This window comes from Mauremys mutica, chromosome 1, assembly GCF_020497125.1.
Source record: "Mauremys mutica isolate MM-2020 ecotype Southern chromosome 1, ASM2049712v1, whole genome shotgun sequence".
Lineage (NCBI taxonomy): Eukaryota > Metazoa > Chordata > Testudines > Geoemydidae > Mauremys > Mauremys mutica.
Window position 1 is genome coordinate 261,961,516 of NC_059072.1, and position 72,089 is coordinate 262,033,604.

Below are 72,089 nucleotides of genomic sequence, written 5' to 3' on the forward strand. Positions count from 1 at the left end.
CACAGAGGTCCAAGCAAGCAAATGGACATCAACAGTGAAAGCTGAGGTACTTTGAAACTGTGGCACACAGGGGTTTAGATGTTGTTCATTATGCTGAACCCTCTTTATGTGTTTTGACATCACAGGAATTATTTCAATATCAAAGACTAGAGGTTTGAGATCCTCAGGAGCCTCTTTGCCTTCACTGTCAATAGTCACAAAAGATTTCCTTAATCAGTTCAAAAGTCAGATGTAACTTCACATAATTTCTTCAGCTTTCTCTCTCCCTTGTACCAAGGACTCTTTGTATCTAGTTGCCACTTACTCGGATCTAAGACATGTATCTGATGTGTCAACTTTTTGAAATCAGAACATTCTGTTGATTATGCCCACCAGGAAGGATAGAGCGATTCAAGGAAGCTGTGATAAATAACCAAGATATAAGGTTGTAGACAACCAGCAACAATTTTTCCATAGCTTAAATTGCTGATTGTTTGTTGCACATTTCAACAGTCATACTGACTTTAAAACCTGTTCAACACCAGCTTGATCTGTATCCAATATAAGTAGAGGAGCTTCTTGTTTTTGACTGCCTCTCCAGATCTTTTGAACATCAGATTCACTTGAGCTAAGGTGACGTCATCTCTTTGTCAGTATTCTGACACTTTAATTACTTCCTCTAGCATATATATCAAATGTCTCAAATTAAAAAAAACCACAATTTTCAGAGCCCAATGATTTAGCAAGCCACCAGAAAGTCTTTTGGGTCTCAGCACTGTGACTGATCTTCAGATGCAACTGTGAAATTCGCATGAAGAGCTGCATAATTTTTCTGCACAGCTGATACTGCTCTAAAACTAGAAGCCACACAATGTACCATTACAATTTTTTCAATCTTAAGTTATACACTGAGTTTGGAGACACAAGCATCAAGTTCCCATTGATTTGGGGGCAAATTGGCTGTAAACTGAGTGCACCTTGTGATACATTCAATCCCTTAAATAATTCCTCTTGTCCATGTAAATTTTGAGTGATATATTCCTCCAACTTCCTTGATGGTATCTCCAACATTAAGTTCAATTCTGCAGCGTGAGGCATGGGTCACTTGCTGGTGGATTCTCTGCACCTTGAAGTCTTTAAACCATGATTTGAGGACTTCAATGGCTCAGACACAGGTTTGATACAGGAGAGGGTGGGTGAGATTCTGTGGCCTGCATTGTGCAGGAGTAGGGTGACCGGACAGCAAATGTGAAAAATCGGGACGGAGGGTGGGGGGATAATAGGAGCCTATATAAGAAAAAGACCCAAAAATCGGACTGTCCCTATAAAATCGGGACAGCTGGTCACCCTATGCAGAAGGTCAGACTAGATGATCATAATGGTCCCTTCTGACCTTAAAGTCTCTGATTCTATGAATATGGTCTTTGTGAACCCACTGCATAGTCATACCATCTATGCCACATTTCCCTAGTTTACTTAAGAGAATACCATGTGAGAATGTGTCGAAAGCCTTACTAAAATCAAACTATATCATGTCTCCTGCTTCTCCCCTTATCCGCTAGGTCAGTAATCCTGTAAAAGAAGGAAACAGGAACTATGCAGGGCAGGAGCATGCTAAGTTCAAATTGAATGTTTGAAGAATTTAGCAACCAAATTCTGAGAAGTATCTACATTCTTTTATCACCCATAATTTGGCCAAATTTCAGCATTTTTTCACAGAAATAGCAAAATGCACCTTTTTGACATCACAGTGACTCCCTGCCAAATATCAAGTCACTATTCCAAAGAATGGAGCCCTAGTGAAAGGGATTCTAAAAAAAATTCCATTCATTAACATGGGAAAAACAATGTCTTCTCCATATTCATGAAAACAGCTGATCCACTTATGCTGAAGCTTTCCAGAACAATTAATCCTCAGGCAGACATCTTGCATGGAAAATCTGAGCATGAACCATTAAAATTTGGCAAAGTATTAAGCAACTGAAAACAGAGTCTTATAATGAAAAGTGTGGAGCAACCTTAACCAGATGCATAGCTACCTGCAGCACTTAAATTAATAAGAAATTGTAAAATTAAAATGTGTAGAGCATATACCTCAAAGGACCTGTATGGTTTTCTTCAAGATCAATTACATGTGCATATAGGGATATGCATGTAGTCTATCACATGACAGCAATAAAAAGCCTCTGAAGAAAAATCTTTAAGCAAAAGCCTTAAAAAGAAAAATCTTATGAAAACTCATTTCTTAGAGCATAATATCTCTGCTGCTTCTATTTTTCTTTTCAAAGTTCAAAAGACAATTATAGTCTGACAAATATATTACAAATGTTTGAATTCCAAACATCTTTATTTAGGTAGTTGTAAAAATCTCTTCAGTTCTTAATCATATCTCTGACATTTATTTTGTGCTGTTTTGCACCACAAATTTCTCGGAATATCAGATTTCCAGTAAAGTAACTCATTGTTGATTTTTCTTGTATCAAAGTTTTTTAGGCCTGAGAGCACAAGGATACTTTAGCTTGGTCAACACGGGGGAAATTCCACCTCAAATTCTAATCGGTTTTTAAAACTGTTCAGAAAAAAAAATTATTTCAAACTATTTGAAGGCATAGTGTAGATCAGACTCTGGCAGTCTAAATCAATTTCACTTTCTCAAATTATCTTCAGACACACAGATAACTTCTGGCCCTTTCAATTAAGAAATTTTTATGCTAGGTAAAGGCCAGCAAATCAATATGAACTCACTTTCATGAGTATAACAGTTATTTTCAGAGGTGGGTTTGGTGCAAAACAAACTTTTAATTCCACAAACAGAGAAGGTTTACAGTTACAAACATTCTTCAGTAGGCCTGTCTATGTATGAGCACCACCTATGCCAAGGTTGGCAACCTCTGGCATGCAGCTCGCCAGGGTAAGCACCCTGGCAGGCCAGACCAGTTTGTTTACCTGCTGCCTCTGCAGGTTTGGCCGATTGCAGCTCCCACTTGCTGCGGTTTGCCACTCCGGGCCAATGGGGGCTGCAGGAAGTGGCGCGGGCCGAGGGATGTGCTGGCCGCAGCTTCCCACCACCCCCATTGGCCTGGAGTGGCAAACCGCAGCCAGTGGGAGCTGCAGTCGGCCAAACCTGCGGAAGCGGCAGGTAAACAAACTGGTCCGGCCCGCCAGGGTGCTTACCCTGGCGAGCCACGTGCCAGAGGTTGCTGAACCCCGATCTATGCTGTCTCTCTAAAAATTTCATATGAATCATACCTGGATGGTTTTCATGAAGTTCTTTCAAATCTTAATTACAATATTTTGGGACAACAATTCTTATACCCAAATGCCATATTTTATCTAGCGAAAATTTATATTTCCTGTAAAAATAAAGTCTCACCTTCTGAATAGTTTCATACTTGTTTGGCCATCTATTTAATGTAAACATGAGATAATCTTCACGAGACCTGGCAGTATTATCTGAATATCATAGGTAATTATGACACATATTAAGTGGCTTCTTGCATCCAGGGTAAGGTTTCTTCAATATACATTGTGGCCTCTCTTAAGGGCAACCTAAAAAGTCCATCAGTATTAGCGTTTTGTGCTGAAGAGGAAAATTTGATATCGTACTAAAGACAATCAATAAAATTGCCCATTTCTGGAACTTGTAGGCAGCTATAACAGTATATTTTTTTTCATTAACCTCTAGGAAGAAGAGGTTGAGACAAGTTACAGGTGTATTTTTTGACTGTAAGTGTTCATGAAATTTCCACACTTCAGAAATAACTAAAGTGTCCCTCTCAAATCATCAACACTTTTGCTCAACTGGCATTAAAGGTCTTGACCTGCAAGAAATGGGATGACAGATCAGTATGATAAATAACTGCTCCCATTTTAAAAAGGGAAACATCAACAGCAAAAGCTCATTTATTGGGTTTCTCAGGATTATAGTGTACCAAGACAATAATGGGTATTAAAACTGTTTTAAGTTTTGAAAAACTGTGTAGGCATTGCCTTGTTCAAACAAATAGCTTTACTGGGTACTAGCTTTTAGGGGAGTTTACCACTGAGGATATATCAGAAATGTATTGTTATCCCTTTTGACCTGAGCAGTTAAACAAAAATTTGGGGCCCTGTTGGTTGTTTCCGTTAGGAGGAGAAATGGATGATAACAGATTTTCATCAAACACACCTGACTCTATTTACAAAAAAATATACAAGTGTTTAGCCTCCTTTCACTGATCTTGACCTGCGAGTCCAAGTCCAGCTGAGTGCCTATAAATTGGTCCACTGTCAATTTATCCTGGAAGTCTTCATTGGTACCTGGGTATGCCAGAAATAAGTCTCCACTAATCATCTTCCAGTATAGGTGGGGCCTCTTCTTTCCCTTTCCTTCCTAGGTCTGAGCTGTGCCCTGGTCAGTTCAGACTGACGTTTGAGTCCAAACTGCATTTCAAGGGCTTGTACGCTATCTGGATAACTCAGTCTCTTTTCAGGGGGTAAGTTCTGCAAGACCATCAGATCTGGGCCCATCATGTTGATTGCTGGAAAGCCCCCTTTCTGGCCATTTCCCAACCATTCATTTCGGCTACAGTAACTCCTCATTTAACGTTGTAGTTATGTTCCTGAAATATGCTACTTTAAGCGAAACGATATTAAGTGAATCCAATTTCCCCGTAAGAATTAATGTAAACGGAGGGGTTAGGTTCCAGGGAAATTTTTTTTGCCAGACAAAAGACTATATATATACACTCTGTGTGTGTGTGTGTGTGTATGTGTGTGTATATATATATATATATATATATATATATATATATATATATATATATATAGTCTTTATATATACACACACAACTGTAACAGTGTTTCTCAAACTGGGGTCACCGCTTGTGTAGGGAAAGCCCCTGGCGGGCCAGGCCGGCTTGTTTAACTGCCCCATCCATAGGTCTGCAGGACAATTCACTATTATTTTCTTGATCCTTTTCTTCATAATGTTTTGCTCTCATTTGTAGTCCCAAGTTGTTTTAATTTATATTTATATTTCTGGTTTTGATTTTTTATTAATTTTTTTCTTTCTTATCTAATTTTTTTCATAGATTCATGGATTTTAAGGTCAGAAGAGTTCATTGTGATCATCTAGTCCGACCTTCTGCATAATATAGGTCATAGAATTTCAGCCAGTGATTCCTGCATCAAGCCCCAAACTTCTGTTTGAACTAAAACAAGCCTTCGGAAAGACATCCAGTCTTGATTTAAGACTGCAGATAATGGAGAATCCACCACAAAACTTTGTAAATTGTTCCAATGATTAATTTACCAACACTGTTAAACAAATTGCACCTTATTTCTACTCTGAATTTGTCTAGCTTCAGCTTCCAGCCATTGGATGTTGTTATGCCTTTGTCTTCAAAAGTAATGAACCTTCTACGTTCATAGATCTTCTCCGTACTTTATAGACTATGATAAAATCAGGTCAGCCATCTCTTGGATTAACTCTATAGATTGAGCTTATTTTCTGTATTACTGTAAAGCAGGTTTCCTAGACTGTACATCATTCTTGTAGCTCTTGTCTGATCCCCTTCCAATTTGTCAATGTCTGACATTTTTGTGCAATTTGTTCCTGTGCACCCAGCTAAAGCATCCATTCTGGTGAATTAGGGCCTGGGACATTTTAACTCACTTGTGTTTTTGCTGAAAGTTGTGTCCACAGTGTTTTGCAAAGTAAGGTATGCTTATGAAATTAGCTATCCTAGCGTTTCATAGGAATTTAAGCTACACATGAATATGTTCCATAAAACCTCCTTTAAAAATTGCCCCAATTGGCAAAACTCTTTTTACTACTTCTAAAATTTTACTACAAATTTGATTTCTTTTTGCTATTTCAGATGAAATGTAAACCATTCTGCAATAGTATGTGGCTTTGAAGTAATTTGCTCTGTAATTAGTGCACACATTTCTTCATAACTTTGATAGTCTTGGAAGATCTGAGATACTAATGTTTCAATCAAACTGTTTTCTTTTCATATGCAGTCAAAGGAATGGCTTTTTCTCCAGCTAGCTCCTTGTATATAATTTGCTTCAAAGAACTATCATACCTTTTCAATATTGCATTCTACAATACTATCCTTCTTTATAATCTTCTGTTTTCTCATATGCTATCATTTTCACTTGTGAAAAGTCTCAAACAATATTTCATTGTTTTTCCTCTTTTGGCTGCACAGTAACATTTCAGTAAAACTGTTTTCATTAATTATTGCTTTCCAAGGGAACAAAATATCAGTCACTTGCTGACTCCTGAACTCAAACAATCTGTATAATATAATTTTATGCAGAGAGCAGACTGGATTTCAAACTGCAGGTGCAGTACCAAAATGTCTCTAAGCTATGTGAAGGTTTACAGTCTCCCCAGTGATAAATGCCTTGTTATTTGACATTAGGCAAGTCAAATAACTTCAATTTCCCCATAATAGTATTTAACTTCCTTTGTAAAGCACACATTTTTTAGAAAATGGAAAGTTTTAAAAATGTTAAATTTGGAAATGTCAGAATATTTTTTCTGTTCATCTGTTAATTATTAATCAGGAGCTGCTACAGTGCCTCATGAGAGCTATAATTAAGGTGCCTCATGTCCCCAATCTCCTCTATAGGCTGGCTTCCTGCTGGACTACATCTCCCATAATGCCCTGTGGTCACATCACTCCCAAGAACTGGCACAACGATTCAACTAGAGGTGATCCTGATCCATAGAAGAAAGTGAGGGGGAAAATGATTTTTATTTTACAGAAATTGCATTTTCAGTCAAAACACATCTTGATGGAAAATTCCCAATCAGCTCTAATTTTGAAATTTTACATTTTGCATGTGTTCCTATAAATTCTGTGTGACAGAGTGGGATGTGAGTATATCAGATAATCAATTCCAACTTGTACTATGTGTAGAAATATGAATACCATGATTGCACAAGCATTCCAGAGAGCTGCCCTGTCTGGGAAAGGTGTTTGATGCCTCATTGAAGGACTACCGGTATCTCTGAGAACCATCCAGACTGCAATCTGGAGCCATCCACATGGAAGATTTCTTTTTTCTACACAATAGCCCACAAGGGAGGAAAGCATAACTGATGTGCTGGAGCTTTTCAGTGTGAGCACATGTCACAGAAATGGAGACTTTACTGAAGAGTGGTGTTCTGCTCTGTGCAGGGGGCCAACCATGACATAAAAAGGACTTGCAGAAAAGACAGGGCAGGAGGGACTTTGATCACCCTGAAGCACTGACAAAATGTTGACTTGCAGGAAGGGTGAGCTCAGACCAAAGAAGGTGCATCTCGGGCGTTTGTTGTAAGATCTGTAATTCTTGAGTGCTTTACGAGTAAAGTCATTGTGGTTAAGAAACTCCTTTGCTAAGCCCCTGTCCCTTGCTTTTCTTTTATCTTGTCCCTGAAGGGTTTAAATTAGAAACCCAAAGTACCCACACAACCTTGGTGAAATGTAGAAGCAACTAGGGGGACTCAGAAGGTCACAGCCACTGGTTTCAGGTAGCTGGAAGAGGGTTCCCATGTCCAAAAGGGGGTGGGTCTCAGACAAGAATTCTGATCCTGGGCGTGTGCCCTGTAGAGTCAGAGCTAGAAACGGTGACTAGACTCTGCTCAGACCAGTGGGCTTAGCACATCCTGTAAAAATCCACAATAATTGAGTTTACAAAAGTCATTATGAAAACAAACACCTGCTACGTAGGTTCTCCAGTGTTAATGAGAGTTACAGCCGGTTAAAATATAACTATTCATTAAAAACAGACAACCCAGACAATTTACAAGTCAAAAATAAAATAGATGTGAACAAAATTTATCACATTAAATAGAATGGTTTGTGATACATTTGACCTACTCTTCAAAGGGGCCTCTCAACCTGTACTTTACATTTTCCTGGCCATCAGTTATGACTGAAATAAATGGCATACCCAAAGAATTGTGTGGGGAAAAAAATCCTAAAATGTAAGGTTTGGAAGTTTAGAGTGTGCAGCAATAGCCTAACTCTGCTCCTACTGTAGTCCATAGAACTCTCATAGACTTAAAATGTGAGCAAAGTTAGGCCAACTTCCCCATTTGTGGGTACAATCAAGTAAGCATATGTCTACATTCTTTTGTTATCATCCATAATTTATTGCAGGTATAAAATTAGAAAATATTTTAAAATTGTATCTATAATTGAAGCAGTTAGACATATAAGGACAGGAATATTTAAATAGGACAGTTATAGTCAGAAAACTGAACCTGCACATAGGCTGAGGCTACAAAATTGAGATTCAGACCCAGGATTGGATTTCAGTCACCCACAAACACTTTGAGAATTCACACCTGGTGTTTTTGTCCATTTCCCTCTTTTCTAGAAAAAAAATTACAGAAAATATAGACAGGAAGAAGATCCTGAATTTCAGTAGGCTTTCTTGCAAAGTCAGTTGAAAAAAAAAATTCTAGCCATACTACATGCTATGAAGAATAAGAAAAAATAAAAGATGTCAGAACATTTTAATACACTAGCCATTCACTTCTGGAGAACTCCATTCTCTTTTGATTTATGATATACATGAAATTAGTTTGGTAGTGATCTTCATCTAGTCCCTAGATGGTATGTGTGCACATCCCAAAACCACTAAGTAATTTTATATAATTGGCAATCTTTGCTCAAGAGAAGTCTAGAATAGAAAGAGCTGTTGCAGGTCAGAATTAAAGTGCACTTGCAGAACTCAACAGGGAAAGCTCATACTGTGCTTGTTCATACTTCGTATGCGTCTAATCAGCACCATCAGTCACTCATCTTCAGAAGTACTTAAATTCACCTTAAAAATTAATGGGCCTAATTCAGTACTGTGTTACTCCAGTTTTACACCAGTAGAAAACTGGATAATACATTGGTGAATCAGGCCCAATGTTTAAACATTAGGTAATACAACAGATCTCCACCTAATCTCATGAATTTTTAAAAATAATGTACAGTATATATTGTTATGACAGGTGTCATCAGGTGCTGCTGTTACACAGTCTTCCAAGTTCTTTTTCTTAGGCTATATCTACACTACAAGCTAAGGGTGTGATTCTCCTGCTTGTATATACATATTTGCGCTAGTTCCAATTGAGCTAACACAAGTGTAAATAGCAGTGTAGCCACAGTAGCCTGGGCAGCATCAGAGGAGGCATGGCTGAGCAACTACATATCCAATGTTTCAAGTGGGTTTGCATTTGGCACAGCTCAGCTGTGCTTCTGCTGCTGCTACCAGCTATGTTAATGCGGCTATAATGCCATTTAAACTCACAGCAATGAACAAGGTAAGGAGAGATATGCAAGAGAGAGTAGTCAAAGATAGACAGAATGAAGCTAAGGAGTGGTAACCAGAATGTGACCTGTCTTAGAGTATGTCTAAACTAGAGTTGGAAGAGGTAATTTCCAACTCAAGGAGACCTATCCACACTAGTTCTGCTGGAGCTATCACATTAAAAAATAGAAGTATAGCAGTAGTATGGTGAGTGATGGGAGGGAGGCTAACTCCCTTGAATGGGATCCCATGTGAGACCCTAGAAATGTATTTGGGGTGGCTAAACCCACCCCTGGCTTGTAATGCCATGGCTAATCTTTTTATTTTTTTGGTGTGCTAGCTTGATTTCCTTGAAGTAGGAATCCCACCTTCCAGCTCAAGTGCAAAAATACCCATAAACCATACGGTATGTAGCAAAAGACACTTCAGAAAATAAAATAAGAGCAGTATAACATACTGCATAAATATAAGTGGTATAATAGAGGAATGCAAATGGGCACATTGCTACTTTTCAATGGTACTTGACAGGTATTGGGCAAAAAATCTTATTTTACGTACTCGTACATTCCCAAATACTGGATTTTTTTAAAAGCTAAATCTAATCAAAATAAGTTATGGAAACTTAATATTTATAACATTCTTAAATCTTGAGTAAAAAATGAATAAAACTAAACTCTTTGGGGCAGGGACTGCCTCTATGTCCTGTGTTTCTACAATGCCTAGCACAGTGTAGCACTCGTCCATGGCTATGGCTCCTAGGTGTTACTATGATACAAAAATAATGTTAATGGTAGTAACATGGAAGTACCCGTTACTTTCCATTGCCATTCATAAGAGGAGACTCAATGGCATTGCCAGGAAACCCTGCCCTAGGCAACTCACTGAACCTTTGGTATTTTTTCTTTTTGTCTGGAGGTGGAACAATGAGAAGGCCTACCTTGCTCACAGACAGCCTCATGACAAAAGAAATAAAATAAAATAGAGTTGCTAAATTGATTTTTTTACCTCATCTACAAAACCATGTGTAGCCTCCCTCCTGTCCATTTGGCACAATATGAGGTTGTCTGCCTTGGGGCTTTTTTTACACAACTTTGGGAAACTGGGCCTGAGGTACCTCCATGTGCTCTGCCGTGTGTGTCAGTATGCATTGTGCAGTCTACCTCAGACCAAACCCACTCAGATAAACTACCAGGAACTGGGTTTTATTCTCTAAAGAAGCATAGAGCAGGATTACAGTCCAGCAGCCTCCTTTCTGCTTGCTCACCACGTGCTCCCAGCTTCAGACAGTGCTGAAATTTCCTGCTGGGAGGGAAGAGCGTACTTCCTGGCAGAAACCAAGAAATTTTCCCAACATGTCACAGTTTGTAGTTTCCCACAGCTGCTGTTGAAGCACACTGGACTTTGAGCTACATGTTTCTACTATTGTATGTTTAACCAGGTTTTAAGTTCTTATTGAGTATTTCCTGGCGCCTCAGGGCTCAGAGCTTCAGCCCCTTGGAGTATGCCAGGGCATGAGGCTTCAGTCCCGTGGCATGTGCTGGGGCTCTCGTGGGTTTGAAAATATTTACTGGAGTTCTGCTCTGAACAACTGTGTCTGAATTTAAGGCCTGTTTTTAAACAAAACAAACTCCTAATCTACTTTATATATATATATATGTATATATATATATAGTGTGTGAGTGAATGTACACACACACACACACACACACATTTAGGATTAACATTTTAACAGAAGAATAGAAGTAAAGCCAAATAATGAAAAGAAACAGAAAATAAAAGATACCATCTACAAAAACACCTCAAAATGCATAATGATGAGGTGAAACAGAAATACAAAAGAATTAAATATTTAGCGGTAGGGTGGTTATTGTCTTTAACATCATAAAAAATATATGGAAATATGAAAATATTTTAAATGACTCCCTTAGACATATAAATAGAATTGCCCTCCCAAGCCAGTCTAATTAGAAATGTTTCATCATAACCCAAGTCTGAAAAAAGCTTCAGACAAAGCTGCTAAATTTTGTAAAGAGTAACTGGCCTTACAGGTATGAATAATTTGCTCCAATAAGGCATAGGCCGATAACAGGAGCTTTCTTCTCTAGCATTGGTAGGAGATATAATTAGATCACAGATTAAATTTTTAAATTAGGTCTTTCTGCCGTGCCAATTTTGTTATGAAATAATCTGAACCCAAATTATAATAAAATCAAATAAATCTTCTTTATCTCTGCATGCTGATGCCTCCAAAAGGATTCAATCACAGATTGAATTCCATGCTAGAATGTATGATATAATGTTAATTATTATGTACTGTGAAGGTAGCAACACTTAAAGGTAAGATATGCAGATATTTTCCTTCCCAAGACCCTATTTTCAGTTACTTATAATGCTACCGGTACCATAGTTTAATCATTTGGGCTGAAATTTTCCAAGTTCCCTCTCCACCCCCAGAAATTTTTAACAAAAAAGGTTCAGCCACTTCTCAAAACAAAGTTAGGGAAAAACACATTGTTTTGTCCATATTAAAAAATTATACAGATATTTTGTTGAGAAACTCGAGAGCCTGCAGGCTGTGGAAAAAGGTTTGAAATTTGGGAACAGGGTCGTTCTTTTGCCATCCCGAAAATTGCCCTAATTTGGGCAAGTATGAACATCTGAAAATATCAGTTCACACAAGCTCAGTAGAAGCATGTTAGAGTTTGGCAGCTAAATTCTCAAAATCTATATTGAGCATATTCCAGTGAATTAAATGAGGCTGGGATTCCATGGGGAAAATAGTATGTGATCATTTAATTAAAGATGGTGGTATCTGTATAAACAGAAGGTTCATGGGCAACCTTCATTCTGGCATTTTCTAACTTCTGAGTATTTAACTTTGTAATCTTAATGTTCTTTTTTATGTCATTTTCATCATATAATTTTGGATTATAATTTAGAGAAAATTATGTATGGCTTGTAATGTTTGTATTTCATATCTAATGTTCATGTTTCCAATCTGATGGATGGGCTATGTACTGCCTACTGTGATTTATTGTACCTTGATTAATGTATATTGACTAAAATGCTCTTTTTTTCATACCTCTCTACCTGCCGATATTGCAAATGCATAAAACAGAATTAACATAGTTGTGGAGCAGCCACTCCATGTAGCACGGTCCCTCAAGAAACAGGGCAAAAGAACATTACACAGCAAATACCTATGTAAATCAATGAGCCAATGGTCTAAATTAAATCATACCTATCTCATGTAAGTGGAGAAGGCAAATTGGAGGGAAATAGAACTAATGGCAGCACTGCTCTTTTACCAGCCACGCTGCCTGTTAGGTTGGAGGTATTGGAAAACACACAAATGATTTTCAGCTTTGTGATTCTGACTGGGCACTCAGAATACCATGGTGATAGATGCAGAAGGAATACTTGGATATTTCCCCTGAATGCAAGGCTTCCACACATTCAGGAGGCCAACAGCTGCTCTCTCTGTAGCCGTGCTGCCTCCATCTCTGTGTGACTGAGGGGGCAAGCAGCTAATCTCTCTGGAACTGAAATGCACAGATTACTGCAGATAAATTTTTCCCAACCATGAATTTCTGCACAGAATGGAAATGCATGGTCCTAATGCATCTTCCTATATCCACAATGTATTATTCACAAAGATGAGAAATAAACCATGGGCAGAAGCTGAAATTATTGTTTTCCTTGTTTCTAGTGTAAATCAAAAGTGATGTGGAACCCCGTAGGGCTAATCATCCAAAACCTGACCTTTATTTTTAATTTAGGTGCCATGACTTCCATCTCTACTGTTACCTTTATGTTAATATTTTAAATGAAGAAATTTGGTTAGAAAGCTATTATGTTTGTCCCCTCCCACATATGGTTGACCTTAACTTTGGGGCAGTGTGGTAAAAATTTCACTATCACTGATGGCCAAAGGCATGTTTGCTGATTTAACACAGGGCCTTGTGTTAACGTGGGTACTGTTTTAATAAAACAGTGGCAGGCAGGCAAGTTGGTGAGAAGCTTCTAGATCAGTGGTTCTCAAACTGTGGGTCGGGACCCCAAAGTGGGTCTCTTCAGCTCTGGGTGATGGGGCTCACGTTACTGGCCCACTGCCTGGGGCTGAAGCCCTCGGACTTCGGCTTTGACCCCTCACCCAGGGAGGTGGGGCTTGGGTGTGCTTAGTCTTTGCCCCCCACCTCCTGGAGTCATGTAGTAATATTTGTTGTCAGAAGGGGGTCGCGGTGCAATGAAGTTTGAGAACCCCTGATCTAGACAGAAGCTCTACAGTGAAGCATAGGGAAAGAGAATAGTTTTAGGGATAATACTGTTTTCCTTATTCTAATAGTTCTTTTGATCAGTGTTACAAGGTGACTATTACAGTGGTTCTGTACCATTGTCACAGGAGTGGTGTTCAGGTCTGTCACTCCAGTGACTTTTAAAAAGGCATTAAAATTCATTCAAACTGAGAAGAAATATTGTTCCAACTTATTTCTCTGTATTACATTGTGTCAATAATACTTGACAGGATATACTTTTTAACAATCAGTCATTTGCTTCATCTAGGATAAGTGTTCCTAGATAAATTATCAAGAATTAATCATTTTCTTCTCAGTAGTGCCATATGTTACACTTCTAAGTATCCACAATGCAGCAAGTTTAAAATAGACCATTATAAATATCCTGCAGAGGCGCTCATTCCACTGTTGTCCCGCTAAATGAAGGACAGGAGCTCTATATTCAGGAAAAATAACCTCTGAAAAGAGAAACAAAATACAAATCTTTAGGTGATTTCCACCCCTTTATTCAACCATTCAAATGAGTCAATAAAACTTTCTCAGTATCCTTGTACCGGGCAACCTCAGCTTCAGCTTTTCATATGAAAACACAAGCTTTAAAATGCCTAGTTTTATACATCCCCAAATTAGCATTACCAGAAGTTTGTGGAATAAAGTGAATAATATATACACTAATCTAAAAAAATACAGTATTTTAAAATCTAGCCTGTCCATCACATCATCATCCTTATATTGTACCTTCCTAAATTCCACCCACCTTTCCACCCACTCACCTAATTTGAGCAGAACAATACAAACTATATTCATTCAGCACTGAAAAGCAGCCCCCTGTGGACTGGAAAAAGCAGCAACTAGTTGGCACACTGCACAACTCTGGGGGAAGAGCAAATCAAGGATACCAAGGCTTTGTCTTCACTGGAAAAAAGGGTTTGGGGGAGTGTTTTTACATCAACATGGCTGTCTATATTTTGATGCAGCATGTTGAGGTAATCTCTATATCTCTCATGAGGGGCTTATGTTGACTAGCTACATTGAGGTCAAAACTAACTGTGCCTTGTCTCCACTAGTATTTTACATTGAGATAGCTATCTTAATGTAAAAACTACATACCTATTTTTGAAGTAAAGACAGAGCCTCAGGCAAATCCTTGTTCTTACAAAAGGCACCATTAGATCCTTAATAGCTAGCTGGAGGAAACCAGACCTTGTGTTTTAGGTCCTCATCTAATAAACTCTCACATAGTCAACTGAATAGATTTCAGTTCCCACTGTGGGAAGAATCATGTGTCTGCCTGAGAAGGATGAATGGTATTGTTAAGCCTGGTTGTATCTGAATTTCTCATTCAGGGAGTTGAAGTACTTCAAACCTGATATTTAGACTGTAAGTCACTTCTCTACCTGAGGAGATCTTGATGTGTTTTCTTAAACTGGTGCATAGTGTTGCTGCGTTCTTTGTGGGCCTGATCCCACTTGCACTGAAGCAATGTGAGTTTACTCATTGACGTCAGTGGACATAGTGGTAGGCCTGATTCTGCAAAGAATATACTTAGGGGCCTACATTCATGTCCATTCAGCAAAACACTTAAGGAACTATATAAAAGAAGTTATCATAGGTCCTAAGGTACAAAAATCCCTTCTCTAGTGTCTGGAAATTTGAAATATGATGAAATAAAACATTTTACTTGGATTTCAAACCATAACTCAACAAGGTAGAGCTTGGAACTTTTGATACTCTTAAATCTTAATTTCTATTCAGCATAATCAAATTAAAAACGTTACTTTTGGACTTCTCTACTGAAATAGACAAACTAAATTTAGAAGCTAACTTGACCCTTCTTTCAAGCTTCCTTTCTTCATCTTGGTAATTCAGTATTTTTGCTAGAGTCTGTCTTGGAAGTGGTCCAAGTATTGTAACAAGATTGAACATCAACTTTACCCAACACATTAGTGTTATACCAAGGAGGTCTTCACGATAAAGTAAATTTTCCTGTAAAAGCTTTTGAACATTTTGGAAACATAATGGAGGGTTTTATTCTATAAGAAGTCTTGTTTATCACTAGTAAGCCTTGGAAGCTCAGTAGCTTTTAACACTACTTCAAATTCTGACATTTCTGTTAGGGTCAGATCAGATCCAATGTGCATAATAAAGCATCTAGATTGTCACATGAGGCTAAAATAAGCTCCAGTCAGGGGATCATGCCCCAGTAAGTCTAGAACAGGGATCAGCAACCTTTGGCATGCAGCCCATCAGGGAAAGCCGCTGGCGAGCCGGGACGATTTGTTTACCTGCAGCATCCACAGGTTCAGCCAATTGCAGCTCCCACTGGTCATAGTTCACCACTGCAGGCCAATAGGGGCTGCGGGGAAGCAGCAACTAGCACAGCCTGTGTTGCTTCCCGCAGCCTCATTGGCCTGGAAGTGAGAGCCGCAATCAGCCAAACCCGCAGGTAAACAAACCATCATGGCCCACCAACAGATTTCCCTCATGGGCCACATGCCAAAGGTTACCAATCCCTGGTCTAGAATAAAGGCTTGTAGATCAATAAGACCAAAAAAAGATTTTATAAAAATGAAAAAACATTATTAGGAAGGGAACACTATAAGGATGAACAGACCTTGAAGCTTCTAGTTCACAGTGGCCTAGCATCTCCGAGCTTTCACAAGAATGAGCAGCACTTCACTGCTTGTTTCCCAGGGACTATGCATAAGTCACTTCTGAGATGCCAATTATCCCATAGATACAGGCTTTTCAAGCCACTTGGCAGCATTCAATGGCAGCAATGTGGATGTTACAGTGGTACTAGCTTGGGCTGAGCTGGAAATGAGGGCCTATTGTTCCCCGAGGGACTCCAACCCGTCAAAGAAGGCTTGAAATTGTATAAAAGATCCTTGGGTCCTGATCCTGTTATCTCAGATCTGCTTAAGCTTCTTCAGGGGAAGTTTGAGTTGCTAGATTTAGATCCCAGTTATGCTGGTACTCCCTGAAAGTGATATTGGACATTGGACTATAACCTATGGACTAAATTCTAAAGGAACTCTTTGCAACTATAAAGCTCACCATATCTGCTATGCGAACCTCAAGAATTGAACTCATGGCTGTATGTATATTAAGCTTTTAACCATACTTTCTCCTTTTTCTTTTTTAATACATTTTAGTTTAGTTAATAAGAATTGACTGCAAGCATGTATTAGGTTAAGATCTGGAATATTAATTAACCTGTGAGGTAACGTGTCTGATCCTTTGGATTGGTAGAACCTTTTCTTCTATATGAGGAAATAAGATTTTCAGGAATCCTCATCATATTTGACTTTGGTATCTGGATGGAGGCCTGAGGCCAGATTACTTTAAGGCAGTGTTTCTCAAACTGGGGTCGCCGCTTGTGTAGGGAAAGCCCCTGGTGGGCTGGGCTGGTTTGTTTACCTGCCCCGTCTGCAGGTCCGGCCAATCGCGGCGGCTCCCACTGTCCACGGTTCACTGCTGCAGGCCAATGGGGGCTGCTGGAAGCGGCAACCAGTAAGTCCCTATCTTGGGACCAGACCACTTTGGCAGCAAGTACATAAACCAAAAGGTTTCAGAGTAGCAGCCATGTTAGTCTGTATCTGCAAAAGGATACGTAACATGGGGGAAATAGATTCAATGTGTGTAATGGCTCAGCCATTCCCAGTCTCTATTTAAGCCTAAATTGATAGTATCTAATTTGCATATCAATTCAAGTTCAGCAGCTTCTCGTTGGCGTCTGTTTTTGAAGCTTTTCTGTTGCAAAATTACCACCTTTAAATCTGTTACTGAATGGCCAAAGAGGCTGAAGTGTTCTCCTACTGGTTTTTGAATGTTTTGATTCTTGATGTCAGATTTGTATCCATTTATTCTTTTGCATAGAGACTGTCCGGTTTGGCCAATGTACATGGCAGAGGGGCATTGCTGGCACATGATGGCATTTATCACATCGGTAGATGTGCAGGTGATTGAGCCCCTGATGGTGTGGCTGATGTGATTAGGTCCTATAATGGTGCCACTTGAATAGATATGTGGACAGAGTTGTCATCGGACTTTGTTGCAAGGATAGGTTCCTGGGTTAGTGTTTTTGTTCTGTGGTGTGTGGTTACTGGTGAGTATTTGCTTCATGTTGGGGGGCTGTCTGTAAGCAAGGACAGGTCTGTCTCCCAAGATCTGTGAGAGTGAGGGATCATCTTTCGGGATAGGATGTAGATCTTTGATGATGCGCTGGAGAGGCTTTAGTTGGGGGCTGAAGGTAACAGCTAGTGGCGTTCTGTTATTTTCTTTGTTGGGCCTGTCTTGTAGTAGGTGACTTCTGGGTACTCTTCTGACTCTGACACTCTGTTTTTTCACTTCAGCAGGTGGGTATTGTAGTTTTAAGAATGCTAGATAGAGATCTTGTAAGTGTTTGTCTCTGTCTGAGGGATTGGAGCAAATGCGGCTGAAAATAACAGAACGCCACTAGCCGTTACCTTCAGCCCCCAACTAAAACCTCTCCAATGCATCATCAAAGATCTGTTACACACATTTAATCTATTTCCCCCATGTTAAGTATCCTCACAGCTTCTTGTCAAACTGTCTTAAATGGGCTATCTTGATTATCACTACAAACGTTTTTTTTTCTCCTGCTGACAACATTCATCTTAATTAATTAGCCTCTTAGAGTTGGTTGGGCAACTCCCACCTTTTCATGTTCTCTGTATGTATATATATCTCCTCACTATATGTTCCATTCTATGTGTCTGATGAAGTGGGCTGTAGCCCACGAAAGCTTATGCTCAAATAAATTTGTTAGTCTCTAAGGTGCCTGTTCTTTGAAAAATACCCCTTTCGGTTTAATGGTGCTGAAAGCACAGGTGGATCACAAGGGGCATTTCACCAACATCAACATGGGATGGCCGGGAAAGGTACATGACACTCGCATCTTTAGGAACTCTGGTCTGTGTGAATGGCTGCAGCAAGGGACTTACTTTCCAGACCAGAAAATAACCGTTGGGGATGTTGACATGCCTATAGTTATCCTTGGGGACCCAGCCTACCCCTTAATGCCATGGCTCATGAAGCCATACACAAGCACCCTGGACAGTAGTCAGGAGCTGTTCAACTATAGACTGAGCAAGTGCAGAATTGTGGTAGAATGTGCATTTGGATGTTTAAAAGCACACTGACTCAGACCTCGGCAAAACCAATATTCCCATTGTTATTACTGCTTGCTGTGTGCTCCACAATATATGTGAGAATAAGGGGGAGACGTTTATGGCGGGGTGGGAGGTTGAGGCAAATCGCCTGGCTGCTGATTATGCGCAGCCAGACACCAGGGCAGTTAGAAGAGTACAGGAGGGCAGACTGCGCATCAGAGAAGCTTTGAAAACCAGTTTCATGACTGGCCAGGCTACAGTGTGAAAGTTGTGTTTGTTGCTCTTTGATGAAAACCCACGCCCTTGTTTCACTCTCCTTCCATGAAACCCAACCAACTTCCCGCCTTTGATCACTGCTTGCAGAGGCAATAAAGTCATTGTTGTTTCACATTGATGCATTCTTTATTAATTCGTCACACAAATAGGGGGATAACTGCCAAGGTAGCCCGGGAGGAGTGGTGGAGGAAGGAAGCACCAGGTTGGGTGGGGGAAGAGGGGAGGAGGCAAGGACAAGGCCACACTGCACTTCAAAACTTATTGAATGCCAGCCTTCAGCCCGGAGCTGCCCCCGCGTGTTTTTGGGTGTCTGGGTGAGGAGGCTATGGAACTTGGGGAGTAGAGTGGTCAGTTACACAGGGGCTGCAGCGGCGGTCTGTGGTCCTGCTGCCTTTCCTGCAGCTCAACCATACACGCTGGAGCATGTCAGTTTGATCCTCCAGTAGTCTCAGCATTGCATCCCCCCACCTCTCTTCCTGCTCCCACCACCTGTCCTCTCGCGCATCTCTCCTGTCCTCACGTTCATTTTGTGCTTTCCTGGACTCTGACATTGTCTGCCTACACGCATTTTGCTGAGCTCTTTCAGTGCGGGAGGACTACATGAGTTCAGAGAACATTTCATCGCGAGTGCATTTTTTTCACCTTCTTATCTGCACTAGCTTCTGGGATAGGGATGATAGGAGGAGTGTTGAAACATTTGCAGCTGCGGGAGGGAAAAAAGGAGAGCAATATTTAAAAAGACACATTTTTAGAGAACAATGGATAGACTCTTTCATGGTGAACCAAGCTGTTAACATTACATAGCACATGTGCTTTCGGTACAAGGTCTCATTTTGCCTTTTATATTGAGGGCCCGCCGGTTTGGTGTGACAGATCACACACGCAAGGTCAGGCAACAGAATTCGGCTTGCAGGCAGCCATGGTAAGCCACAGTCTTTCGGCTTCTTTAACCTTCATAACATGTGGGAATGAATGTCCCCTTAATAAAATTCCCCTATTTCAACCAGGTGACCATGAATGATATCACTCTCCTGAGGATAACACAGAGAGATAAAGAACGGATGTTGCTTGAATGCATTCTAGTAGCTGTACTGGCCGCGAATGCATCCCAAGTCTTCAGGGCAAATTAATCATTAAACACGCTTGCTTTTAAATCATGTATTATATTTACAAAGGTACTCACCAGAGGTGCCTTGTCTGCCTTCAATGTCCGGGAGCCTGCCTTGGGGGGGTTGGGAGGGTATTGTCTCCAGGGTGATAAACAGTTCCTGGCTGTCAGGGAGAATGGTTTCTCCGCTTGCCTGTTGTACGCTACCCTCCTCCTCATCATCATCATCTTCCTCATCCCCAAAATCCTCATCCCTGTTGCTTGAGACTCCCCCCTTGCAGAACTCCATGAACAGGAGTGAGGTAGTGGTGGGGGCACCACCTAGAATTGCATGCAGCTCATCATAGAAGCGGCATGTCTGGGACCTAGAGTGGCCGTTTGCCTCTTTGGTTCTTTGGTAGGCTTGCCTGAGCACCTTAAGTTTCACGCGGCACTGCTGTGTATCCCTATTATAGCCTCTGTCCTTCATGCCCTTGGAGATTTTTTTCAAATATTTTGGCATTTTGTCTTTTGGAATGAAATTCTGATAGCATGGATTCATCTCCCCATACAGAAATCAGATCCAATACTTCCCGTTCAGTCCATGCTGGAACTCTTTTGCAATTCTGGGACTCCATGGTCAGCTCTGCTGATGAGCTCTGCACAGTCACCTGTGCTGATCAGCTTGCCACACTGGCCAAACAGGAAATTAAATTCAAAAGTTCCCGGGGCTTTTCCTGTCTACCTGGCCAGTGCATCTGAGTTGAAAGTGCTGTCCAAAGCGGTCACAGTGGAGCACTCTGGGATAGCTCCCCGAGTCCAATACCATCGAATTGTGTCCAGACTACCCCAAATTCAACCTGGTGACAGGGCCGGCTTTATGCCTATTCCGACAACTCCCCCGAATCGGGCCCCGCACCTAAGAGGGCCCCGTGCCCAGTAAGAATCCCTTCCCTGGCTAGAGGCTCCTTTTTAATTTTTACTCACCTGGCGGCACTCTGGGTCTTCAGCGGCACTTCGGCGGCAGGTCCTTCACTTGCTCTGGGTCTTCGGCGGCACTTCAGCAGTGGGTCCTTCAGTGCCGCTGAACACCTGGAGTGAGCGAAGGACCCGCCGCCGAAGTGCTGCCAAAGACTTGGCGCACCGCCCGGTGAGTACAAGCCCCACGTGTTTTTTTCCTTTTTTTTTTTATACTCGTCCCTGCCGGGGCCCCATCGAAACTGTTCGAATTGGGCCCTGCACCTCCTAAAGCCGACCCTGCCTGGCGATGTCGATTTCAGTGCTAATCCCCTTGTCAGGCAGAAGTACAGAAATCGATTTTAAGAGCTCTCTAAGTCAACAAAAATGGCTTCATCATGTGGACGGGTGCAGGATTAAATCGATCTAATGCTGCTAAATTTGACCTAAACTCGTAGTGTAGACCAGGGCCAAATGTATGTGCTCCAACCTTCCTTTTGCAATGCATCTATGCATGGACCAGCCATAATTTGTCAGGTTACCCTGGGCAATGCATCTTGGGATGCCAATAAGCACTATTGGCAAGGCTGGTAGCCTTGGAATAGGTTTATTTGGTTTGAATGGATCCAAAGCCCCTGTGCATACTAGGCAGCATTGGAAGACGGCACCATTTGGAAAAGCTGACTACAGTGCCTCTAAAGCATAGCAAGAGCCAGTGCCCAGCACTGTCTCCCTGGCATCTCTTACACAGAGATAATGCCTCTAAGCAATTCCACTCATTGGCTGCACCATCTGCCCTTCCCCCACTGCAGAGCTTTGACTCTTAGAGATATAATTTAATCCATATTATTTTATGCTTCTGGGACTTGTCATGTCTCTGTGACTATGTCTAATTAACACTCAAAGTTTCCCGCACTACGAACAGACTAAAAGCTGGCTGTTAATGTGCAATTAATATAGAGCTGTACCTCCTGTTCAAGAAAACCAGCTACTGACTGAGTGCATCAATAAACATCACAAGTGGGTTACAATCTGTATGAACACATCATAAAATAATATGGCAGTATGTATCTACAGCACCTGGGAAAAGGGGTGAATGAAAGTGTCCATTATTCTATGGCATATGAGTTGAAAGTCAGGGAAATAATAACATACAACACTGTAATTTTAGAAAACAGTTATGAATGTGCCATGTTGACATGTGTCAAGCAAACAACATTTCCCAATCTCTGACCAGAACAGATTCTGTTAAACAATTTTACATATTGGGCACAATGTCCAAGCCCATCCCTGACTGTGGGTCAAGTTGCAATACAAACTGACTAGGTTAGTTCAAACAGTAGATCAGCTGCATAGCCTTGAAGGCATTTGCATTCTATTCTTTATCGGAATCCCTTGGTGTTCACCTACAATTATATAAGATCATGAGGTCTCTTCCATTCTGAATGCATGAAAATATTCTGAAAACAGTCATTACAACTAGACATTTGGCACCTAAATTGCAATAACAACATTTCCACCAGTAGAACTTAATGAGTGCATGTAAACATAAGTAAATAAAAATCTATTTATGCATCCAGATTCCCATTTTGTGTCTGCATGTAGTTGTGATATTTGACAAACTGATAATATAGTGATGAGCACAGCATAAATAACAGATATTCACCAGATTTGCGCATGCAACAGAGGCACAAATTTCACTGGTTCAGCTTAGGTGGAAGGCCTTAAATATACAGTCCCAAACCTACTACATAGGAATGACAGAAAAAAAGGACAAAAAGTGAAAACTTTAAGTGATAACTCTTCAAGGAATAAAAATATCTGAGATGGGAGGGATTAAAACCACAACTAGAATTATTTATTGCTGACCTTCTTTTAAAAGTTTAAAAGGGCAGTCACTCAGATTACAGAAAAGCCTTTGAAAAATTACTACTGAACTACTTTCCAGTGCTAGTTAAACATTAAATTTCCTCCATCTCTGATAGCACATCTTAAGGTGCTCAGGGCCGGCTTTAAGCCAATTCACCTGATTCCCCGGAATCGGGCCCCATGCAGAAGAAGGCCCCACACCTGCGCCTAAGGGGGCCCTGCTCCAGGGGTCTTCGGTGGCATTTCAGCGGCAGGGGGTCCTTTGGTGCCGCAGAAAACCCGGAGCGGACGCCTCGCCGCCAAGTATTCTAATTGAGTCCCGCGGGTCATAAAGCCAGCTCTGAAGGTGCTTTACAAAATAAATCTGACAAACAAATAAAATACGTCTAAAATGAAAGATTTCCAGTAGAGCTACGCAGAGGATGCAAGTTCCATTTCATGAAAGATTTCAGGTTTTCAGAATCTGGCTCTGTTCTCAATTGGAACAAAAACAGATGATTTCAAAATTCTCCACAACGGAAATTCTTGAAAAATATTTCATTTCCATCAATTGAAATGTTTTATTTTGGCAACATGAAAACATTTTGTTTTGATTTTGACTTTTTATTTTGTATTATATAATATCTGATAATACAAAATAAAAATATGTCAAAACAAAATTATTTAAAAAATGGATCATCTGAACTTTTTCCAGTTTTTCTCCCAAAAAGAAATTCCTGTGAAATTGACTTGATTTTGCAGAGCATTTTGATTTTGAGAGATCCATATATTTCAACAGAATATGATCCATCAAAGTTTCTCTGACCAGCTTTAATTTTCAGAGGCACAATGTCAATATCACCACCATCTTTTCTGCAAAATTTCACACTGTTGAATTTTAATAAATATGAAAGCTTAGGGAAACAGAAGAGAATGTAACCTGTTCTTTTCTTTACCCATCAAACTTCATTAAAGATTGCTGGAAGCTTGAACCATTTTTTTTATTAGTGATACACCCCTTTTTTTAATTAGATAATATACTGACAGGAACTTAAAATCAATAATATGTGAGGGCACAGATTGTAATTTACTAAAGCAGCAAAATAACTGATTTTTCTGCATGGAGTATGTGTATAGTTCTAAAAGAATTTGAGATTTTTCATTAGAATGAAACACAAGTAAACACAACTTCTTTATTGAAAAAGGCACAATTCTCCCACTAATTTAAGTCTTTAATACCTTATTAGTTTGGCTTTTTATGTTGAAATCAATGATTTTTCACACACAAAAAATCAAGGAACATGAAAGCTGTTTCTTGTTTTTCATAAACCAGAAAACATTTTTGCCAGTTGAACTTTCTTTTCCCCCAAATTATTTAACCCAATCCAAGGTCAATTAGTTATCCAAAATACAGGGAAAAGTTCCTACTGCAATTTCTGGTGAGAAACCAAATACTAGCATATAAATCTTGAAGCCAATTGACTTAATCTTTATATTATTAATCATTATTATTACTATTGTTTATTTGTATTTCATTAGTGCCAAGGGCCCCTAATCATGGAACAGGGCCCCACTGTGCTAGGCACTGTACAATCACATAACACAATGATTGTCCTTGCTCCAAAATACTTACAGTCTAAGTAACAATTGTATGATTTATAATAAGGAAAACAAATGTACAAAAAAAGGCTGGAAAAACAATAATTGCCAATAAAAAAGCATACAAATTAACCTACATTAGGACACTCTGCTTCAACACTGTCACAAAGTACTATCCATATCTCAATGCCATCACAAAGAAAATATTGCACAGTAAGGGGCATTTTTCAGACATGCTCAGCACCACATAATCAGGTCCAGATTTTCAAAAGAATTCAAGAGCACGCTGGTAACAGATGTTTTGAAAATCTGGCCATAAGTGTCACAGTGGAAGTTGTTGGGTGCCGAGTACTTTTCAAAATCTAGTCCATACTGAGATGGCTGAATGAGCTCTTCTAAAAATCTGATCTCAATAGTGTGTGCTGAGCAACTGAGCAACTGAGAAACTGACCCTGGGCTCTTTTGAAAATCTGGCTCACCTGAACGTGTGTCACCACTGTGCTATAAACCCAGACAGCTTGCATGCTGTAGGAAGACCCTAGTTATGGCTCTTTAAGTAAAGAGGGTCCTGCACTGTAATAGCTAGAAATCTCACCACCAGTCTTTCAAGACAGATCTTAGGGGAGTTTTTAAGGAGATGGCTCAACATGGTCAGAGAAAAAAAATGACAGAATGAGGGCAGAAAGCTCTTGATCAGCAGCAGGAAGGAAAGGAAAAACTTTTAGGAGGTAGGTCAGATGTTGAGTAGGTTTCTTTGTTTAAAATAGGAGAGCAACTAAGCCCATTCCTCTCACTTGCTACAGAGAATTAAGCATAACATTGTTGCTGTGACTGTGGCTAGATGATCTCAGTGCAGGAGAAGAAAAGCTAATTTGGATCAGTTCTCTTCTATCTCTAGATCAATGACTATCCTTCTATTTTCCTCTATTTTCCTATTTAAGCTTTTTTGGCTGGAGAAAGTTCCACTGATCTGTACAGCAACACACAATTTCTCTGTGCATTTTGTCTATGTGTGCATGTGTATGCATCTATATTATATATAAAAATAGAGCTTGCAGTAACACTTCTAGTGTGTATATATAAAAATAGCATTTGTAGTCTATAACTTTCTACTATGACTCTGTTTCAGACAATTTGGCCTGAAATTTTACATGTTGGGTGGCTACTTCAGGTTGAATTTTTAAAAAGTTTCAGCTAAAATGGTTCAACCATTTTCGAGAACAAGATTAGGAAAAATATAATGTTTTGCCTATATTAAAAAAAATTCTTACAACTGTTTCATTGAGAAGCTCTTGTACCTCCATGCTTTCAATTGGTGACTTAAAATTTGCTGGTGAGGGAAAGAGAGTATCACCTTAGTATTAGGGATGTGCCTTTTGCCATTGCTGTAAAAGTCTGCCCAAATTTGGCCAAGTTTGGAGCCTCAGAAAAGTCTAAGCATGTGCATCTTCAGTAGAGACTTGTTAGAGTTTGGCAGCTAAATTCTCCAAAGATTGTATCTGAATTGAGCATTAAGCATGCTCTATTTTCTCATTGTTTGTGTGTACTGACTGGACTGCACATATACCACCCCCTCAAAGGGACTGAGCATGCTCCAGCCAACAGGTACAGGGACTGAGCAGGACTTTCCTGCAATTGCTTCCAGGGCCGGTGCAACCATTTAGGCGACCTAGGCGGTTGCCTAGGGCACTAGGATTTTGGGGGGTGGCATTTTCTTCAGCAGCGACTGCGGCAGCCGGATCTTCGGCTGCCCTGGTCACTGCCGGCATTTAGGTGGAGGGACCTGGGGCAGGAGAGCGCGGGGAGGGCCATCTGCAGCAAGTAAGCAGGGGCAGCATGCAGGGGAACTCCCCACCCCAGCGCACCCCTGCCCTGCCTCCTCCCCGAGCACGCCGTGACTGCTTCACTTCTCCCGCCTCCCAGGGAGGTGCCTTAGGGTGGAGAGCTGCTGCAGGGGGAATGCCTCAGGGCGGAGGGGGGGAGCTGCCACGGGGGGGCGCCTCAGTGTGAAGGAGGGGACCTGCCTTGGGCGGGGAGTGCCTCAGGGTGGGGGCCCGGGGACTGAGGAGGGCGCAAGTTGGAAGTTTTGCCTAGGATGCGAAACATCCTTGCACCGGCCCTGATTGCTTCCCAAGGGTGCTGGGAGCTGCTGTATTGCCAGGCACCAGAACTGAAAGCAGAGGAACTGTATTTTCAGTAGTCTTAATGGTCCTGCTGCTGGACTCCAGGAGAAGGAGGGAGTGTCCTGTCTGTAATGGTGAGGGACGGGGAAACAGGGGCAGTGGTATGAGCTGGGGAAGAGAGCAGGGACAAGAACACAGTGGGGAGAGGTGTATGTGAGCAGTGTGGGGGGACAGGACATCTGGACAGGAAGACAGGATCAGGGGACCCAAGAGCTAGAGTTGAGGGGAGACAGAAGTATGTGGAAGAGAGGAACAAGGACAGGAGCTCAGATTGAAGATGGAGATAGAAGCAGAATAAGGAAGGAGGAGCAGAGGTGGTTGGGATAGGAAGGGGACTAGGAAAAGGAAGAGAGGCAAGAACTAAAAGAGCAGGGGGAGACAACGGCAGAAAGGTCTGTAACTAAATCAGCATACTCCACTCCAGAACCTAGAAATGAACCCAGGATTCCTGAGTCTCAACATTTTATGTTGTCTAGCAAATAGCTGTGAAATCTACTTGCAAAGTATGTGTGTTATCCCCCTCTACTAACAGCTTTCTGCTGTTACAAGAGATGGGTGGTGTGGCAAAGTGACACATGAGCCAGTGCACCTCATGTGCTTAGCTACAGCATTCTTGGGGGGAAGAGGGTTCTCGGTAGGCCGGTCAACCAGGCCCATTGGCAGTCTCCTTTTGCCATGTTACTTGGTCCTCCAGCTGGTCACCTTTTGTCTGACCCCTTTTGGGGTAAACCACGTTTTTTTACCCAGTAGTCCCAGGACCTTACAGCAGGTTGACAGCCCGCATCCAGGCCCAATAGTCCTTTTGGCCCTTGTGCCTGGGATCTTCCTGCAAGTCTTCCCAGTCAGGTTGTAGAGGACCCCAGTCTCTCTATCTACCCTCTCTCATATTCTCAGTGGGGGTCTGCCCCAGGATTAAACCTCTTGTCACAGTCCTCAAGGCAATAAAGGACAGGAAACTAACAGAAATAAGGAAAAGTACCATCTTTACTGTCCTACTAGGATCCTCCAGCCATCTGTCATACCATTGTGTGCTTGCAGACAACCAAAAGTAGCTTGACTATCTTTTGTGCTCCTATGCTGGAGCTGAGGATGAGGGGGTCTGTCTACCTCCCCAGCTGGAGCCTTCTGAGCCAGGGGCGGCCCCAGCACACCAAGTGTGTGCTTGGGGCGGCATGCCGCGGGGGGTGCTCTGCTGGTCGCCGGGAGGGCGGCAGGCGGCTCCGGTGGACCTCCCGCAGATGTGCCTGCTGAGGGTCCGCTGGTCCCGCGGCTTCGTCTGCGGGAGGTCCACCGGAGCCGCGGGACCGGCGAACAGCAGAGCGCCCCCCGCGGCATGCCACCGTGCTTGGGGCGGCGAAATGGCTAGAGCCGCCCCTGCTTCTGAGCTGAGCTTCTACCTTTTTAAGGCTCCTCCTCCAAGACTGGCATGTCCCACAGGTGTGGCAGGGCAGGACTGTCTGAGCCCAAATCTGTTCTTTAGCCCGACCATCTCATGTGGGAACTGGACTTTACTTTCATGGAAAATTCCATTATTTCCATTTTTTTCTATTCCAAAATGGAACAAAAAAATTCATGACAACATTTCCCACAAAATGAAGTTCAGAACAAACATTGTTTTGATCTAAATGTCTTGTTTTGATAAAATTGAAACATTTCATTCTGAGCTATATATATATATTTTATATTTAAACAATGAATTTAGTTTTGAAGAGTCATTTAGAAAGAACAAGTCGAAACTTCCTATTTGGCAGCTAAATCCCCAAAAATTCCATGTAGTAAATGGGGATAGGATCCTGTGGCAAAAGGAGTATTGATCATGTAATTAAAAATTGTACTATAATGTATACCTCCAAGGAGGGTGAGGTGAATTAAGGTTGGCCCTTCCTAACTTTTGAGCGCTTGATTTTGCAATCTTAATAAAGTTATTTTAAACATAGTTTAAATGTAATGATATAGATAGATAAGATATAAAACCTACCAACAAAATGCACCTATGTTTGGGGTACAATACTACAGCTGTTTAACCATGCTCTGCAGTACATCAGTTATTTGATCAGTGCACATAATAACCTGCACTGATATGTTTCTCATCACAATTCTGTCTTTGACTTGAGACTATTTTAATGAAAGTTTAAACATATCTGGGAATCTACCTTTCACTTTTATTCCTCCACAGTATTATTACTTATTGAATGGCTTTTGCTTAACTTCAATTGGTCTTTCTGTAAAATTAAAGTGAAACCTTAAAAAAAATCCACCAGGTGGCAACTCTGCCAGAGAAAGAGTTCACAAGTGCAAATCCTACTCCCTCCGTATTATCAAGCCACATCCTAACTGATAGTTTACTAATTCTTTTTCACAGATAACATGCTGAACATCCTGTTCAGCAATTTTAGACAAGCCCATGAGGTCTATAACCTCTGCCAATATACTTTTTCTACAGCACAGCTGAGGCAAAAAAAAAAAAAGGATCAGTTTAACCTTGGAGAAATGAAATGCTTTAGAGTACCACAGGCCACAATTATTGATTTTTGTGATCTTTCCTGTAAGTTAGTGAGCAGAAGTATTTCCAAAGATAGGGCAACAGTTTTTATACAACTCCTTGAGGGTTCCAGAGAAAAATAAGATGAGGTCCCAAGGTCCGAAAATAAACTAGAAGTTACAGAGGAGAATGACCACAATGAACTTGGTCATGTGCCTAGAGAAATTACAGCGGGAGAGATATTGACAGTTCTATCAATAGTCACACACTTCCCATGACACCTTTACCAAGATAGCATGAGGAGGCCTACTGAGGAAGTTGAGGACATGGTCAGGTCCTACTTTTCCTGCAGAGAGAGGGAGGCAGATAAGGTCTTGCAGGTTCACATCCTGCCTCTATTGCTACTGTTGGGGCAGATGGGGTGACTGGGAGGGAGGAGTAGGAGCTCAGGATGTTTAGGCTCCCAACACAAGCTCACCTCTTACTTTAAAATGGACATGGTATAACAATTAGATCTGGACAAAATATTTTGGACAAATAGTTTATTTGGCAAAAAAACCCCACTTTTTTTGTTCCAAAAATATTTGTGATTTGATCCAATTAGTTTCAACTTGGGAAAAGTTTTTCAGGGCCAACTTGGGTGGGGTATGTGTCCTTTATAATCTTTAGCATGCTGGTGTGGGCAGTTGGCTGGGATGCAGGAGACCCAAGTTTGAATTCACACTCTGAAACATGGACTTGAACTCACATCTCCTACTGTCCAAATAAGCATCCGAACCACCAGGCTCTAGGCTATTCTACAGAAGATGGCTCACCATCTCTCCTGTTGAAGCTGTTCTACTTTTTTATAACTACTTAAATAGTCATTGGACCAAAGAGACAGCACATAAGATGGCTTCCATAGACTTGTGATTAAAGCCCTCTCATGGGCAGTAGGAAACGTGGATTCAAATCCCTCTTCTGAATCAAGCAGAGAGAAAATATTAGGGCAGGCAGGGGGAAGGTCTCCCTATCCCCATGACTATATTAAAAGAACATTATTTAGGTTGTAAAGTTAATCTCTCAAGAGTTTCTTAACTTTCAACATTCAAAATCACATAGCACAGTTTGTTGCTGCAGGATTTCCTGTGTGACTGCTGCTGCCCTCCTTAAGTAAGTGGGTGAGAAAGCGGCAGAGCCAGGGTTCTACTCACCCACCCAGATAAAGTATACCAGCCAGCTGCACCCTTTGAGGTCTGCAGCAAATTAATTCCCCTGGGAACAAGATGGGAGAAGTAAAATTGTTTGCTCTCTGAATGTTAGTAAATGAATGCACACTGACACAAGTAGGAAGACACAATATGTTCTATCTTCCAACTGTGTTACAATCCATTAACAAGACAGGAATTCAGATTGTCATGAAAAGGAGTAGAGGGGAGGTCTTTTCTGAAAATTGCTGCTTTTTTCTGTAATATGGCTTTACACACTCTCTTTTCCCCTCCCAGATCGTATTAGTATTATTTGTATCAGCAAACAATAGCAACGATCTGAACCACAGACTGAGAAAGCTAATACTTCAGTAAATTGTTGCTGCCTCCTGTTACATCTGTTCTGCTCTGTTCACTAATTGCCTGTCACAACCACTGAGCCATGGTGCCAGCCGTGCTGCCGCTTCCTGTTTGGTCAGCTTGTCGTCTCCTATTAATCTGAGCCCTGTTGCTTTTTCCACAGCCTCTGTTTTTGTGCTCTAGATATAATGAAAATCTATTGCCTTGGTGTGACAAAGTACCAAAATTATAATTCAAGACAGAAAAAAGCTAATGACTTTTTTGTGTGAAAATTGACAGTCACTCACCATAACAGCATCCCCTCCCCAACCCCCTGATATACTGTTCACTTTCAGGACTGTATGTATCCTTCAGTGTAGTAGTATTTTTATTCTATCAGCTGGAAAGGAGCTTTTGGCATCCAACATTTTGTATAAGTGATAAGTGAGATCTAATCATAAAAAAGTAGTGCTAGATATAGTGGGACAGTCATAAAGGCAGGTCAAAGCTAGACTTGTGTTGGTTTGTTTGTTTGCCAGAAACCAGTTTAGATTAGCAAGATTTGGCAATTTCTAAAGACCAATTAACTTTTCCACCTTCTAATTAATTAACTCAGTATCCAGGGAACACGGGATGTACAGTGTCAAAGTTCTTTGTCCAGTTCAGACTTTTGAAAGCTGATCCCATCCCCGTCCTGCTTCTGGAAAATCAAGCCCTTCTGGTGACCTCACCATGTCTTATGTTTTGGGAGGCATCATTCAGTGGTGCTGTAACAGAGTCTGAGTGCTTTTTCTTAGTATGTGAACAAATATTCAGTCTTGTTCAAGACTTGTACATTGTTACTAGATTTGGGTTATTCAAAGTTCTGCATTGAGGGAGGTGTGCAAACAGCAGGAGAATTTGTTCAGTTCTTCAGGAGAGCTTCTCCCTGAGAACCAGACATTGGCTGAGATTCCTGCAAGAAGGAATTGCCTGCAAACACCTCTCTTCTAGGTGTGGTGTAGGTGTGTAAATAAGACAAGTTACACATAAATTATTCATTATTTGTGTTATCCTCCTAACTAACTAAATACCCTAGTTGTGGACCAGGACTCTGGTGTCCTAGATGTTTAGATACCAAATTTACATCCATGGATGCAGATATCCAAGGAGCTGCAGGGCTCTACCAGGAACGGCAACGGTGAAAGCAGCCGCATGCCCGGCCACCCCTCACAGGAGTCAGCACCCTGCTTGGGCAGCTTCTCCAGTGTGGCTGTACCACCCCCAGTCCCGCCCACTGGGGAGGACACCAGGCTCAGCGGCAGAATATAAAGATAGCTTCTGCTTCAAAGTTTAAAATCTAATTATAACTCAAGAGACAACAGATAGAGCAATACAAGGAATGAATGATAGACTGTCATCACAGCAGCAACCTGACAATTGTCAAGTTTTTTGTTGGCATTGTAGTATCTTACGGATGAGCAGACCAATGTGAAGATAAACCCTTTATAATGAACAGAACTATGTCCAGAAATGAGGTGACAAACTTTCTATGGCTCTGCCTAGCTGTAGCCTATGACTGCCCTGTCTTGGGCCTCTGCGTCCACAGTATCTACACAGTAATTAAACAACTGCAGCTGGCCAGGGTCAGCTGACTCTGGCTCATGGTGTTCAGGCTGTGGGGCTGTAAAACTGTGGTGGAGCCTGGGCTCTGGTCCAAGCCAAACAAAGGATGAATATAAACAAATAACACAAGTATGTAGGGACAAAAATAGAAAGGCCAAGACACATAATGAAATTATACTACCTAGAGACATAAATGGTAACAAGAAAACATTCTACAAGTACATTAAAAGCAAGAGGAGGACCAAGGACAGGGTAGGCCCATTACTGAATGAGGGGATAAAAACATTAACAGAAAATGTGGAAATGGCAGAAGTGCTAAATGACTCTTTTGTTTCAGTTTTCACGAAAAAGTTTAGTAGCAATTGGACATCTAACTTAATGAATGGCAGTGAAAATGAGATAGGATCAGAGGCTAAAATAGGGAAAGGACAAGTTAAAATTACTTAGACAAGTTAGATGTTTTCAAGTCACCAGAACCTCATGAAATGTGTCCTAGAATACTTACGGAGCAGATTGAAGAGATATCCGAGCTATTACTCACTATCTTCAAAAAGTCATGTAAGATGGGCAAGATTCCAGAGGACTGGAAAAGGGCAAATATAGTGAAAAATCTATAAAAAGGGCAATAAGGACAACCCAGAAAATCACAGACCAGTCAACTTAATTTCAGTATCCGGAAAGATAATGGAGCAAATAATTAAGCAATCAGTTTGCAAACACCTACAAGATAATAAGGTGATAAGTAACAGTCATCATGAATCTATCAAGAACAAATTGTGTCAAACCAGCCTAATAGCTTTCTTTGACAGGGTAACAAGCCTGGTGGATAAGGGGAAAGCGGTAGACGTGGTATATCTTGACTTTAGTAAGGCTTTTGATATTGTCTCACATGATCTTCTCATAAACAAACAGGAAATACAACCTAGATGGGTGCATAAATGGTTTGAAAACCATTCCCAGAGAGTAGTTATGAGTGGTTCACAGTCAAGCTGGAAGGGCACAATGAGTGGGGTCCCATAGGGAGTAGTGCTGGGCCTGGTTCTGCTCAATATCTTCATCAATGATTTAGATAATGGCATAATGGTACTTATAAATTTGTGGATGATACGAAGCTGGGAGGGGTTGCAAGTGTAACACTGACAGACTCTGGTCATGAGTGGGTGGGATTGAACCTAGAACCTCTAGAGCTAAATGCATAAGCCTCTACTGCATGAGCTAAAAGCCATATGGCCCTTAGCTAAGGTAGTAGAGTAGATTCATTAACCTCTCTCTAGGTGGTCTCAGTGCCACTAGATGGGACAGAACACCACACCCAGGAGGTGTGTGGGTTACACAAGTGCTTTGGAGGATAAGATTAAAATTCAAAATGATCTGGACAAACTGGAGAAATGGTCTGAAGTAAATAGGATGAAATTCAATAAGGACAAATGCAAAGTACTCCACTTAGGAAGGAACATTGAGTTGCACACATACGAAATGGGAAATGATTGCCCAAGAAGAAGTACTGCAGAAAGAGGCCTGGGGGGTCATAATGGATCACAAGCTAAATATGAGTCACCAATGTAACACCCTTGCAAAAAAAAAACCCCAAACCAATTTTGTCATTCTGAGACGTATTAGCAGTAGTGTTATAAGCAAGACACAAGAAGTAATTCTTCCCCTCTACACTGATTAGGCCTCAAGTGTGTCCAGTACAGGGAGCCACATTTCAGGAAAGATGTGGACAAAATTGGAGAAAGTCCAGAGAAGAGCAACAAATATGATTAAAGGTCTAGAAAACATGACCTATGAGGGAAGATTGAAGAAATTGTTTAGTTTGGAGAAGAGAAGACAGAGAGGACGTGATAACAGTTTTCAAGTACATAAAAGGTTGTTACAAGGAGAAGGGAGAAAAACTGTTCTCTTTGACCTCTGAGGATAGGACAAGAAGCAATGGGTTAAATTGCAGCAAGGGCAATTTAGGGTGGACTTTAGGAAAAACTTCCTCACTGTTGGGGTGGTTTAGCACTGGACTAAATTGCCTAGGGAGGTTGCAGAATCTCCATCATTGGAGATTTTTAAAAGCAGGTTAGATAAACACCTGTCACGGATGGCCTAGATCATATTTAGTCCTGCCTTGGGTGCAAGGGACTGAACTAGAAGACCTCTTGAGATCCCTTCTAGTCCTGTGATTCCATGATTCTATCTACATCACAATTTTACAGTCCTGCAGCCCAAGCCCCACAAGCCTGAGTCAGCTGACATGGGCTCGCAGTGGGTGTTCAATTGCTGTGTGGGCATACCCTATGTTTCTGCCCCATCAGGAAGTGGGTTGCAGGAAACCAAACACTGCATAAGGAACATAAAAAAAGTGTGACATCTCTTCACTTCTTGGAGAACTTACCCTAAAGCACATTCACCCCTTTTTAGATCCCTTTACTGAACTAAAACACTATTAAACAAACAACCTATAACCAACATAATAACTGACTTAACAATACTTCAGGTTTGTTTAACGCAACACGTCTTGATTGGTTTCTTAGGGCATTTCAGCAATCTTCCTGATCTGCTGCATTGCAAACCCTCATTAACCAAATCCTTGTCTGTACCAGACTGTTCAGTCTCATAGTCAATACCAGGGTCACTTTATAAACTGCTTTCAACATGCGCATCTGCTCTCCCGTTATTTGTCTCAGCTAAGTTGTCAGGTATCTTGAGCAGATGCTTAAGATGCATAAGATTTTGCCTTCATCTGTGATGGCTGAATATAAGCGAGGTAACTCCTCTTTTATCACTGCAACTTTAACTGTCCAGTGTTCATCTTGCCAAATTCTCTTCTGTCTGGGTTGTTGTTGGTTTTTTTTAACTGGGGCGAAAAGTCCTGCTTCTTTATGACAATATTTTGTTTGATTGAACTTTCCCAGCCATTTCCTTACTATCACAGACTCATTAGTCATCCTCTAAAAAGAATAGGAGTACTTGTGGCACCTTAGAGACTAACAAATTTATTTGAGCATAAGGTTTTGTGGGCTTATGCTCAAATAAATTTGTTAGTTTCTAAGGTGCCACAAGCACTCCTGTTCTTTTTGTGGATACAGACTAACACGGCAGCTACTCTGAAACTAGTCATCCTTTGTTTTTGTCCCATATCCAGTAATCAAGTATTTATACATGTAGTTATAGGAGAGTTCAGTAGGTGATTACATATTGCAGCAATGTAGGTCTATTGTTGAGTTTTGACAAATATGGATATTGACGGATGTATTTTGCTAGTTTGTTTATGAGAAGGTCATTCCTTAGAATCATGAACTCTTATCATTTCATGATCACTTTCATCCAAGGTGCCTTCCACTTTCAAATTTTCAACCAGTTCCTCCCTATTTGTCAAAATCAAATCTAGAACAACCTCTTTGCCCAGCTGTGATATTTTCCCAACAGATGTCTGCGTAGTTGAAGTCCCTCATCATCATGCTATGGATTATTTTCTTACTTATTTTAAAAAAGCCTCATCCACCTCTTTTTCCTGGTTAGGTGGTATGTAGTAGACCCCTACCACGACATCACCCTTTTTTAAAACCCCTTTTGTCATTACTCAGACACTTTCAACAAGTCTGTCTCCTATTTCCATCTCAATCTCAGTCCAAGTGTATACATTTTTATATACAAGGTGATCTTGGGGTTCATTAAATAACAAACCAGTGAATGAGAAAGGAATAAAACTTTAATAAAACAATCTGGAGAGCGTCTCTGGTGAACTACTGCGCACAACCAGGTGGTGTTCCCAAACCCCTGTCTCTGAGGCACATCTTCAAATTCCCACATGCACAACACAACCCTTATGAAGAGTGTCTCTAAATCACAGTCTTTCATAAACATATCTCTACATCTTCCCTCTTAAAGAAAAACAAATTAACTCATATATATATATATATATGTATTGTGATGGAGCAAGGCCGGATGGCTACAGGAAAGTATTGAGGAGCAGGTATGTTAGCTCCAGGCTAAGCAAATCCCTAGTACCATGGGAACCAAAATGGCAGTTGCTCCAGGCTAATCAAGGCACCTGGGGCCAATTAAGAACTTTCTAGAAGGCACCGGAGAGAGCTACATTGATTGGAGCACCTGCAGCCAATCAGAACAGGCTAATCAAGGCACCTGGGGCCAATTAAGAACTTTCTAGAAGGTACCGGAGAGAGCTACATTGATTGGAGCACCTGCAGCCAATCAGGACAGGCTAATCAAGGCACCTGGTATAAAAAGGGGAGCTCACTCCAGTCTGGAGAGGAGGAGCCAGAGGAAAAAAGTGTGCATGAGGAGCTGGGAGCAAGAGACACAAGGAACTAAGAACTGAGAGGGGGTACTACTGGAGGATTGAGGAAAACACCATACAATCAAGCAGCATCAGACACCAGGAGGATCCTGTGGTGAGGATAAAGAAGGTGTTTGAAGGAGGCTATGGGGAAGTAGCCCAGGGAGCTGTAGCGGTCAAGCAGCGGTTACAAGTAGCACTATAGAGACTGCTGCAATTCACAGGGCCCTGGGCTGGAACCCGGAGTAGAGGGTGGGCCCGGGTTCCCCGCTACTCCTAATCAGACATTGGAGTAGTTGATCCAGACTATGGGTTTCATCCAAGGGGAAAACCACTGAGGGGAAGAAATCCGCCAATAAGCGCAGGACCTACTAGAGGAGAAGAGGAACTTTGCCACAGTATAAACAGTTAACTATGTAATAAGACATATATTAATTTCACGACCTATCTACTATATTTCCATAAACACATGTCAACTACCTAAAAGGAGAGGTTACCTGCACATCACACTCAAGTGAGTCTTTACCACTCACTTTCCTCAAATACCCCTTTTCTAAGCAGGTTAGCAAGTCTGAGTTTTTCAGGATGTTTAATCTCCCACTCTGATCTCTGGTTGCTAGTTTGAAATGTTATCTTTTGATAGCATTGTTGAGTCTCTGGAATCTAAGCATATGCATAGCTTGCCATTATTTTTCTCCATAATGATGAGGGAGCTCCCCCATTTTGTTGCCTACTCAATTTTTTGTATCACTTGCACTGCTTACATCCTTGCAAGTTCAAGGTGCAAATGGCACCTTTCTACATGGATGGATAACTGGAGGGACCTGCTTGTTTATCCAGATTGTATGTTCACCCTGCAAGTAACCCAGCGCTTGAAACAGTCATGATATTTCTGAAAGAGTGCCTCATAGCCAGGCTCAGTACGATCTTGTAGTGAGAGCACCCATTTTACCAGACAGAGTTTTTCACATGCAGCCACTCCTAATATTGGTGTCAAGTCTTTTGGCGCTACTGTGAACAGGCTCCTGTACATGGTGCAGGGGTTTCAAAGTGCCGGCCCACGGGCCATCTGTGGCCTGTGAACCTCCCCACTGAGGCCTGCGAAGGAGAGACACATGCAGCCACGCTGCTGGCAATGTCTGCTTCAGGTGCCACCCCCTGCAGCTCCCATTGGCTGGGGGAGAGGGACAGCGATATCATCACTAGTCACTGGGCAGAGTCAGCCATGGAGGCAGCATCATTAGCTGCCAGGCAGAGTCAGCCATGGAGGCAGTGTCACTTTTTTTCACAATGAATATAAACAAGTCAAAATACCGAACACAACTATCTGATGCACACCTTGCTGCAATCCTGAAGGTTTCAACTGCTCAGTCACTGAGGCCAAACATCAACAAACTGAAGAATTGCCAGGTGTCTGGCAAACACTAAAAACTCTTTGGCAGGAGAAGAACTGTATAAAGTTGTACAACAGTTTTATTATTTCTAAGAAATTCGAAAAAAAAATACCATATAAATGTTTTCTTTTCTGAACACCATCTTCAGTGACATTATTGGCCTGCTGGGAGGATTTGAGAACTGGCACTGGCCCTAAGGTAAATTGAGATCCCTGACGTGGTGTTTTTTATGGTTGATACTAGCATTGCACCTCCCCTTCATAGGTACATTTGTTCCAGAATAACCAGTTACTTGTATTTTGTTGGTCGTTAGTTTGGTCTTATTTTTAGTCTCTCATAATCTTGTTCAGACAGAATATCAACCTGAGCTCCTGTGTCCAGTTTCAGTGGAACACTTGTTCCATTCACTGTCATAAGCAGTATCCAGTCCCTCTCTTCAGGCTTGCTGATCCCAGTACATCTATGAAAAACTATTCCACCAGATTGTTTTTAACGGAATGCACTTGGCTTTTCTGCATTTGGGATCTGCAGCATTTTGCAAAATCATTATTTTCCCCACATTTATGACAGAGTTTCCCAAAGGCAACACAGTCTTTGGGGCTGTGCTGTGATCCACACCTTTCATATGACTGTCTACTCTGTACCCAGTCTCCCCCCAGCAGTGGTTTTCAGAGTGAGTGGTTCCACTTTTTGATTTGATATATTTTCGCTATATTCTTTTGTACTTAGTACATGAATAATCCCTTCTAGTGAATTCAGCTCTTTGGCTTGTGCTTTCACAGTTTCTGCTGTCCTGCATCTTTAGAGAGCTTTTTCGAAAGTTAAGTCTTCTTCTCTTAGCAGTTTTTCTCTTAACACATTGCCTTTAATGCCACAGATGAGTCTATCTCTGACCAGAGACTCCTTCGGGGGTAACAAAGCCCCACCAGACAAACTGTCCATATGACATCTCAGGCAGCCTTCTGTTCCAGCTACAGAACCTGTTCCACTTTGCCACTGGCTGGTAGGGGAAACCTGGCCTGCCTGCTGCAGCAGTTCCAGCTCAGGGACTCTGTGACAAGCTACCTAGGTCTGCTCAGTCTCAGGCCCCATTGCTGTTTCCCTGGGTTCCTTCCTACCCCCTCTTGCTATCTTCTTGCCTAGCTCTGGGTTTACCACCAAAGTGTCCTCCACTCTTCATGCCTATTTCAGCCCCCTAGCTCTCTTGTAAGGCCATGTCTATATGTACAGCTATGTGTATGGTGAAGATGTTCTATGATGACTGGAGAGAATTCTGCCATCGGCATAAAAAAGCCACTGTGCATATGAGTGCTTATGTTGGTGTAACTTATGTCACTCAAGGGGTTGGAATATCCACATCCCTGAGTGACATAAGTTTTGCCGACATAGCCTGTAGAGTAGACATAGCCAGAAGCCTGGTCTACACTAGGCGTTTAAATCGGTTTTAGGAGCGTAAAACCGATTTAACGCCACAACCGTCCACACTAGGAGGCACCTTATATCGATTTTAATGGCTCTTTAAACCGGTTTCTGTACTCCTCCCTAACGAGAGGAGTAGCGCTAGTATTGGTATTACCATATCGGATTAGGGTTAGTGTGGCCGCTGATCGACGGTATTGGCCTCCGGGCGGTATCCCACAGTGCACCACTGACCGCTCTGGACAGCAATCTGAACTCAGATGCAGTGGCCAGGTAGACAGGAAAAGCCCCGCGAACTTTTGAATATTTCCTGTTTCCCAGCATGGAGCTCCGATCAGCACGTGTGGCGATGCAGTTAAAAATCAAAATAAAGAAAGAGCTCCCGCATGGACCATGCGGACGTGATCGCTGTAAGGGCAGGCAAATCTGTTCTATCAGTGCTCCGTTACAGAAGACGAAATTCAAAATCATTTTTTTAAAATCTCCAGACAGACGCCATAGCAGGGGCTCAGCGCACTGCTGCGTGACAAGCGTAACGGAAAGCCAAAGAATCAAATGGATGCTCATGGACTGGAGGACTCAAGCTATCCCACAGTTCCTGCAGTCTCTGAAAAGCATTTGCATTCTTGGCTGAGCTCCAAATGCTTCTAGGGTCAAACACCGTGTCCGCGGTGGGTCAGGGCATAGCTCGACAATTTACGCACCCCCCCACCCACCCCCAGAAGTGAAAGGGAAAACAATCCTCTCTTGACTCTTTTACATGTCACCCTATCTTTACTGAATGCTGCAGATAGACGCGATGCTGCAGCCGTCAACACTAACATCCTCACTCCCCCCCCCCGCCATGGGTGGCTGATGGTGCAATACGACTGATACCCGTCCTCATCATCAGTCTATTGGCACATGGGGCAGTGCAAAAGGGCTGGTAGTCATGCCGACTAGCATCAGTGAGGTCAATCAAGGGCGCCTGGCCCTAATTTTTCCTTGTAGACGGTGCAGTATGGCTGGTAACCATCCTCATAATAGCAACAGGGGGCTGAGCTCCATCAGCCCCCACCCTTCATGTGTAAAGAAAAGATTCAGTTGCCCCTGGACTAGCAGAGGGATGCTGGGCTCCTCTTCTCCACATTCCTTACTGTCCTGTCTGGACTATCATAGCAGCTGGAAGCTGCCTTCCACTCATTTCTCACTAACAAGTCACTGTGTCTTATTCCTGCATTCTTTATTAATTCATCACACAAGTGGGGGTGCAATGCTATGGTAGCCCAGGAAGGCTGGGGGAAGAACGGAATCAACAGGTGGGGTTGTTGCAGGAGCACCCCCTGTGAATAGCATACAGCTCATAATTTCTGTGGGATCTGACACAGAGCAGCTGTGCTCTCTGGCTCTATGATACAGTGGTTCTCTAGTACACTTGCCCATATTCTAGGCAGGACTGATTCTATTTTTAGATACCAAAAAGGAGGGATTGACTCAGGGAGTCATTCCCAATTTTGGCTTTTGCGCCCCTGGCTGATCGGCCAGGGGCACTTATGACAGCAGCAAATGGCACAGTGCAAAAGGACTGGTAACCATGACCATCTTATTACCAATTTATGGTATGGTAGATGGTGCAGTATGGCTAGTAACCATCTCTGCTATCATGCAAAAGCATGCTTCTGTGTAGCGCTGCTGAATCGCCTCTGTGAGCGGCATCTATTACACATACGGTGACAGTCACAAAAGGCAAAACAGGCTCAATGATTGCCATGCTATGGCATCTGCCAGGGCAATCCAGGGAAAAAAGCCGCGAAATGCTTGTCTGCTGTTGCTTTCCCAGAGGAAGGAGTGACTGACGACATTTACCCAGAATCACCCGCGACAATGATTTTTGCCCCATCAGGCACTGGGATCTCAACCCGGAAGTTCCAAGGGGCGGGGGAGGCTGTGGGAACTATGGGATAGCTACGGAATAGCTACCCACAGTGCAACGCTCCAGAAATCGACACTAGCCTCGAACCGTGGACGCACACCACCGATTTAATGTGTTTAGTGTGGCCGCGCGCACTCGATTTTATAAAATCTGTTTTACAAAACCGGTTTATGCAAATTCGGAATAGTCCCGTAGTGTAGACGTACCCTAAGACTCGTTAGTGCAGGACAGGAATCCAGGGCTTACTCTCCTCCTAGATCTCCTCTGTGTTCCTACCTAGCTCTCTTTCCTTCAAGAGAATGACTGCACGCTCCATCCTTGTAATCCCTTCCTGCTTTATACTCCTATCCCAGCTCCTCCCCCAGCCAGGTTTCATCAGCAATTAGTGTTTATCAATCCCTAGCTTCGCTCCAGGTGTAGCATATAAGGTTAATTGGCTCCTTCTGGCCACATTAACCCACCCAGCCCCACCCCAGAACCCGCATCCCCAGCAAGAGCCCTCACCCCATCCTGCACCCTAACCCTCCTGCCCCAGCCCAGAGCCCGCTCCTGCACCCTGAACCCCTCATTTCTGTCCCCCCCAGCCAAAGCCTTCACCCCCTCTCACACCCCAACCCCCTGCCGCAGCCTGGTGAAAATGAGTGAGTGGGTGAGGTAGGGGAGAGTGAGTGACAGAGGAAGGGGGGATGGAGTGAGCATGGGACGGGGCCTCAGAGAAGGGGTGGGGAGAAGGGAAGGGGCCTCGGGGAAGAGGGAGGGCAAGGGTATTCGGTTTGTAGGATTAGAGAGTTGGGAACCCTAACTCCCCTATCAAGTCATCTTGTCTTCTTTTACCCCGCTCCTTATTCTCCTCTTTTTATGACTAATTCTCTTACCCCAATTCATTCTATAGAGAGGAGCAAAAGAGCTCCCCAAAAGAGCTGTTACACATTTTTGTTTGCACGCGTAATTCAAAATAGAATAGAAAAGTAGAGGCTAGAAGCCATTCAATGTAAAAAATCAAGGAAAACAAATATGACAAGTATTTATTTTAGAGTTATAAACATTGTAAAAATCTGAACAAAAAAACACCCATCCCATGCCCTGGGCAGCCCTGATACTTTTTGAAAAATAGAAGCAGATCCATCAGTTCATCCAGATAAACTCAAAACCACAATGACAACTGAAACTAATTGACAGTAAGTGACAATAATGTGTGTCAATTATTCTGGGGACAATAAGAAACCTCCAAACAAGAGAGAGAAGGAAGTGGGGAGGCAGGAAAGGAGAAGACACATCAAAGGGTTTAACATGTTATATATATTAGCTGTTGTGGCGTGATTGCTTTTTAGTGCATTTATTTTCCTCTTCTCTTTGATATATAAATTCCATTTATTCCCTGCTTCAGTTAAAGCGAGTGACAAGCTCAAACATCCCTCTTCTCTTGCCAGAAAACAATGAGAATTCTGAAAGCAGGAGCCAATAAGAATAGAGCAATTTACATATTGAGAAACAACTGTCCAGTGTTTTTGCAAATCGGGCACCCAGAATATCTAAAAAAATGCATACATGGGAAAAGCATTAAGAAATTTTACAACATCTGCGTAGTCTCATTGGCCAATGCAGTTTCATGTCAGTTTAATGCAAAATACAAATTGTGATAACTAACTATTTTTCAGTGAGTTAGAATGAAGAAGTGCTCATTATGCAGGCAATCTATTTTCACGGAAAACAAAAACGCTTGGGTGAAGGACAATGTGATGTAATGGTAAAAAAGAACAAGTTGCAGGACATGACACTTCATTTCTAGAAGACATGAGAGATCAATATGTTAGCCTGTGTAACAGCATCTGCATCTGTTCAGAAAGTATATCTTGAAGAATGAGCTGATGTGCATGATATTTTCTTTCAAGTAACTGGAGATGTAATGCCTAAGTTGTAGAAAAGCACATTGATTTTTTTCAACTTTAAATTTTTTTGACATCAGTCAAATTTAACCCGGATGTAACTCCAAAGAAGTTATACCTGGGATGAATTTAGCCCTACATACTTACTCATTTTTAATTGACATATTCTTCTATATTTTCATTATTTATTTGAAGTTAAAAATAGTTATTTCATCTGAGGATATTTTAATTATTTTACTTGTTCAATCACATAGCTATTGTGTGCTTGAACATGTGCATTTCAAAAGCAGAACCCCACAAATATTATTTTTTTCTATTAGGCCAGTTAAGTATGTAGGCTCCCACAGTACTAGGGTGCACTTGTTCAGACTGGGTATCTAAAAATAGATATACATTATGAGATACTATATTTCTATGTGCTTTGCCAGCCAGTCAAAATGCAGGCAAGGCAGCCAATCTGTTAGAATGAAATGTCATTTACAACACTCATTACTTGTAAAGTATGAGGTTTCGAGAATGACTGGGAACTAAAAGCATGATGGTAGGAGAAATTACTTTCTTTATAGTCCAGCTACAATACTGGAAAGCAGCAAGGGAAAAAAAGTTATTTTCTGTTCAATTTATCTGTATTGGACTGCATACAATGGCTATGAAGTTCAGACATCAAGCCTGCTCTAACTATGCTCCTTTGACAAGGCCAAGGTCACAATTAAATCCTATAGCTGTGTAGCCTGCCACTATTTTCAGTAGTAAATATTTATACATAGGAATCACTTCTACTGTTAAAGAAGGGGAATGTCGCTGCTCCAGGCCTAGGGACTTACTGGCCGCCGCTTCCAGCAGCCCCCACTGGCCTGCAGCGGCAAACTGCAGCCAGTGGGAGCCACAATCGGCCAGACCTGCGGACAGGGCAGGTAAACAAACCGGCCCGGCCCACCAGGGGCTTTCCCTACATATGCGGCAACCCCAGTTTGAGAAACACTGGTCTATAACATCCATTAATGTTATGTGAGTAACTTCCACAAAAAGTATAGGAGATTTCTGCTGAATTAACATCACTTTGGCTGGAAATTAGAATTTCTTTCTGTTTTAATGGGGATTTCTTCAAAGATAGGCTGTTAATTCAGAGTGACCTCACCACAACATTGTGTAATTCTTGACGGCAGCAAGTTAAATGTGACTAGACGCAGAGCAAATTGGTTCATTAGTGACACAGCCTACAATACCAAAACTGTAATGTGTATTTCTGAGCACATGTAATTTTTTCGTTTAACTCCCACAAGCAGACTACATCTGCTTTAGCTAAAGCTATACTTAGTTGTCATATTATTAGGATTTGATATTAACAGTATATATTATTACTTATTATTAATCATGAATGGAAAATACCACCTTTATTGTAAAGGTTCCAAACACAAACGGAGGGAGAGGGAGGGAGATCTAGTATATATCCAATTCTGGAATGAGCAAAAACACACCAAGGGTCCAATCCAGCAACTAGATCTGCACAGGTGGACTCAACTGCCTGTTCAGCGTCCCACTTAAGTTCAGCGAAGCTCCACACTGGCCTGTTTGCACAGATCCAGGTGCAGAATCAGTCTTGAATTATCAATGAAAATATAAAATACGAAAGAGCATATGTGAGACCATTATTTCATTGTTGGTTATTACGCATATAAAGAGTAGTTTGTGCAGGTGAGGGCTGGTAGAGTTTCCAAGTTTACCTTGGCTTTCCTGATGTTGAGAAAGAGACCCAGGCTGTGATAGGCATCTACAAAAAGATTTAGGGTGCTTTGCAGTTTGGCCTCTGTGTGTGAGAGAAGGTCAGTGATGCCAATTCTCATGATCTTAGATTTTGGTTGGAAATTGAGGGGCTGGCGATACTCAATCCCGATTCCATCAAGAAGGTGGTCACAGATGCGAATCAGGATCACAGCATGGTAAATGGAGAAGAGTGTTGGAGAAATGACACAGCCCTGCTTGACACCAGCACAAATGATGAATGGGTCTTCTCTGAGCCGCTGCACAGAATGGTGGCAGTGATCCCATCATGGAGTAGTTTGATGATGGAAATTAATTTCTGTGGACTGCTAAACCTACACAGTACCTTTGACAGGGCATCACGATTGACACTGTTTGTACTCCAAAAATCAACATCAGCAGAGAACCGATGGAAAAGGTGGACTATTTTCCATACCTTGACAGCCATCTCTCCCAAACAGCCAGCATTGACACAGAAATTGAATACAGGATCCACTGTGCCAGCACATGCTTTGGAAGACTACTCAAATGAGTCTTCAGTGATAGGGATCTGCAAACAGGCACCAAGACCTAGGTTTACAAAGCAGTTGTCATCCCCACCCTTCTCTAAGGGTGTGAGACCTGGGTAACCTACAGACGACATCTCAAGTGGCTAGAATAGTTCTAGCAGCGCTGCCTGAGGAGGATTCTCAGGATCAGCTGGGAAGACAAATGCACTAACATCAGCGTTCTCTCTGCAGCCAAATCACTTTGAGGGGAACAGACGTGACAAAGAAGTGACGAAGGAGGAAAGAAAGGGCACAGCAGTTCAGCCAACAACTATGTCTCCTCCGAGATTACACCTGTAATTTCTGTGGAAAAATCTGCAGGGCATGAATTGGGCTCCTCAGCCACTTGAAAACCCATCAATGAACCCCCCTTTTGGCAGACATCATCCTCACATCGAGGGATAGCCGAAGATCCGAAGACTAACACACACACATATATTTCATATACAGATATGAAATGTATTGTTTACAGACCTGTTTAACAATGTAAACTGTGATAGGAAAGCGATTTGTGGCAGAGATTTTGTTCAGCACAGTCTACCTGCTGTAAGGTACTGTGTGCATTATTTCATTAATTGCATACAGTAATTATGTCTAAAGATAATGTTGCAATGTCAAGCCCTCAAGAGTTTGGGAATACAACCTTAATTCAACCTACTTGTGCAGATGCATTATGACTCACTCTTGCCTAACATCACATATAGAAGCTGTGGCAGAGCCAGAAATACAATGCATAAGGGGATGTCAGGCAAAACACTAACCTAACCCAGTCAACTGCCTTAATCACCAAAGAACACCCTTGCTCTTTTTAAAACACTCTTCCTCATTCAATATCCAGCCTATATACTGAATGGAACAAGGCCTGTTAAACAAATTCAAGACTATCATAATGCATACACACAAAGGAGCCTAAATTACATTGAATAGGCAATCTTAATTCTGACATTTCCTAGTTTTTGAGTGCCTGACTTTGTAAACTTCACTTTCTTTTAATATGGTTTTTGTATGTAATTTCCAAGTTTAAAAAAGGGAAAAGGTGGGGGTGAGAAAAAAAGAAAATTAAAAAAATGGAATTCCTTATTTTGGAAGAGCATTGATCTTGTGAATGAGTCATCAAGAGGTTTTGAACTCAGGCCTTTTAAATCCAAAGCACAGACTTCTACAATCTGAACTAAAGAATAGTAGGCTATTTGATGTTATGTGTTTCAGACATTAGAAGAGGCTGCTAGACAGCAGTGGAATATTGAGAGACTTGGATCTGGATGGGAGTGAGGACAAGGGGATATAGACAGCACAGACAGGCACATACATTTGGCACATTCATTGTGAAAGGCAGTATGTTTCTGTATAATAACTGAGTCTACCATCTTAAGGCTTGTCTAAGTTACCAGGGGATTGATGAGTGGCGATGGATGCACCGGCGGTCGATGTAGCAGGTCTAGTGAAGACCCACTAAATCGACAACAGATCATTCTCCCCTCAACTCCTGTAATCCACCAGATCGAGACGAGTAGGGATAGTCAACGGGAGAATATCTCCCGTCGACATACGCTGTTCATGTAACTCAAATTGTGTAGCTTAGATCGAATTTCACCTGTAGTGTAGACAATGCCTAAGAGACATTTTCTCAAAATACTTTGTTCAATCTCTCTCACCTCATCTATGGTGGGGGGAAGGGAGGACTAATAATACATGCCTACCTCCTACCGTTGGGAGATGAAGCTTTCCTATATAATAAGCACTGTCAAGTACCCATAATTATCAGTGTTATTAAGTGAAAGACCTCAGACTAGAACCCATAGTTTTGTCCCAGCTCCTATCCCATAGGCCAAAGAGACGGCTTCAACTGCTGTGCCTCATCTTGAGCTCAAACTCTTTGGGACAAAGGTGACTGATCAGTGTAAATGGAATGGTCAGAGATTTTAGCAGCCAACCTCTCTCAAATTCTTCTGACTATGAGCATATGGTAATTAATAAAGGCTTATAACTTGATCAAATCTGGCTGGATTTTCATTGAGACAGTACAAAGCACCTCTCTGATCCAAACCCTACACTATCCCTCTGCCTAATTTCATGTTCCTACCCCAAAACATGGAGACACTAGACCTCCACAAACAAACTCTTGGGGGAGAAGGGAATTAACATTGGTAAAACTAGTTATTTCGCTCTAATTTCATTTCCAGAAATGTCTGTGATGTTTTTAGTAAAACGTTAACCAAAAAATTCTGCCTCAGACAGACAAGACATGGAAAACTTTAAGCAAGAATGGTTAATGTTTGGGAAAGTTATAATGGATTTATAATTAAAGTTATACTGGGTTTATAATGAGAAGCTATCCCCATTTGTAATGACAGGGCCCATTTCTACCACTTACACTCATAGTGGGTAGTATTACACTATATGAATAATACCAATGAAGCTACTCTCAGATATTAATGTACTACTTGGCATGAGTAAAGATAGCAAATTTGGGGTCATTTTGAGTTAGATGATGCAAAAATAGTGAAAATATTTGTTTTTCACTTGACCAGCCTGTGTGCATTGGGTGAAGTGTTGGAAACTGGGTGGCACATGGGCAATCACAGCAGGGAAGAAGGAGAGACTAGACAGAATATAGAAGAGAACTCTAATGAACATTTTAGATGTCTGTACACTAATGCAAGAATTATGGGGAATAAAGAGGAAGAACTACAATACCAGTGAATAATCACAATTATGATATAATTGACATTGCAGAAACTTGGTGGGATACAGCTTGTTCAGGAAGGACAGGCCAGGGAAAAAGGAAGAAGTGTTGTCTTATATATCAAAGATGTATACACTTGCACTGAGGTTGAGATAGAAATGGGAGTCACACCTGGATAAGGGTGAAGGGGGTAAAAAACAAGGATGATATCATGATAGATGTCTACTATAGACCATCTGACCAGGAAGAAGAGGTGGATGGGGCTTTTTTAAAGAACTAACAAAATCATCCAAAGCACAGGACTTGGTAGTTATGGGGAACTTCAACTACCCAGACATCTACTGGGAAAATAATATAGCAGGGCACAGATTATCCAACAAGTTCTTGGAATGCATTGGAGACAACTTTTTTATTTCAGATGGTGGAGAAAGCCACTAGGGGTGAGGCCATTCTGGATTTGATTCTGACAAACAGGTAGGAACAAATAGAGAATCTGAAGGTGGAAGACAGCCTGCGTGAAAATGATCATGAAATGATTGAGTTCATGTTTTTAAGGAATGGAAGGAGGGAAAACAGCAGAATAAAGACAATGGATTTTAAGAAGGCAGACTTTAGCAAACTCAGAGAACTGATAGGTAAGATCCCTTGAGAATCAAGTCTAAGGGGAAAACAAGTTCAGGAAAGTTGGCAGTTTTTTAAAGAGACATTATTATTAAAGGCCCTTGAGCAAATTATCCCAATGTATAGGAAAGATAGGAAGTATGGTAAGAGACTAACCTGGCTTAGCCAGCAGATCTTCAATTACCTGAAACTCAAAAAAGAATCTTACAAAAAAACAGTGGAAACAAGGTCAAATTATGAAGGATGAATATAAAAAAAATACAAGCATGTTGTGACAAAATTAGAAAGGCCAAGGCAAAAAATGAGATTAAACTATCTAGGAATATAAAGGGTAACAAGAAAACATTCTACAAACACATAAGGATCACCTGGAAGATCAAGGACAGGGTAGGCCCTTCACTCAATGAGGATGGAAAGACAATAATAGAGAACATAGCAATGGCCAAAGTGTTAAATCCTGTTTTTTGTTGTTTTTCAGTTTTCACAAAAAAAGTTAGCAGTGATTGGCCGATGACATGGGGTAGGATCTGAGGCAAAAATAGGAAAAGAACAAGTTAAAAATTACTTAGACAAGCTAGATGTTTTCAACTTGGCAGGACCTGATGAAATACATCCTAGAATACTTGAGCTGTAGGAAGAGATCTCTGAGCCATTAGCAATTATCTTTGAGAACTCATGGAGGATGGGAAAGATACCTGAGGACTGAAAAAGGGAAAATATAATACTTATTAAAAAAGGGGGGGTCAGAATAAGGATAGCCCAAGGAATTATACACTAATCAGCATAACTTTGGTACCCAGAAAGATAATGGAGCAAATAATCATCTCCTGCTATGCAGGACAGTGACTCTCGGCAATGTGCAGGACATAGTGGATGGATTTGCTCCCAAACTGCAGTGGAGCAATAACAGCATGTGCAACCCTATTTTGGACCAGATCAATTTGCCACAGAGTACATGAACATAGAAAAGTGGCCTTTTCTGTTGATGCAAGCATTGGTGGATTACTGGGAATGCTTTCACTGATATCACTGTGGGATGGTCAGAAAAGGTGCATGATGCTCACATCTTTAAGAACATAGGACTTTTCAGAAAGCTGCAAGCAAAAGAATTTCTTTCCTGACCAGCAGATTAGCACTGGGAATGTTGAAATGCCAATAGGGAACCTGAGTGACCCAGCCTACTCTTTAACCCTCTGGTTTATGAAGCCATATGCCAAGCATCTCAACAGCACCAAGGAACGATTCAACTACTGGCTCAGCAGATGCAGAGTGCAAGTTGAATGTGCTTTTGATTGATTGAAGGAATGCTGGTGTTGTTTACTCACATGATAGGAACTCAGTGAGAAAAATATCCCAATGGTTATAGCTGTCTGCTGTGTCTTGCATACTATATGAGAAGCAAACTGTCAGGGTGGAAGTGGAATGACTGTCTGCTGAATTTGACCAGCCAGATAGAAGAGCTATTAAGGAAAGCTCAGTGCAGAGCTATAAAGGTCATAGAGGCTTTCAAAGTCCATTTTAACAGTGAGCCACAGAAATGCATTTTGTTGTACTGTTCTCTACCTGGCCCTGCTCTTCTGTGACCTGATAGGAATTGTGTGGTGATTGCTGTACATGTAGTAATATAAGATTGTCAATACTTCTGTTAATTTTGTTTGTGGGTTATCCTATGAGTTGTGCTACACTGTCAGTAACAAGCAATTGATTGTTTTCAGACCTGCTAAGTACTCGGTAGCAGATGTTGCAAACTAATAAAGATGAGCGATATTTAAATAATAGACATTTATTTTGTAACAGAATTCAGTGCAAAAATAGAAACCATGAAATTTTAAAACAAATATATTAAAAATTAATAAAATTTAATAAATTATGAGGACAGAACTTAAGAAGAGGAAAGAACATTCATGTCCATTTCAGATGCACCTATACCAACGGTGACTTTCACAAGTCAGTGTATGTGAAGCTGTGATTGTCTTTAATGTCCCCCAGGGTGGAGTGGTAGGGGTAGTACAGAGGACCTTGATGCCATGTGAAATGTTTGTGGGGGAACTATAGGGAAGTTCCAATCTTAAGTTATCAGTGGGCTGCAGAGGGAGACAAGCCCAGCTTTGTTAAACCTGCAGGTACACCAGAGTCTGTAGCAACTATGCTTGCAGCATCTATGTCCTGGTGCATCTTTCTCTTCTCTTACTGAGCTTTTCTCCTCTCCACTCTTTCCTTGTCCAGGCTGTCCCCAGTGTTCATCATCCATGTCCTGTGCTCATGGTCCAATGCAGCATGGCTTGCAGGATCTCAGTGGACATGTCATCCTGAGTCCTCTTCTTTCTCCTCCTTATCTGCATCAGGAGTTCTGCAGGCATGGAGGGGAGACCCTCAAAGCTACAATGGCAGCAGATAAAACACAGAGAGGTACCATTGTCAGTATATTCACTTCATAAAGCAAAATGTAAGATGCAGAACTCACCCCCCATTAAGTTTTAAGCACTACATGGTCATTCTCATTTCTGCTTGGGATTGCTTGTGCACTGCACAAGTCACAGCATCAACAATGGTGAGTAAGGCCTACAGGAGCTAGGGAAATGAGGAGGGAATTGCTTAGTTGCACAAAATTAGTAGCACAGGGAAGTGGCACTGAACACTGGCAACATTTTCCACAGGCGGTGGTGGTTTTAGCTGATATCTCACTCCTGAGGATAACAAAGGCAGAGAGAGCACAGCTGTTGCTAGCGTCCTGAAGCCGCCTGGACCCATATGCTACCACCCTGTGTACTGCATTGGTGCCCACTGAAGTTATTGCTGACTGGAATGGGAAAGTGTCCTACCGCAGAGGAAGAAATATGGTAGCCCTTACCTTTGTCAGAGGATTGCAGAGTACCTCCATGAAAGTTTCATTGAGATCTTTCAGGAGTATTCAGGAGACATCCCCATTTATATAAACAACTGTTCCACAAAGCCCCTTCCCCTCCCTGACATAACCCTAGAGGGGACTGAAAAACAGATAGCAACGCTCTCTCTCTTGGCTGTGGCACTATTTTAGCATGAGCAAATTAATGACAAGTCAAAAGCTGTGTCCTGCTGTTTCTAGAGGGGGGCCATCCCTGTAATGGAAAATTTAAGTTCACACATACCCAAGGTTCTTTCTCCTGCATCAGCCTCACCTGTGCTTGACTGGCTGGACTGTGGTGGAGTCAAAAACAGGTCCTGGCTCATTGTATAGCTGGATCCCCTGGTTGTCTGTCCCTCTTCCTACTCTTCTTCCTTGTGCACCTCCTCCTCTTTGCTGTTCACAGCAAGGGCCTGTGACTTGGGGTCCTCAGAAGTATCAGCAGTGGTGTGCGGGTTGCTGGTGGGGTCTCTGCTAAATATGATATCCAATTTGTTGTAAAAGTGGCAAGTTACGACTTGGCACTAGATTGATTGTTGGCCTCCCTGGCCTTCTGGTATGCCTTATGCAGCTCCTTGGCTTTCAAATGGCACTGCTGCTGATCCCTATTGTAGCTCTTCCCCTGCATCCCCCAAGCAATCTGCTCATAGATGTCCATATTTCTACAGCTGGTTCAGAGCTGGGCCTGCACAACCTCTTCTCTTCAAAGGCCCAGGAGATCCAATGTCTCTTGTCTACTCCGGGTCAGACCGCGTCTAGAATGGGTAGCCGGCATAGTCAGCTGGGCAGAGGCACTCAACCATAGACAGCTGCTAGGTGTGTTTGCCAAGCCAATCACTTAGGAAAAGACATTTCAAAAATCCACAGGGCTTTAGAGAGGAGGAGGGGCTTTAGGTCTAGGTGACCCCTGCGCAGTGGAGTTCACAGTACTGACTAGAGCAGTCTGTGTGGGAAGATGATGGAGGACTGTTAGGGTTGACACAGGTAACACAGTGTCTGCAGGTGTGCTGTCTCGACCGCCATACATCGACCTTGGCTCAAAACTGCTCAGGGAGGTGGTGTTACTATGTCAGCATACTGGGCTACTTACATCAGTGGGAGACAAATTTAAGAGGAGGCACATTCACAACTAAGTCGACACAAGACAGCTTATGTCGACATAAATTTGTAGTATAGACCAAGTCTCAGTCCTGCCTGGGATTGGACTAGATGACCTAAATAGGTCCCTTCCAGTACTACATGTCTATGATTCAGGAAGTGAACACTTAAAAAAATTCCTTTTCTACCTTAAGAAAAACAGTTTTTGATAACATAAGAAGCTGCACATGTAATAAAGTGTGGCAGCATTTGTCAAAAAATGTGGATGAGTAATCATACAAAAATGTGTAATCTCCATGCAATCTCAATCAAAAACATTTCAGACAGACTTTTGTGGCAGACATGTCTCGTAACTGTAATAAACCTGGGAGATTTAAAAAAAAGAGAGAGAAATGAGTCATTTAGTTTTATTAACTATTTTAATGTGACATGTATGGAATTAATATAATATCAATTATTGAGTGGTGTAACATATCATTTTGATAGCAAAATAATGTCCAAGCAATATCAAATTACTTTTTTGTTAATTTAAAAACCGGCTGCAATCTCTTAGAAACTGTCAGTTTCAAGAATCTCTCCAAGTCACTGTGGAAGCTTGAACCAACAAAAATGAATTTTTGATTGATTTGGAATACAGCCAGTCATGGTATTTCATTCTATCAAATACACAGATATTATTTTAGGTTATTAAGAGGTTATTAAACATTTTTCCAGTGTAATTTGCACCACCACCATAATCAATCTCAGAGAAACCTCTTTCTTGAGTAATATCTACTATAGCTCATGCATATGTTGAAGTCAAAATTGTGTTTCTTTACATTATGAAGGTCAGAGAAATATTAAGAATAGTTCTGAATTATTACTCAGAACAGTTAAATTCTTTGGCCCTATTTTTATCACTCTTACTCACATTGCATACCAAAGAGTCCCACTGAGATATAGGTCAGTGGAATGTTAAATAAAAACATAAACAACTTCAGATACTAGAATTTGGAAACATTATGCAAAATGTCTCAGGCACAACAAGGTACTACTCATCATGGGAGAGGTTGTCATAATCTGGCCCTTTACAAACAGACCTCAGGTGTGACAGGGTTTAAATTTACTTTAAATTAAATATCACTCTCCTCCTGAGGTACAATACGAAACTAGTAAAAATAAAAAGTCAGAAATGAAAATGTAGAAGGGGAAAATATCCCACAAGTGAAAAATGACCAAAAACTTATGGCCCTTGAGTCATTTCTCCAACAGCTGCAAAAATGTCAACACCAGAAAAACATAAAAAACCCAGCAGTGATTTCATTAATAATATGCTTACTACTACATTGCAGAAGGGATCATTTCAGCATGCACTCAGACATTCCCTTTAAAATTCAAATAGCTGAACTGGAACTTTTCCTCTGCTTCAATTTACCTGCTGTTACCTACACCAGTGAAACTAGCCAACCGGAGATCATTAATCCACAGGCTCTCCAAATCTTTCATTTTCTTCATGAGTGGAACATGGCGCATTAGAGCAGATTCTATTCAAAGCAAGAGCATCAAAGGACTGGGGTAATAACCTCTGTTTATGGTAAATTCATCACAGCCAGTATGAAGTGGTCCCACTGCAGGTTGATAGCTACACTGTACTGTGGCTGCTTCAGTCACTGTGCATATGGATTCCAAATTTTAATATCTCAGCCTATATTTTAGCCCATCTTAAAGACAATCTCTTGAAAATCAGAAAACAAAAACCCTGGCTGAGAGAGGAAGGAAGGTGTTGTAATTTAAACATAGAACAAGGACTCAACAGATGTGTAACCTGAGGCAAATTGTTAATTGTTCATAATCTCTCTGAGATCAATTCCCTATCTATAAAATAGGAATGATAGTACTTCCTTTCTCCCACTTTTTCTCTTGTCTATTTAGATCAGTGATTCTCAAACTTTTGTACTGGTGACCTCTTTCATATAGCAAGCCTCTGAGTGCCACCCGCCTTATAAATTAAAAACACTTTTAAATATATTTAACACCATTATAAATGCTGGCGGCAAAGCAGGGCTTGGGGTGGAGGCTAACAGCTTGTGACCTCCACACATAATAACCTCATGACCCTCTGAGGGGTCCCAACCCCCAGTTTGAGAACCCCAGATTTCGATGATAAGATTTTTAGGGCAAGAACTGCCTCAGTCTGTGTATGTAAAATACCTAGCAAAATGAGGCAACAATCAGGGCTTCTATATTAAAATATTAAACAATAGTAATGGACCAAGGTGTACTTTTGAGATGTATTTATCAGTTTCCCAACTGTATGAAGAACAATACATAAAATCCAAAAGATTAGTGTGCTCTACATTATCTTTTACCTTCTATCAGTTAATATGTTTCAACAAATTTATTTCCCCTGTCTTCTTACAAAACAAATAAAAATGATTAGATGAGGTCCTGGGGTGACTTTGCATAGTTCAGCCATTCATGTTAGGTGCCAGCATCCTGTCTCTCAATCCTGTGTTAGATTGGTCACCATAATTTCCTTTTATCACAGAGCTAGCCTATGGAACACCTAAAATTCAGTGTTCTCACAGGGGCCAAACAAATTGAAAAACTGAAATGCCTGAAAAACTGAAATCCTAGCACAACCTGGAAGGATTTCTACTAGCTAAGATCTCATTAAAAGATAGTGTTTGCATGTAAAGCCAGACAATAGTGAGATAGGCCTCATAGGCTAAGTGATTGACAGTGCACCTGCATTCTTCATCCACTAGAGACCTCCGTATTTATGGTTCAATGACCAAGGACATGATGCTACTTAATTTTAAATTGCCAAAATGCATATCATAGTTACAGTTTTCTTTACTTGTTTTGCTTCCCACACAGATGACTCTTATCTCATCAGAATACAGAAAGCCAAGTATAGTTAATACAACTTCTTCAGACATTTTTATTGCTGTTAATTTTTGGTGAAACGCTATCTCTACACTTCTATGCAGTTACACTTGCTTGGGCAGTTTCCCAAGCCCCATTTTATTAAATACTGTGCCACTCAAGGGCATCACAGCAACGGTTTGGCAGGCAGAGAGCACACTTTTTTATTCTTTTACTGTTTTCTTTAGTGTGATATTTTGAAGGAATATAGAAGTATCAGCAAAAGCTTAATGAAGTCAAATTTAAGCGTTCTCTCTTCAAGCTGGCTGATTGGTATACAATGTGCTTCAAATGTGGCCTAGTGAAAATCACCAGGGAGAAGTGAACAAGCCATTTACCTCTATGGTACCCTTCTCTGGCAGCCCAAAAGCAGGCCTGATGTTAACTGTGAACTGGGGTAGACTAGAAAACAATTGTGTTTCAGAAAAAACATTCAAGGTTTTGAAATGTGTTTCATTCCATGTTGAAATTCCAGGGGGCGGCCTGTCTCTATCATATGCTTCCCTCATAGGTTGCCTCTGACATACAGCTTCACATACAATTTACTATGAAACACCTGCCACCATGTAGCAGAGATTTTCATTGACTATGAATCTCTGCTCCCCCATAATCTGTACATTTAAACCCTGAAATCCATTTACCAAAAACTGCCTAGAGTAAAGAGACCAGAGAAAACAATACAATGGTGGACTCAAGAGACAATTTTTCCTTAATCCAGAATGCATCTGTATAGCCTCTCCTCTCCACCCATTTACTAAAGTGATGCATAGTTCATGAACACATAAGAGTTACCACCAGTTAAGGGAAGGGAATGCCATATTGAGATAAGTAAGGTAAGTTCACTCTATCAAAAGCTTTGTCCTGATCCATAGCAAAAGCATAAACCCATCCGATTCACCCCTTGCCCAATTTCAAATAATTTTCACAAACTACACAAAATGTCTGCCACGGTATCACCTTTAACTGCTTTAGACTGACTGGGATATAATAAATTGCCTGCAATTTCCCCCAATCTTTTGGTTTAAATGGAAGCCAAAATTTTGTAATCCATGTTAAAAAGTGCAACAGACCCTCAATTCCTGATATCTTCCAAATCCTCTTCCTTTTTGCCCCCAAAATTGAAAAGGCCTTCCTAAAAGAAAGATCCTAATGTGCCTTTAGTCAAGAGATAATTGAAAGTACATGAAAACACCAAAGAGAATGAATCAATGAATTTATGATAAAATTCTGCTGTCAACCATCAGCCCCCATCTTCACTGACAAGATAGCTGCATGAACATCCATCTCCTCTATTGGTTTCACAAGTAAGTTCCATTCCTCATTGGCCAAAATTCAAAAAGCTCCAATACTTGTAACATTTCAGGCAGGTGTTGTTAGCAAAAGTTCAGGTCAATTTTTAGGGGTTCCTTTTGAAAACATAAATAACTTCAACTCAAGCCACCACCCAGAAACCTCAGAAACTATAGATACTGACCTGGGTGCCCTTGATAGGCAAAACTTTGCCATCTGCAAGCACGAGAGAACTTTAGTCAGCGGGGGGGAGGGTGAGAGAGGGCAGAAAAGGAGGTCAACAGAATAAACTTGACACCAGCAATTAATAAATTAACAATATTAAGCAGGACTCCCTCACCCAGGGTGTCTTAGCAATTCTCCCCACTTCAGTCCGAGTCGCTAATGCAGTGTAGTCACTTCCCTCCTTCCTAACTTCCCCACTTTGTTGCTCACTACTGATGGGGTCCAAGAATTATGGCAGGTCAGACTCCAGCCCCTAAGGACTGACTGGGCTGCTCTGGGGTGGGTCTACCATCTGACCCAGCTGAAATTATTTCAGCTTTGATTGATGGATAGAAGACCCACACCAGAGTCCATCAGGTAGGTGGCTGCTGCTTTGCTGCAGCTTCAGCCCAAGCCACCTGAGCACCATCACCTGCCTCAGCTCAATCCACCACCTTGAAGCCACCTCATACGCTGTCTTGAAACTGCCTCTCCATTAAGTATTTGGTGAGGGTTATGTAGTATATAAGACCCTTAATAGAGTTCTTGCTACTGGGGAGAGACTACCAGTAGAAAGTAGGATCCTATTTCACCTCTCTCTCTAACTCTGTCCAGGCTCTCTTAACCAACTGTGCCCAACTGTGGTATGGGTCAGGGTGACCCCTCGCTCCAGGCATGCTTGATGAATTTCTCTTGCCCTTTCATTTCCCAACAGGGATAATAGTACTTTATTGCCCCCAATCTCAAAATGTATTTTAATCCAAATGCCCTAAAATATCACAGAACTGAAATGCAAATATGGTCTCGCACATTCAGTCAATTCCCCTACAGATGCGAGCAGTGGGCACCCTCCTGTATGGAGCTTCTGTCCATCTGTAGTTCTCAAGCAACTCCAGGCATCTTTCATTTCACCAACAGATATCACTAGTGATCTCCCTACTCTCTCAGGCTTTAGGCCACAGGGCTTCCACACTATTCAAAAACTTCTACCGCTGAAAAGGAAGAATGGCTTGTCCCTGAAAGAACTCTCCATAATATTGCTGAGCTATCTTCAACATGCCAGCACGGTCCCTGCAGACTTGCCAATATTAGGATCCCATAACCCTATCATTCCTGCTGCATTCTCCTTTCATTACAGACTGACAAATATATCAGAGGATACGAAGTTCTTTTGTCTTAAAGTCCTTTGCAAGTTTAGCTAACTCAAGTTTTTTTTCTTTGGTACTGAATCATCTGCTTCTTAACTTCCTCTGAGACATTTATGTTCATACATTTTCGAGATTGCTATGAAGATTTCTCAAAAGACATTGCAATGCTCAATAATGCTGGTAATCAGTTACATACCAATGTCCTGAAAAGGAACATACAAAGGCCACAAGGTTCTGCTTAGTAAATTTCCAGCATTTCTCATGTCTCTCATTCCACAAAGAACCAACCTTTCTAATTGCAATTGCAGTAATGAGCAAATAAGTATTTAATTTCCAATAACTCCAATAACATAGTTTGTTTTGTTGATCCTGATAAGATCCAAATCTTGCCCCTCCAAAAACTAAAAGATCGTCTAAAAGAGCACATCCAACTTGAATGCACACTCCAAATGGAATGGATCCGTAAGCGATTATCTTCGAAAAGTCATGGAAGATGGGAGATATTCCAGAGAACTGGAAAATGGAAAATATAGTGCCAATCTATAAAAAGGGGAATAAGGACAACCTGGGAATTTACAGACCAGTCAGCTTTACTTCAGTACCTGGAAAGATAATGGAGCAAATAATTAAGCAATCAGTTTATAAACACTGAGAAGATAATAAAGTGATATGTAAAGCTCAGCATGGATTTGTCAAGAACAAATAGTGTCAAACCAGCCTAATAGCTTTCTTTGACAGGGTAACAACTCTTGTGGGTAGGGGAAAAGCAGTAGACATAATATATCTTGACTTTAGTAAGGCTTTGGATACTGTCTCGCATGACCTTCTCATAAACAAACTAAGGAAATACAACCTAGATGGAGCCACTATAAAGTGGGTGCATAACTGGTTTGAAAATGATTCCCAGAGAGTATCAGTGATTTACAGTCAAGCTGGAAGAACATATTGAGTGAAGTTCTGCAGGGATCGGCCCTTGGTCTGGTTCTGTTCAATATCTTAATCAATGATTTAGATATGGCATAGAGAGTACACTTATAAAGTTTGTGGAGGATACCAAGCTGGGAGGGGTTGCAAGTGCTTTAGAGGATAGGATTAAAATTCAAAATGATCTGGACAAACTGGAGAAATGGTCTAAAATAAAAAGGATGAAATTCAATCAGGACAAACACAAAGTATTCCATTTAGGAAGGAACAATCAGTTGCACACATACAAATGGGAAATGAACGCCTAGGAAATATTATGGAAAGGGATCTGGGGGTCATAGTGGACCACAAGCTAAATATGAATTAACAGTTTAACACTGTTTCAAAAAAAGTAAACATTCTGGGTTGTATTAGCAAAAGTGTTGTAAGCAAGACACAAAAAGTAATTCTTCTGTTCTACTCTGCACTGATACAGACTCAACTGGAGTAATGTGTCCAATTCTGGATGCCACATTTCAGGAAAGGTGTGGATACATTGGAGAAAATCCAGAGGAGAGCAACAAAAATGATTAAAGGTCTAGAAAACATACCTCTAATTGAAAAAAATGGGTTTGCTTAGTCTGGAGAAGAGACGACTGAAGAGGGTGGGGGACATGATAACAGTTTTCAAGAACATAAAATGTTGTGACAAGGAGGAGGGAGAAAAATGGTTCTTGTTAACCTCTGAGAATAGGACAAGAAGCAATAGGTTTAAAGTGCAGCAAGGGAGGTTTAAGTTGGACATTAGGACAAACTTCCTAACTGTCAGAGTAGTTAAACTCTGGAATAAATTGCCTGGGGAGGTTGTGGTATCTCTGGGCTAGTCTACACTTACCAGCCGGGTCAACGCGGTGAGTTCGACTTCTCGGAGTTCGAACTATCGCGTCTAATCTGGACGCGATAGTTCGAACTCCGGAAGCGCCACGGTCGACTCCGGTACTCCACCACTGCAAACGGCGGTGGCGGAGTCGACCTTGGAGCCGCGGACTTCGATTCCGCGGCGTCTGGACGGGTGAGTAGTTCGAACTAGGGTACTTCGAATTCAGCTACGCTATTCACGTAGCTGAATTTGCGTACCCTAGTTCGACCCCGCTTCTTAGTGTGGACCAGCCCTCTGTCATTGGACATTAATATCAAGTTAGACAAACACCTGTCAGGGATCATCTACATAATACTTAGTCCTGTCTTGAGTGCAAGGGACTGAACTAGATGACCTCTCAAGTTCCCTTACACTTCTATGATCCTATGTTCCAAGTTGCTATTTTCAGTACCATCTAAACAAAGACTCATGTTCAAGACTCCACAGTTACTTGTGATGCTCGTTTGGCTAACAAACTTGTTGCCATTTCTGACCACTTCAGATTTATCCCAGTTGCTCACCCTTTTTTTTGGCCCATTTTGTTTTTGTTGACTGTTTCATTATTCTTAAGTAGAGAGTCTCTTAAGTCCCCCAAACCTGATCCCAATATGAATGGTTCTTCCTGAAACTGCTCAAACCAAGAACCACCCAGCCCTCTGGCATGCTGTCTGGACTAGCTCATGGATCTCCTCTTTCCCTTGCCAGTTTCAGTTTCTTGAAACTGGCCCCGAAGTTGAGCACATAAAACCCTGCTTTTCAACTGGAAAGCCTGCCGTATCCGTAGCCCATATATCCATCCCTGACACCTGAGATTCCTGCAGATATTCCTTCCCCTATTTCTTTTTTTCCCTCCTCATCTCCCTTTTTTTTTCCTAATCGTATCATCTCCACCACATTACCAGAACTCATGCCCCATTCTGTAGCATCCTGACTTTCAGGGTTTCCCACTCCCTCTTCCTGACCCATTTCCAATCCTGCATCAGTAAGGGACAAGATCAGTCCTTCCCTCAAAGGTAGAGAGGCCCTGCCACTCAAAATGAGGCCTTCATCAAACCTTGAAGGGCTGCTTAGAATCTTCTGACTAAGGCAAGGATCCTTGTGTGATTGGGAATTAAATCTTTCCCTATTGTACTATGTCTCTGGGCACTCCCTGTAAACATGTCCACTTTTCCCACACAAATTGCATCTGGTGAAATCCCTGCAGTGCTCAATTTTGTGAGCATGAAATCCACATCACATGCATTTCCTCACTCCACAGCCAGAACTAAAATGCTCAGTGGAACCACAGGTAAAACAAGTGCATGGCTAACCGAATACCTACTTTAACACAGCTTGGAACCTAAATAAAATATACTGGAAAAAGTTCAATAGTGCCTTTAACTTCACCATTGCAAACCTGAAACCTATTGCAAACTTTAACTGGGGGGCTGCACCACTGTAGTGAAATGAGTAACCCACAGCAGAATGTCTGCTTCATGTATATTTTCATTACAGAAGAAAAGTCACAGGCTTAAAAGAAGGCTGAAATAAAGAAATGGCAATTATACTTCATCCCAATCACTGGTCTCCTTCCTAATTCCACACAGTTCCCAGAAAAATTCCACTCTGCTACCTGGCAAGTGAATCACAGCTTTCAGTTGTGCAGGAGATAATCTAAAGATTTTAACAAAAGAATCTCATCAACAAAATCCTTAGTGGGACATTTATCCATGGTTTCTATGTTGCACAGTCAAATCATGTATCTTTGCTGAGGCATCTTAGGCAAATACTTCAACTATAAATCCTGCCTGGAACCCTGATCTAAATGATCGTGACTGTTACATAAGATTTCTTCCTTGGCAGCCTCTTGGGAGGCCCATGGCTAGAAACAAACACCTCAGGCCCTCCCATATTGTCACTATTCCTCACATGCTCGCTCACAGCAAGCATTTGTACTCCTGGGGCTTCCTTTCATGTTGCTGGGGATCTTGGAGTCAAGAAAAACAAAGACTTCAGATTCTAAAAAATGCCTCTTTGGGGCTGCTTTTCCCTGGGGTCAACTCATACCCCAAGTAATCCCATGACTGGAGTTTCTTAAAGTGAACAGAGCCTCTGCAACAGTGGAAACTCTAGTACTACCCCCTTTCTTCATACAGCTAACCTTCCTTTGCCTCTACTTTCCTTACACACCTTGACTGTGGCAAAGCTCCACTGTATTTCTGTCCCTCCTCGAGACCCCATGCAGATTTTCCCAGGAGGAACGAACCCAGTATACCAGGGGGCCCCTCTGGTAGCTACTCCCCAACAGCAGGGAGCTGGTTTTCTTTTTGAATAACATGTTCTCATATTGCCTGTCCCCTCACACAAATCCTCCCCTACCCCCAACCCCTTGCAGTTTCCAGGTCAGTTTACCCACTTAAGGTAACTTTAGCCATGGAGGACAAAGGTTCAGGCACCACAGGCACAAACTCATAACATCAGCTGCTAAACCAGCTGATAGTGCCACATAATCCATCAGTATGCGCAAAATAACTTCTCCATCAGACTCCAAACAAGCCGACAATATCTATTCCACCATCTCATTCAGAGAACCCATTGGAGGAACAGAGCTTCCTCCAGCCACACCACCTGAAGCTGCAGCCATCTTGGCAGGAAGAAGAAAAGAAAGAGGAAGTGGGAGCACAACCTCACATCACAGATACAGACACACCTGACACACCTAATAGAGACATTTCTGCAAAACATTTTGGTTTCGACTAAACAGTATTTCTACAGAAAAAAGTTTAGTCAATTTTTTTTCAGCCAGCTCTTCTGTGAAGAAACGTGTATTTAGCTGTGTTAGAAAATGTGGAGGGAAATACCATCAAATGAATTTATATGGGATTATGTGTATTTATACCATACTCATTATACAATTATATTAATAATCATATATTATACAAACAAGAGGTTTATCTATTTCTTCAGATTCTACTTTTTTTTTCTTTATCCTGCCACTCCCTCAGGTGCATAGGGTGTCCACCAGTTTCTGCCATTTATTTCAGTCCCTCTTGTGCTAGTCTGTTCAGACTTCTATGTGTCCTGTTGATTGGTTTGGCTTCTTTCTCTACTATTTTGGGTAATGTTTCTCTCGGTTACCCTCTTTTTCTGTTCCCAGGTGGTGCCCATATTATCACTTGACATGGAAGACCTGTTGGTGACATCCATAAAGTGTGTCTTAAATATGTCTATCATCTTCTTTTTATCATGTTTGATGCTTTAGGTTGGTTTGCTATACTTAGAATTTCTGATGTTGCAAGAAATTCTTTCCTGTGTATTCCGAATACCTTCTGCATCCATTTACTTTGGAATGAGTTGATCTGTTATACAATTTCTGCAGTAGATCTACATGACTGCTCCATAATGGAGGACAGACATGATGTCACCATTAAAAATTTGTGGGTTTGTATCAGCGCCACTCACACTGCTTTTCCAAATCTTTTCAAGGTTATGAAAGTTGTTTGCTTTTTTTTATATTCATTGCTTGACATCTAGCCTGGTGTCACCATCGTTGCACATCTCAATCCCTAGATAAGTAAAATAAACCTACTTCTTCTAGTGTTTTACTTCTTCTAGATGGATAAATTCATGGTGGCTAAGTCCATAAATGGCTATTAGCTAGGATGGGTAAGAATGGTGTCCCTAGCCTCTGTTTGTCAGAGGATGAGATGGATGGCAGGAGAGAGATCACTTGATCATTGCCTGTTAGGTTCACTCCCTCTGGGGCACCTGGCATTGGCCACTGTCGGTAGACAGATACTGGGCTAGATGGACCTTTGGTCTGACCCGGTACAGCCGTTCTTATGTTCTTATGTTCTTATGTTTTTCCATCTACTCTGATGGTAGCTCTTGGGATGTTGATAGCCATCAGGGCCGCCCAGAGGATTCAGGAGGCCTGGGCAGGGCCGGGTCTTCGGCGGCAATTCAGTGGCGAGTCCCTCTCGGAGGGAAGGACCCGCCACCGAAGAATCGAAAAATGAAGTGGCGGCGGTAGAGCAGCCTAAGTGCTGTCAATCGCGGCTCCCCCCACCCCCAACCGCCACTTGCGGCGCTTGTACTCACTGGGCGGCGCTCCGAGGCTTCAGCAGCACTTCAGCGGCAGGTCCTTCACTTGCTCCAAGTCTTCTGCTACACTGAAGAACCCGTTGCCGAAGACCCGGAGCAAGGGAAGGGCCCGCTGCCGAAGTGCTGCTGAAAACCCGGAGCGGCTCATGGTGCCCCTGTCGGGCCTGGGGCAAATTGCCCCACTTGCTCCCCCCTCCCCCCCGGGTGGCCCTGATAGCCATATATTTTGTCTTGTTGATAAACAAACCAATTTGTTTTGCTGTATTTGCCAAAAGTTGTATCTTTCCTTCTATTAAGTGATGCATTTAACTAAGCAGGACAACATCAGCACAAAAATGAGGTCATCCAATTGTGCTTTATCATTTGTCCATAAAATTCCTTGTTTGCCTTGTGTGGTTACTTTCCTCGTGACATAGTCAATGACCGGTGTGAACAACAGCAGGGACATAATACACTCTTGTTCTACTCCAGTTGTCACTACAAACCATTGACAGAGGTTGTACCATCTCTGACTGCACATTCAGCATTATTATGTAGACCTTTGACTATTCAAATTACTTTTGTTGGTATTCCATCATATGTCATAATTTTCCAAAAACTGTCTCAGTTTACACTGTCAAAAGTCTTCTGGAAATCTATAAAATTTACCATAAGAGGCATTTGCCACTCTGTACTTTGTTTTATAGTATATCTGAGAACAACAATACGATCTGCACATGATCTCAGTGTTCTAAAACCTGCTTGTTTCTCTCTAAATTGGACATCTATTTGTTTCTTGATATGTTCCAAAATGAAGCTGAGCATGATTTTCACAGACACAAAAAGTAATGTGATTCTTTTCCAGTTATTCCAGTTGGTAAAGTCCTCTTTGACAATTTTACATTAAGGCCTCTCTTCCACCGGTTTGAGTTCTTTTTGTCATTCCATAGTCTATCGAAAAAACACAGGGAAAGTCTGGAGGGCTGTTTCATCACTTGCTTTAAGCATCTCTCCAGTAACGTTAGCCTCTCCAGCTGCTTCTTTGCCATTTTTGAGTTTACTGGTGGCTTTTCTAACTTCTACCACTGTAATATATCTTACATCAGGGGTTGGCAACCTTCAGCATGCGGCCTATCAGGGTAATCCACTAGTGGGCCACGAGACATTTTGTTTACATTTACCATCCGCAGGCACAGCCACCTGCAGCTCCCAGTGGCCGTGGTTCACCATTTCTGGCCAATGGGAGCTGTGGGAAGTGGCACAGGCTGCAGGGACATGCTGGCCGCTGCTTCCTGCAGCTCCCATTGGCCAAGAACAGCGAACTGTGGCCACTGGGAGCTGCCTGCAGATGGTCAACATAAAGAAAATGTCTCACTGCCCGCCAGCGGATTACCTTGATGGGCCACATGCCGAAGGTTGCCAACCCCTGTCCTACATCAGTATAAATCTCTGGTGGTAGCACATCACATATTTCTAGTAGTTTGCTTGGGCTTGGTCTATTTAAAACAGTCTGAAAATATTCCGCCCCTTTTTCCTCTGTTCTTCTTTTGTACTAACGATCCTTCCATTTGCACCTTTAATAGGGCCTCCAGTATTGCTAAAATTTCCTGTTAGCTGTTTAATTCTCTTATACAAGATTGTAAAGTCACCTCTTTGGCTAGTATCTTCAGCCACTCAAAATTTTCTATCGCTATATATCCCTTTTCATCCCTTCTGAGTCTCTTTTTTACCATTCTGTCTTGTTAGAGCTCCATATTCTACTTACCACTTGCATTTCTCTTTGCATGTCTTAGCATTCATGAGTTTTTGCTTTACATGCCTTTTCTTTTCCTTTCCTTTTTTCTTTTCTTTTCTATGCTACCCAAGAAGCATCGCCAATCCATTCTTCCCTTTTAGGTTTAGGTGTTCTCTATTAGGACTATCTTTACACATTCTATATAGCACTCTATGATGTTTCCCCCAGAGTATCAATGTCTTGGTTATCTTTAGTCGAATCCATTAGAACACTGAACCTGTTCTTCAGTTCAAGCTGAAAAGCACTTTTTGTATTGATGTGGACACAGTGGCAAAATCAGGACAGATACACACATGGAATTAAGCAGCAGTCCACAACTTTTGTTACGTTTTAACACATGTATTTAATTGGTTCCAGTGCGAAGGCTACAGGGCTCCTTACCATATAACCTATAACTAGCACCAAGGTTACAGGGCTCCTTACCAAATAGCCCATAATGCGGGGTGGCTATCCTCAGCCTGCCTTCTCCAGGACTCAAATCTCTGAGTCCTAGCACCCTCTCCCCCATGAAGGTGCAGCAGGGTGGGGACCTCGGCCCATGAGCACCACGAGCTCTGACCTTGATCTATGAAGGCCACAGGGTCTCACCCTGTTGGGCCCAAGGCCCATCACCAATATCCCAGGTCTTTTACTTCTGGTAACCATTCATTTTATTCTCTTAATTACATTGAAAACCAGCCATAGGGGGCACCAGCAACAAGCTTGGTTGCTCCCCATCCAACTGCCTGTTATCACACCTGCCCAGTCCATGCCTGCACAGGTGGTAGCCATACATCAGCACCTCCATCTGAAAGACACACATCATCATCCCCAAAAACATCAGGCCGATTGTATTGGATGTCCCCATGTTGTATCACCAAACCCCCTTTCTCCAGGGATATCTTGATGTCTGCCTTATTGACTTTCTTACTAGACTTGCCCACATGGGCTGGGTTTACTCCGAGCCCTTACCTATTACTGAGCACAGAAGTGGCATGAGCTGATTCCCCTGCGTGCTGCTTCTGGATGTGAACTGCTTTGGCCCTGCAGCCCAGGTGAGATTCAGCTGCTGTCCTGGCTGCCCTCCGGTAGGCCCAATGCACCACAGAGTGCCTGCAAATCCAGATATTGTAAATGCTCTGTGTAGCTTCTGAAACAAACAAGTGCATTGGGTTAGTTACATTTTGCCATTCCTTGCCATCTTTTCCTTGGTGTGGACATAAGTCCTGTAGCATCTTGATTTCTAGTGCCCTATTGCCTGCTCCTGCCACAGGCCAAAAACCCTCTGCCATTGTTGCCCCGATCCTAAAAGAATAAGTCTCAAATTTTTGGAGGGACACATAGGGGAGTCGAGACATCAGGAGCACAAGTTTTGTCAATACTGCACTAAACTGGTACCTTGTTAGGCAGCTACCATCACTGTGTATGAACAACAGTCCTGTCTCTGTCAGGGCCTCCTGGAGACCAAAGGCGATCCCCAGCTGCCATAGCAGCACAATGTGATCCCTGCCCCCCTCCAGCAGGGCTGCAGCAAGAAATGCTGCTCTAGCAAGGCCCCTTCAGCTGCAGTAACTGCACCACATGGCACCCAGCTTCACCCCCCACCCATAAGCATGAAGGGCCTTGGCTGCAGGCCCAACGCAGGCTGCACCCTTTCGGGAGCTGGCAGCCCTGGTGGCTTCCCCATGTAGTTGTCCCTGACCCCCACCCCAAGCAGTGAGGGGGGCAGGGAAGACCTCATGATATGCCTTCCCAAAGGAGCTCCTGCGTCAATAGCAGATAGAGCCCCCATGCTAGGGGACAGGAGTCTGAGCCCCCCAGCTGGGGCAGATCCTCTGCCCCTGAGAAGAAGGGCTCTGGCATCTAAGGAATGGTAGGAGGGAGAACAGCACAATAAAGACAATGGATTTTAAGAAGGCAGACTTCAGCAAACTCAAGGAGTTGGTAGGTAAAATCCCATGGGAAGCAAGTCTAAGGGGAAAAACAATTGAAGGCAGTTGGCAGTTTTTCAAAGAGACATTATTAAGGGCACAAAAGCAAACTATCCCACTGGGTAGGAAAGATAGGAAGTATGGCAAGAGACCAACCTGGCTTAACTAGGAGATCTTCAATGATCTAAAATTCAAAAAAGAGTCCTACAAAAAGTGGAAACTAGGTCAAATTACAAAGGATGAATATAAAAAAAAACCCACAAGTATGTAGCGACAAAATTAGAAAACCAAAGGCACAAAACAAGATCAAACTAGCCAGGGATACAAAAGGAAACAAGAAAACATTCTACAAATACATTATAAGCAATAGGAAGACCAAGGACAGGGTAGGTCCGTTACTCAATGAGAGGGGAAAGACAATAACAGAAAATGAGGGCATAGCAGAGGTGCTTAATGACTTCTTTGTTTCGGTTTTCACAAAGAAAGTTGGTGGCGATTGGACATCTAAAATAGTGAATGCCAGTGAAAATGAGCTAGGATCAGAGTCTAAAATAGGGAAAGAACAAGTCAAAAATTACTTAGACAAGTTAGATATCTTCGAATAACCAGGGCTTGATGAAGCTGACTGAGGAGATATCTGAGCCAATAGCAATTATTTCTGAAAAATCATAGAAGATGGGAGTGATTCCAGAAGACTAGAAAAGGGCAAATATAGTGCCCATCTATAAAAAGGGAAATAAAGACAACCCGGGGAATTACATATCAGTCAGCTTAACTTCTGTACCCAGAAAGATAATGGAGCAAATAATTAAGCAATCAATTTGCAAACACCGAGAAGATAATAAGGTGATAAATACCAGTCCGCGTGGATTTGTCAAGAACAAATCATGTCAAACCAACCTGATAGCTTTATTTGACAGAGTAACAAGCCTTGTGGATGGGGGGAAGTGGTAGATGTGCTATATCTTGACTTTAGTAAGGCTTTTGATACTGTCTCAAATGACCATCTCATAAACAAACTAAAGAAATACAACCTAGATGGAGCTACTATAAAGTGGGTGCATAACTGGTTGGAAAATCATTCCCAGAGAGTAGTTATCAGTGGTTTACAGTCATGCTGGAAGGGCATAACGAGTTGGGTTCCATGGGGATCGATTCTGTTCAATATCTTCATCAATGATTTAGATAATGGCATAGAGAATACACTTATAAAGTGTGTGAACGATACCAAGCTGGGAGGGGTTGCAAGTGCTTTGGAAGATAGGATTAAAATTCAAAATGATCTGGACAAACTGGAGAAATGGTCTGAAGTAAATAGGATGAAATTCAATAAGGACAAATGCAAAGTATTCCATTTAGGAAGGAACAATCAGTTGCACACATAGAAAATGGGAAATGACTGCCTAGGAAGGAGTGCTGCAGAAAGGGATCTGGGGGTAATAGTGGATCACAAGCTAAATATGAGTCAACAGTGTAACACTGTTGCAAAAAAAGCAAACATCATTCTGGAATGTATTATCAGGAGTATTATAAGCAAGACACGAGAAGTAATTCTTCTGCTCTACTCCACACTGATTAGGCCTCAACTGGAGTATTGTGTCTGGTTCTGGGTGCCACATTTCAGGGAAGATTTGGACAAATTGGAGAAAGTCCAGAGAAGAGCAACAAAAATTATTAAAGGTCTAGAAAACATGACCTATAAGGGAAGATTGAAAAAACTGAGTTTGTTTAGGCTGGAGAAGAGAAGACTGAGAGGGAACATGATAACAGTTTTCAAATACATAAAAGGTTGTTACAAGGAGGAGGGAGAAAAATTGTTGTTCTTAACCTCTGAGGATAGGACAAGAAGCAATGGGCTTAAATTGCAGAAAGGATGGTTTAGGTTGGACATTAGGAAAAATGTCCTAACTGTCAGAGTGGTTAAGCACTGGAATAAATTGCCTAGGGAGGGTGTGGAATCTCCATCACTGATGATTTTTAAGAGCAGGTTGGACAAACACCTGTCAGGGATCGTCTAGATAATACTTAGCCCTGCCTTGAGTGCAGGGGATTGGACTAGATGACCTCTCTAGGTCCCTTCCAATTCTATGATTCTATTTTTACCCTGTATCCTGAGGAGGATGAGGATAACCACTGCTGCTGCTGGAAGCTGGTTGAGGAACCCTTTCCCTTCTAGAATGGAGCCAAAAGAGGCTCCACCTGGCCCCTGCACTGGGCTAAATGCTGGGAGCTGGGGAATGCTGGCAAATCAGTGTTCTTCTCTCCCAGATGCCCAATGGATGCCAGAGACTCCCCCTGTTGTAGCTACCTATTGTCCCTTGGCAAGTGTCCTTCCATTTCTACTGGGACTGTCCCCCTTTCACCTCTGGCCCCATCAATTATCCCTCCTACTGATGTGAGTGAGTGGCATTTTGGATCTTTTAATTGTGCACCATTTATATGTGTTCTTCTTTTAACCTTCTTCATCCTCTTTAACTTGATCTTCAGTTTAGCAATGGAAAGGCTATGGTCACCACCAATGTCTGCTCCCCTGTACACATGTACATCTGCCAATGAGCAGCCAAACTTCCTTGAAATACAGAAGTAGTTTGTCTGGTTCTTTGTAGTAGCATCTCAGGAGTTCCACATCCCTTTATGGATTTCTTTATGAGGAAATATCATTTCACCTATTGGGGCGGTGGAACAATGGGTGCTCAGAGCCATTGAACCAAACTGTAACCCCTCTATATAATGGAAACCACTTCAAGCAAGGGGATATGGCAGCACCCCGGGTTCCATCACCTATGTCACCTATAAATAAGTTATTTACTCTGTATAATTCTACTAATCATTTACCATTTTGATTCATGTCCAAACCCCTGCCACATTTGTCCATAACTTTATCCAACACATCATTGCTGCTTCCAACCTGTGCATTAAAATCACCCATGGCACTATAATATCATGTTTTGGGACCTTGGTTAACACATTCTGTAACAAGTCATAAAAAGCATCTTTTTCCTCATCTGGCTTTCCATTGATAGGTGTGTAGCACTGTATGACTATTAGTTTCAAAACTCTAACCTGAAAACGAGCTCTAATAATTCTTTGATTGACTGATTCCCAGTCAGCCAGTACCTGGTCTGTTCTTTCAACATTAGAATTGCTACCCCAGCTTCATGTCTATCATTCACATTCCCAGAGTAGATGAGGATCTTATTTGTTTGTTTAAAGTGTAGTTTGTTTGAACCTGTCCATCTACAGTTACTGATTCTAAGGACATCAAGATGGCACCTATCAATTACTTGAGCAATGTTATTAGTTTTGCACATTGTTTCTCACATTCCAAAATCCAGTTTTCACTACTGGTCTGACATTGAATAAGGGACCTTTCAGGACATGGGCTATAGGTTTGACCAATGCCTGTCATATTCTTCACACGAAGTTGATCTCTGGTTGGAGCCTGCTGCATACCAATATGGGTCCTGATGTTCATATCTGTAGTTAGTTTGTTTTACATGATGACCTTACCAGCCCCAGGCATAATCTTACGTCCACAGCTCTTTATTCATTATTCTGAGCTGTCCTCATGTGGACACTCCCCCATGGAAAATTACAGATGAAATACGAAGCTTAATCCCCCATTCTCAACCTGGGGCCAGGGCACAGGGCTGGATATTGTTGCATCACCTGTATAGCATGTTGATCTGACTGAGTGTAGCGCACATTGCCCTGCCTTATCCCACAGCTCTCTGCTCTTGGCTACGCAGAGTCAGCATGAAACCCCTTCCTCGGCACACGGCAGGTGAACAGGGTCCCCACAGCTTTCCTGCTCAGCTCTAGTGTGGGCTTAAATGGTCTGCAAAGTTAAGCACTGGCTCTCCATGTCACAGGCGAATTTGCTTTCATGTACTATGTAAGTATAGCAAGAGCATGACATGGTGCAGGCTGAATCTTTTAACAAATCCAAACTCAGTCATACCTTTCAGTATTATTACATGGTCTCATAAGAAAAACGAGTGTATTGAGGACAAAAGGGTTAAGAATACTGTAATTTAAAGCTGTCGGTCAAATTAATCACTGACTCACCCCCCACATGACCACACTTAAAATTGAGCATTGCACGGGGTGAAAATCAGTGCTCAGTTAGGCCCAGTGTATTTATATATATATTAGACCTACTCAGAGACCAGCCAGGAAGCTATTGTCCTTTCGTCT